General features: G+C 39.7%; 2 long non-coding RNA genes and 1 pseudogene across 2 annotated transcripts; 2 read left to right on the top strand and 1 right to left on the bottom strand.

Moving 5' to 3' along the window:
* Positions 1-28,941: 28,941 nt before the first annotated feature.
* LOC113047516 (uncharacterized) lies at positions 28,942-30,298 on the bottom strand. The gene is made up of 3 exons (XR_003276272.1): positions 30,127-30,298; positions 29,940-30,051; positions 28,942-29,863 (listed from the first exon to the last, which is right to left on the bottom strand). It is a non-coding gene; the product is annotated as an uncharacterized LOC113047516 (long non-coding RNA).
* A 1,156-nt stretch (positions 30,299-31,454) lies between these two features.
* On the top strand, positions 31,455-63,820 carry LOC113047467 (zinc finger protein 271-like; annotated as a pseudogene).
* Positions 48,302-51,158, top strand: LOC113047519 (uncharacterized). Its single transcript, XR_003276277.1, has 2 exons — positions 48,302-49,012; positions 50,816-51,158. It is a non-coding gene; the product is annotated as an uncharacterized LOC113047519 (long non-coding RNA).
* Positions 63,821-72,089: the final 8,269 nt, after the last annotated feature.

The raw sequence follows: 72,089 nt of genomic DNA, 5'->3' as shown, positions 1-72,089 counted from the left end.
GATTTATCAATGTGTCAAGTCTCACACCACTTACTATTTATCTGCCTGGCTTTCCCTGTTTCTGCTTTCCCATCTATGCAACTGATATAAATCAGAGAGAAGATGCCACATTACTGGAAAGAGTGTCCACAACCAGAGAATTGAGAGGCTGTGGCGTGACGTCTGGTGTAGTGTTGTTAACAACTACTACTCCACCTTTAGGTAACTCGAAAACAATGGGCTGCTCGAATCTGATCTCCACATCATATGCCTCCATTTTGTCTTCCTGTCAAGACTGAATTGGCGTCTAAAGGAGTTCATCCAGATGTGGGACAGGTATCCACTTTCCACAGAGGGAAACAGGTCCCCACAGCAGTTGTGGATTGCTGGTCTGCTTTTGGGGCAACAAGAAAATCCTGACCAGGTGGCCCTGTTGTCCTCTTTGTAGCTAAGTTGTCAACATGGCTACTTAACTCAGTCTTTTGTACAATATCTGCTTCATTTTTCAACAGATTGATGCCACAAATTGGGGCATTGATTGGGATGGACCTGTTGCACCACCAGACTCAGAGTCTATTGAGGTCCCAGCAGCTCCCCAGGATTTGCATCAGAGAGTAGAGGAGCATTTGAGGGCAAACATTGATCCTTTTATGACCAGTGAGGCCTTTGGGGTGGACATTTATCTACAAGCCATGTCATTGACCAAAGCCTTTAAGGCTACTCAACCATAAACCACAACTCCTCCACCCTCATCCCATGAAATAAGGCTTTGGTAAGAAAATCCGCTGCAATTGCTTAGAAAGTTTTTTTATTCAATGCTTTCCTATAACTCGTGTTCTTGGTGTCACTTCCACTTCATGTATCTGCAGTCGGCAAGGATGACAAGAGCATAAAGTTCCGTTCACACCAAGAATGAAAACTATAACTATAACTTTTTTAAATGGTTTTCAATTTAAAGGGGACAGCAGATGCCCCATTTTTCAATAGGTTGGTACAATTTTTAGGGTTTTTATTAAATGTCTGCAAAATAGTTAAATTCCTCTCTGGTCATGTAACAGCATCCTCTTATCAAAATAAGCTCTGTTCATGGCGACTTGGTTCAAGTGTCTCTTTAAATCAGGGTGGTGAATGTCATTCCTGGAGAGCGTAGCCCTGCAGAGTTTTGCAACCATAATCAAACACACCTGAACAGGCTAATCAAGGTCTGAAGGGTTACTAGGAAACTACAGGCAGTTGAGTTTTTATTGGGGTTGGAGCTGAACTCTGCAGGACTGTGGCTCTCCAGGACAGGAGTTTGTCACCCCTGCTTTAAATGATAAAGAGCTACTGCTCACCTGTCCCCTCTTTTCCATGGGTCGTGTTGCGTGACTTGCCATGGACTCCATGTGTGGTGATCTTATTCATATAGGTAGCTATCTACGTATAACCTGGCTGCAAACTAAAATGAGACATGAGACATTTTCATACTTAAGACAACTTGTAATAAACTGGCTGCATGATTGTTGTTTTAAGAAAATGGAATTTAAACCATGATGATATATAGAAATTATACTGTTGGGACCACTGTCTGAATGATTTTAGTTTTTTTGTAGATGACGAATGAATACACTGAACTAAACTTTTTAGATTTCATTAAAATTGCACAATTATAGTAGCAGTTGACATTATAGAAAAAGCCTATCCATGGGTGAAATAATATAAAATGTAATAAATTAAATAAATGAAGAGTTCAGATGCAAACGCCTCTAAATGCCATCTGAAATTTGCATCTAAAATTAGGATTTTTATCAAGCTCCTATGCTTAGGTTGAGTCATTTTACTTTAATGGCAATGTGCAGGTCCTTTGTCAGACTATTAAAGTGAAATAACTGAACATAAATATAGGAGCCTGATAAAAATCCTAATTTTAGATGAAAATTTCAGATGGCATTTAGAGGCTTTTGCATCTGAACTCTTCAAATATATATTATATATTTAATATATAAATATATATTAAGTTAAACATTACCTAAATTGTATTTATACAGATAACTCTTATATATGCCAATAAAATAAATAATCATATTAGAATAATATATTGCCTTATTTATTACTTATATTAGCACTTCCTCATTAACATATCAAATATATATATATATATATATATATATATATATATATATATATATATATATATATATATATACAGTATTGTTCAAAATAATAGCAGTACAATGTGACTAATCAGAATAATCAAGGTTTTTCGTATATTTTTTTATTGCTACGTGGCAAACAAGTTACCAGTAGGTTCAGTAGATTCTCAGAAAACAAATGAGACCCAGCATTCATGATATGCACACTCTTAAGGCTGTGCAATTGGGCAAATAGTTGAATTAGTTGAAAGGGGTGTGTTCAAAAAAATAGCAGTGTGGCATTCAATCACTGAGGTCATCAATTTTGTGAAGAAATAGGTGTGAATCAGGTGGCCCCTATTTAAGGATGAAGCCAACACTTGTTGAACATGCATTTGAAAGCTGAGGAAAATGGGTCGTTCAAGACATTGTTCAGAAGAACAGCGTACTTTGATTAAAAAGTTGATTAGAGAGGGGAAAACCTATAAAGAGGTGCAAAAAATGATAGGCTGTTCAGCTAAAATTATCTCCAATGCCTTAAAATGGAGAGCAAAACCAGAGAGACGTGGAAGAAAACGGAAGACAACCATCAAAATGGATAGAAGAATAACCAGAATGGCAAAGGCTCAGCCAATGATCACCTCCAGGATGATCAAAGACAGTCTGGAGTTACCTGTAAGTACTGTGACAGTTAGAAGACGTCTGTGTGAAGCTAATCTATTTTCAAGAATCCCCCGCAAAGTCCCTCTGTTAAAAAAAAGGCATGTGCAGAAGAGGTTACAATTTGCCAAAGAACACATCAACTGGCCTAAAGAGAAATGGAGGAACATTTTGTGGACTGAGGAGAGTAAAATTGTTCTTTTTGGGTCCAAGGGCCACAGGCAGTTTGTGAGACGACCCCCAAACTCTGAATTCAAGCCACAGTACACAGTGAAGACAGTGAAGCATGGAGGTGCAAGCATCATGATATGGGCATGTTTCTCCTACTGTGGTGTTGGGCCTATTTATCGCATACCAGGGATCATGGATCAGTTTGCATATGTTAAAATACTTGAAGAGGTCATGTTGCCCTATGCTGAAGAGGACATGCCCTTGAAATGGTTGTTTCAACAAGACAATGACCCAAAACACACTAGTAAACGGGCAAAGTCTTGGTTCCAAACCAACAAAATTAATGTTATGGAGTGGCCAGCCCAATCTCCAGACCTTAATCCAATTGAGAACTTGTGGGGTGATATCAAAAATGCTGTTTCTGAAGCAAAACCAAGAAATGTGAATGAATTGTGGAATGTTGTTAAAGAATCATGGAGTGGAATAACAGCTGAGAGGTGCCACAAGTTGGTTGACTCCATGCCACACAGATGTCAAGCAGTTTTAAAAAACTGTGGTCATACAACTAAATATTAGTTTAGTGATTCACAGGATTGCTAAATCCCAGAAAAAAAAAAAAATGTTTGTACAAAATAGTTTTGAGTTTGTACAGTCAAAGGTAGACACTGCTATTTTTTTGAACACACCCCTTTCAACTAATTGCCCAATTGCACAGCCTTAAGAGCGTGCATATCATGAATGCTGGGTCTTGTTTGTTTTCTGAGAATCTACTGAACCTACTGGTAACTTGTTTGCCACGTAGCAATAAAAAATATACTAAAAACCTTGATTATTCTGGTTAGTCACATTGTACTGCTATTATTTTGAACAATACTGTATATATATATATATATATATATGTAGTGTGCTATCTGTCATGCCCACTGAAGGCTCGCTGAAGTGAACTAACCCTGGAACATAACCTGCTCCAGAGCAGGTTATGTTCAGAGATTGAGTTTCTATAACAACTAATATACCCTGAAAGTTACCTCCGTTTTTGGAACCGAAAGTTCATGTTATCTCCACTTACTTACTGTTAAACATACCCTGGTATGTTACATAACCTGCTTTCTGGAATACCCCCCAGGCCTAAGCTGATTGTGCTGCATGTGGAAGTGAATGACATCCGGCTGCAGTATTTGGAGAATCTGAAGAGGAACTTTAGGAGCCTGATTGGGATGGTAAAAGACTTTAAATATGCAAAGAAAGTGGACTCCTATTACTTTGGATGGGAGAGAATATAATTCCCAATTTGAATTTGTCCCACCTTAAGAATAAAATAGCTCAGTGTTGCTTTGCAAAGTCATAGCGTCACTGCATTAGAAGCTGTGGTTGCTTTAAAAAAAAATTACAATGTGAGATTCGTGCAAATAGCTGACCAACCGCATCTAAAATAAATAATAAATAATAAATTAGAATATTGTTAAAGTTCATTTCAGTAATTTAACTCAAATTGTGAAACTTGTGTATTAAATAAATTCAGTGCACAGACTAAAGTAGTTTAAATCTTTGGTTCTTTTAATTGTGATGATTTTGGTTCACATTTAACAAAAACCCATCAATTCACTACAAATTAGAATATGTTATGTAAAAAAAAAAAAAATTGTGAATTGTTGGGCTTCTGGAAAGTATGTTTATTTACTGTACATGTACTCAAAACTGGGTAGGGACTCCTTTTGCTTTAATTACTGCCTAAATTCAGTGTGGCATGGAGGAGATCAGTTTGTGGCACTGCTGAGGTGGTATGGAAGCCCAGGTTTCTTTGACAGTGGCCTTCTCTGCATTGTTTGGTCTCTTGTTTCTCATTTTCCTCTTGATAATACCCCATAGATTCTCTCTGGGGTTCAGGTAGGGTGAGTTTGCTGGACAATCAAGCACACCAACACCATGGTCATTTAACCAACTTTTGGTGCTTTTGGCAGTGTGGGCAGGTGCCAAATCCTGCTGGAAAAATGAAATCAGCATCTTCAAAAAGCTGGTCAGCAGAAAGAAGCATGAAGTGCTCCAAAATTTATTGGTAAATGAGTGCAATGATTTTGGTTTTCAAAAAACACAATAGAACAACACCAGCAAATTCCTTAACACGTCTGTGTGTGGTGGCTCTTGATGTCTTGACCTCAGCCTCAGTCCATTCCTCGTGAAGTTCCCTGAAATTCTTGAATAAATTTTGCTTGACAATCTTCATAAGGCAGTGGTTCTCTCAGTTGGTTATGCATCTTTTTCTTCCACACTTTTTCCTTCCACTCAACTTTCAGTTACCATGCTTGGATATAGCACTCTGTGAATAACTTCTTTGGCAATGAATGTTTGTGGCTTATTCTCCTTATGAAAGGTGTCAATGATTGTCCTCTGGACAACTCTCAGATCAGTAGTCTTCCCCATGATTGTTTAGCCTCGTGAACCAAAGAATTGGCATTTGAGTTGATTGGCATGTCACCATGTACCTGGACAAAAGTAGTAAATTTATTTGAAGTAGATGTATTAATGTTTACACTTTCGCATTTCCTTTCTTGCATTGTCTTGAATTTCACCACAGAGTGCAACAGACTTGAAAGAGACATGACATTCAGCCAAGTATGGTGACCCATACTCAGAATTCGTGCTCTGCATTTAACCCATCCAAAGTGCACACACACAGAGCAGTGAACACACACACACACACACACTGTGAATACACACCCAGAGCAGCCATTTATACTGCGGCGCCCAGGGAGCAAGTTGGGCACCTTGCACAAGGGCACCTAAGTCATGGAATTGCCAGCCCAAGATTCGAACCCACAACTTTAGGGTTAGGAGTCAAACTCTCTAACCACTAGGCTATGACTTCCCCTTGAATGTGGTAAAAAAGGATTTACAAAGTGACATTTAGATTGATATTCAGATGTGGAAGGTAATAAAAACTCAGACCATTCCCTGTAACTGTTGAACTTACCGTACCACTTTCTAAAGCATTTATTTAACTCCACTCCATTTCTTAAATGAGAAAAAAATGTGTTTAAATTTAAACTGAAGAAACTGTCAAATGCTCTTTTTTGCGAATGAACAGAAGTTTAATGAAGGGAATAAACAGAAGCTGATATTTTTTTCTTTGTGTGTGTGCGTGTGTGTGTGCAACATATGCCGTTTTTCCACCGCAGGAACTTTATCCAGGAACTAGGGACTTTGGCCTGGTACTTGGTGTGTTTCCACCGCAGGAACCCAGAACTAAATAAAGTTCAGGGTAAAAAAAAAATGCCCCTCAGAAAGTCCCTGCTGGCAAGGTGGTTCTTTTTCAAAGTTCCGGAACTTTCGGGGGCAACCACCATTTATTCAGATCATTTTTAAAATATTACTGTTACGGTGTCATGAAATGTAATTTTAAAAGTATTTCAAGCGAGAATGTAGTTGTTCAAAACTCAAATTTGTGGTTTATTAAGACAACGCCTATTTAAAAATATGTTTTGCCGATCTCGGAGACATGAGCTCCACGCGATCATCAGGAGCTCAGTGATCATGTATCCACCGAGAGCAGCCTCACCTCGGCTAGACCTTCTGATGTGTGCCGCTGGCTCTGATGTCTCTTTACGCCTGTTTCACATATAATCCGTCTGCAGTACGTATGCAGTCCGTGTGTGTTACGTATGTTGTGCTTTCACACAGAACACGTTTGCAGTCAGCTACTGATCCGCACACAAGCTTTGTCCATTATTTTGATATCAAATCACGTAAAAAAAAAAACAGCATTATGATACCCTTTCATCAAAGTGACAATCCTTCATATACACATTTAAATTAAAATATAAACTACGTATTACTCATGCATTTGACTGCTACGTTTTTATAATAAGTTGCTGAAACAAGCTGCAACATATTTAAACACAACTTTAGCCTACTTTTCTTGTTAGGATATCACAAACATTCAAAATTAAAACTCACCACTGACAGAAACAGTCGACTCTCATGCCTTTTGCATTTAAATCATTATTACACGCAATCCAACGGGTCTTAAATAACTTTGTTTTTCTGCCTCTATAAATGTGCATAATGTTGCCCTGTTTCTCTAAAGTTGCTCCTTTTCTTGTTTTAAATCTAGCCAAAACCCATGTGTTGCATGTGAAACACAGTAGGCTTTGATTAATATACATTTATTGTGAAATGACTGCATTTCCATGTCAATCCATGCTCATTTTTACCGCGAAAAATGCGCTGTCACTTTAATTCAGCGCGTGCAGCACAGCAAAAATAGACTTGGTACGTAAACGATCGCAGCACTGCTGCAGACGCACTGCTCCTGGAACACATTGACGGACCGCAACCGCATGCAGTGACAACCGCTGGTGTGACACTCACAAAATGAGTTTTGTTGAGATTATTACTTTTTGCTTTCTTTCCTTTTTTTGAAATAGTATTTTATTTTTTTTGACTTAATTAAATATTAATGAGAGATTACGGAAAAAGCACATAATGCGTGTGCGCATTGTATTCCATGTATTCCATAAAACGGACACTGGGTGGCAGTAGCCATGAGTAGCGTCACACTGGGTCATTTAGCGATACGCAGAGCAAGATGTATAAAGTGAACACTTATAAAAATGTACAGTATCTTTTGATAAGAGGACAAAGATGCCAGGTGTTTAAATGAAGAAGTTTAGAAATGATTGTTGATAGACCAAACATGGGATTTAAAGGGAAAGCGTTTGTTTTTGGTTTCATACAAACTTTGTTAAGTTCATGTTTGGAAAAATATGTGAGGATACATTTATGTGAAAACAGACAGTTGAAGATTATATTACTTCATGTAATCCAAATGTGGATATAACCTGTGCTTTAATGCAAAGCAGACAAAAATAACAGAAAATAATTCATGATTGCAGATACAAAGTTAAAATGAAGTTGAAAATAAATATAATCCAAATGAATGGAGAACGAGCAACTGTTGTCCTGCGTCACTGATTTCTCTGTAATATTTCTAATATTTCCAGAGCACTCCTATCAGAGGATTATCTATATATCTGCCAGCGGAGACCTAGCCGGGACCCGCTACAGATTTTTGGGGGCTCGTCCGGGATCCTGCGGTGCCACCTATTGGAAAGGGAGCCGAGTGATGACAACGCTGACAAGCAACTAACCCTGTCCAGCCTTGAGGACTGCAAACGTGGACGAGTGGAGGGCTGCCATTCAGAGCCGACTGCACCATCACCAAACTGTGTTGCCAGCTGTGAGGGAGACGAAGAGCCATCATGTCGAGTGGTGGGAGGAAGAGCCTAGTGTGGGACATTAGGAAGAGCCTACTCACCTTGACAGCTGAAGAGCTTCTTCGGGTCGCCAGAGCGGTGAATCCAGTGTCAGACATGGACCAGTCAGAGCTTGTGGAGAGAGATCAGGAGGAATGCTACGATCACATCAACTCGTTCATGTACAGTAAGCAGTTACTTGAAACAGAGGACGAGGGAATGGTTCAGTTGCTGATGTTAAAAGATACTATTGATTAGATAGTAAGGTGTCGTGATGTTATGTCATTTCTAAATGTAAAGGGTGATTCTGAATTACATAATAGACAGAGTGGTGATAAGCTTGATGATCTTGTTGATTTTTATGAGGGGTCTGTTACTACCCAAACACACCCTGAAATCCACACAGACACTCACCTGCAGAGCCGACACACACCTACTTTAGTCAGTACTACATTGCCTAGTGGTATTGCTGAACCAGATTCCGGCCCGGTTACAATGTTAAATGTACCTGACACATCGAATGCTGATTTGCTTAAAGCGCTCGCTAGCTACGAGGAGCTTAGCAAGAAACTCATACAGTGTTTACCAGCACATGCGTCACCATCACAGACACATATCCCTGCATCCTCAGTCCTGTTAAGGCAGCCAGACAGAAACCCACCAGGTGAGCATGCCTCTCATTCGGCTCGCGAGGGGATGGTGTCCTTAAGGGAACTCAGTTACCTTTCATGGAGAGAGTTCAAAGTGCAAGGCGGGCAGATAGGTGACTAATCTTCAGATATCAGCTACAATAATGTCTGTAGGCAAATTGATGATGGAATCAAAGAAGGATTCTCAGATTCAGAGATTGTTCGTGGTGTGCTCAAAATCATGAGACCAGGCATATTCAAAGAGATGTTGATAAACAAAGACGACGTGGCAGTGGCTGAACTCAAGGGATTTCTCCAAACTCACCTAAGAGAAAAAAACAGCACAGAGCTATTTCAAGAGTTGATGTGTACGAAACAGGATGAGAACGAGACACCACAGCAGTTTCTCTATTGTTTAATTGGCTTAAAACAACGCATCCTATTGACATCAAGACTGGCTGACACTAACATTAAATATTCTACAGCTACAGTGCAAGATGTTTTCCTACATACCGTGTACCAAGGCTTTGGACATAAACACACCGACATACGCAGAGAGCTCAAACCTTTGTTGACAAACACTGGGGTCACTGATGAGATGATTCTGCGCCATGTGATGAAAATCACTAGTGAAGAAAACGAGAGAATGAAAAGACTTGGTTCAACCCGCAGGCAGACTGTAACAAGTGCGCACAGTGCACAGCTCGAGTCTGATATCGTAAAGACACCTAGCACAAAGTCAGAGAGTGTTGGGGCAAAACAAACACAACCAGATCCTCTGAGAGACCTCACGACCAAAGTAGAGGAGCTCACTAGACTGGTTGAGACCATGCAAAAACAAAACCAACAAGAGCTGACTCACAAGGGGCGCCAGTACAGTCAAAATAAGACACAAGCTAAACGTGGAAAACCCTATGGTTGTCCAAGCTGCGTGGAACAAGACAGACAAGACTGTAAACACTGTTTCACATGTGGGGAGGAAGGACACCATGCAGCAGGCTGTCTAAAGCGACCAAAGAGACAGGGAAACTCCAACCGGGCACTGGAGAGGGACATCTAGTGGCCGGGTCTGGAAATAAGTCCCAACCAGAAAGTGAGGTCATCAATGACAAAACACTCCCCTCAACACCCTTAACCCCAATAATGACAAGCAAGTTAAGTCACTGTAACCAAGTAGCTCAGCTCCCTCCCCAGTCACCACGTGTAGCTAAAGCTAGAGCGGTTGCTAGGCTGATTGGGAAAAGGCCCTAGTTCGGAGCTATCTTAATGGCTTAGCAGTCACTTCTTTGCTCGACTCGGGGTCCCAAGTCAGTATAGTCAGTCGTGCTTGGAAAGAAGAGTACCTACCTGACCTCAGTATTCATTCAGTTTCTGAGATCTTAGGAGAGGAGGAACTGAAGGTTATTGCTGCAAATGGTAGTCTCATTCCCTATGATGGGTGGGTAGCGATTACAGTGAACTTGCCAGGGAATTTGGACCCCAACCTGTCCATTAGTGTCCCACTCCTCATCAGCAGCTACCCCATGGATAAACCATTGATTGGCTTTAATGTTTTGGAAGTGCTAATATGTGGGAAACCAGAGAGACTGGTGCCAGTATTTGCTAGCCTTCTTAGCAATGCCATATCTGTTCCCAAAGAAACAGCTGAAGCTCTTGTCAACTTTATTCAGATAGCAAAGCCAGTTATGCAGCAGGGACATAGTGCTTCCAGCTGGTCAAGTGTTGTGGGTGAGGTGTCGGGTGCCGACAAACATGGATGCCTCTACCCGATTAGTGTTGTTCGAGACAGATGAAGACAGCCTACCGTCTGGACAGTGGGATGCAGGGCCAGGTTTGTTTGAAATCCGGAACCCAATAAAGCCCTATGTCACCATTCCAATTGGTAATAACACCAATCATGACATTACAATACCACGTAAAACAGCTCTAGGAGTCCTGCAGCGTGTTGAAAATGTTGTGGAGGCAGATAACCTGGACAAAACACAGCCTGCAGCAACTGTCAGTCAGGTAAACACCACTCAGGTCAGCAATTCAGATCCACCTCTGTGGGACCCACCTGTAAACCTTGACCATCTGGAGGAACAACAGCAAGAGGTTGTTAGAAAGATGCTTCAGGAAGAGTGCCTTTGTAAGGGATGGAAACGACCTCGGCTGTATCCCAAATCTGCAAATGGTGATCATCCTCAACGACGATGTTCCTGTGCAGAGAGCGTACACATCCATTCCCAAACCACTGTTTAAAGAAGTGAAAGATTACATTCAAGATCTTCTTGTAAATGGTTGGATAGTGAAATCTAAGTTTGCCTACTCCGCCCCAGTTGTATGTGTGCGGAAGAAGGATGGCACACTTCGTCTCTGCATAGACTATCGTCTCCTAAATAAAAAAAACCATACCTGACAGACATCCACTGCCACGAATAAAGGATTTGATAGACACACTGTGTGGGTACTCAATGTTCAGCATACTGGACCAAGGTAAAGCTTACCACCAGGGGTTTGTGGCAGAAGGGTCACGCCATCTAACGGCCTTCATCACTTCCTGGGGGCTTTACGAATGGGTAAGGATTCCGTTTGGACTTTCTAATGCACCTGCGACTTTTCAAAGGAGCATGGAGGAGATGTTAGGCTCTCTGAGAGACGAGTACTGTATACCGTACCTAGATGACCTATTGTGCTACTCCAGATCTTTCAGTGATCACGTGGAGGTGATTCGCAAGGTCCTCCAAGCACTGCAGCAGCATGGGGTAAAGCTACGGGCAGAAAAGTGTGAGATGTTTCAGAAGGAGGTTCGCTATGTTGGTCGCTTGGTGTCGACAGAAGGAGTTCGAATTGACCCCAAGGACCTAGAGGCAGTGATGGCTTTGAAAAGCAAAACGCCCCAAACAGTTGGTGACCTCCGACAGGTTCTTGGCTTCCTGAGTTATTACCGCTCCTACATACAGGATTTTGCTAAAATAGCAAAGCCATTATATGAGCTGCTCCAAGTCAAGTCCTCCATGGCCCAACCCCTTCCACGTCACTGCAAGTCCAAGGGTCCACAGCTCCCATCCAAAACACCCATCATATGGAAGGCTGATCACCAAAGTACCTTGGAAAGACTTGTCAGTATGTTGACCAATCCCCCAGTCCTCGCATACCCCAACTTCGAGGAGCCATTCGTCCTACACACGGATGCATCAGAGAAAGGGCTCGGCGCAATCCTCTATCAGCGACAGTGTGGAAAAATGCGAGTCATCGGATATGGATCACGAACTCTGACACCTGCTGAAAGGAACTACCGACTCCACAGCGGAAAACTCGAGTTCCTTGCTCTGAAGTGGGCAGTGTGTGAGAAATTTCTACGCTCCACACTTCACCATCTACACCGATAACAATCCTCTGACTTATGTCATGAGCACTGCGAAACTCAACGCAGTTGGACATCGCTGGGTTGGAGAATTGTCAGAGTTCCCCTTCAATATTAAATACAGACCTGGAAAAAATAATATAGACGCGGACACACTCTCACGCATCCCACTCGATATTGACAACTATGTGGCAAAATGTACGGAGGAGCTGTCTCAGGACGTGCTGCATGCAACTTGAGAAGGGAGTAGAGCAGCCCAGAAGAAAGATGTAGCATGGATAGCTGCACTGTACACCTCCTCTGCTGATGTGAGACCACAGCCTCATTCACTCTTGCCCGAAATAAGCCATGAAGAGCTGGCAAAAGCCCAACGAGAGGACCCTGGAATAGGGGAAATAATGACATTGAAAGAGTCAAATAACGTTCTAACTGATGAGGTCAGAAGTTTAGTGAGTGGGCTCACTCGCAAGCTCCTTCATGAGTGGAATCAACTACATTTGGAGAATGGAGTCCTGTACCGCCAAACACCAGAGAGAAAACAGTTAGTCCTACCCACCAAGTACCGGTCAGTTGCCCTAAAACATCTCCATGACAACATGGGACACGTTGGCACAGAACGTGTTCTCCATCTTGCCAGAGAACGTTTCTATTGGCCACAGATGAAGAGGTGCATAGAGGAGTATGTCACAAGAAAATGCAGTTGCATAAAACAAAAAAAACCCACCACGCATGTACGTGCGCCAATGGGTGGCCTGACTTCTGCTTCCCCTCTCGATCTGGTTTGCATAGACTACTTACATCTGGAGAAAAGCAAAGGAGGCTATGAGTATATTCTGGTAGTAATAGACCATTTTACCAGATTTGCTCAGGCTTACCCAACCAGAAATAAGTCGGGACAAACTGCAGCTGAACGGATATACAATGACTACATACCTCGTCCGGGTTACCCAAATCGTCTCCACCATGATCAAGGACGCGAGTTTGAGAACAATCTTTTTCGCACCCTTGGACGCTTGTCAGGGGTTGGACACTCACGAACATCCCCATACCACCCACAATATAATCCCGCTGAGCGGTTCAACCGTACACTGCTGCAAATGTTACGGACCCTAGCAGACAGAGAAAAGGAGAGATGGAAAGAACATTTGCCACAAATGATACACGCATATAACTGTACTCGCCACGAGTCCACCGGATACACACCTCATTACCTGCTGTATGGGCAGCACCCCCGTCTCCCCGTGGATCTCTTGTTTGGATTATTGGGAAACACAGAATCAGTGACACACAAAGAATATGTGGATAAATGGTCAAAAAGGATGACGGAAGCATACAAGATTGCAAACAAATCCAGCCTGTCATCAAGTGCAAAGAACAAGTCCTACTATGATCAAAAGGTGAGGGGCGTGGTCCTCAAACCAGGAGATCGGGTACTGGTTCGAAACATGGGTGATCGAGGTGGACCTGGTAAGCTACGCTCATACTGGGAGAAGAGGATCTATGTAGTGAAGTAGCAAATCTCAGATAATCCGGTATATGTCATTCATCCTGAGGGAGACCCAAATGCAAGGAACAGAACCATACACAGAAACTTGCTGCTGTTAGTGAATGACTTGCCTGTTGAAAACCCAGCACAGCCAGCTGACTCTTTTGCAATCCCCCATCAGAGAAAAAAGAAGCCTCAACAGAGGGTAAATTCTGCTGATAAGGATGGAATATCGGACACTGATGACGAGGATGAATGGACAGGAGGTTATTGGCTGAGAACACCTGTAGTCAGGATGGAAAATGATCAAGTTGGACATGACAGATCAGCGACCTCAGAGAGAGAACAGAGTACGGTGTCAAAGTCATCTCCAACAACAGTGCCAGGTCTGACCCCAAAGAAACCAACCATGACCCACAAAGAATGTCCAGGTGCTTTGCAGACGAGGGAAACTGAACAGAAGGACGAGTACTTACCAGATGAACGAGGGACACCTGAAAGAGACTTTACACACATGGGTGAGACAAACCTACCTGAAAGTGAGCACGAACAAAACACACCTGAAAAAGAGAACAAACAAGACTCAACAGATAGAGAAGTGGAATTAGTGGGAGAGGAATTACAGACGAGTGAACAACCTGGTGTCACTTACCTACCTCAGCCTGGAGAGGATGAGCAAACGGAACATGCTGAACAAGTTCAGGAGGAAAGACTGAGTTATCCCTCTATGATGACTTGGCCTGCAGAAGATACACAGAGAGCGATTAGGAGGTTGGCCAGAGAGAGTTTCACTTATGAAACATTGGGCCAACCTTCAATACAAACCCATGTAGATTCGATTTCCTCACAGATTACCTCATCTCCCCTACCATTCATGTCACACATAACCAGAGAGTTTATTCTGCCTACACCTTACGCACCTCAAATGTACATGCCTTACACATATTATATGCCAGTCACCACACAAGTTTATTAGAAAAAAAAGGGTTTCTTGTTGTAACAAATGTCAGGAGCCATTTTTGTTTGTCGGGGTGGATGTGACACTCACAAAATGAGTTTTGTTGAGATTATTACTTTTTGCTTTCTTTCCTTTTATTGAAATAGTATTTTATTTTATTTTGACTTGTATAATTAAATATTAATGAGAGATTACGGAAAAAGCACATAATGACATGTATTCCATAAAACGGACACTGGGTGGCAGTAGCCATGAGTAGCGTCACACTGGGTCATTTAGCGATACGCAGAGCAAGATGAGCTCATAATCCAAGTGAATGGAGAACGAGCAACTGTTGTCCTGCGTCACTGATTTCTCTGTAATATTTCTAATATTTCCAGGTTAGTTACACACCTTGTATGTGACTACAAATGTTTATAAGCTAATAGGAATTCCCAGTGATGTGTGCTCTGTAAACTAAAAGTATGTCAAAAGTGTAAACCGTTAAGTTTGATAGTACGCAGGTGAAAAAATGGCGGCAGACATCCGCTGATTGATTATTTATCAGATATTTTATCAGATTTATATTTAGCAGATATGTTTATCATTGAAGTCTGTGTTCTTATAGTGTAAATGTAATACAGGTTAACTGCAAAGGAGAATTATTCTGTTGTATAAAGTGAACACTTATAAAAATGTAGTTATTTACACAAATACTCTTTTGATAAGAGGACAAAGATGCCAGGTGTTTAAATTAAGAAGTTTAGACACCAAACATGGGGTTTAAAGGGAAAGCGTTTGTTTTTGGTTTCATACAAACTTTGTTAAGTTCATGTTTGGAAAAATATGTGAGGATACATTTATGTGAAAACAGACAGTTGAAGATTATATTACTTCATGTAATCCAAATGTGGATATAACCTGTGCTTTAATGCAAAGCAGACAAAAATAACAGAAAATAATTCATGATTGCAGATACAAAGTTAAAATGAAGTTGAAAATAAATATAATCCAAGTGAATGGAGAACGAGCAACTGTTGTCCTGCGTCACTGATTTCTCTGTAATATTTCTAATATTTCCAGAGCACTCCTATCAGAGGATTATCTATATATCTGCCAGCTGAGACCTAGCCGGGACCAGCTACACTGGAATCCGTTAACATGGGTGCGTAAAAAATTACGCAACGCATACGCACCGCAGACGGAGTATGTGTGAAATGGGCGTTAGTGGTTAAACATAAGATATAATTCGTTTTGGGTAAATAACAGGTTATCTTTGGTCTGTATTCAATTTATCTTTGTGTTTAAAATGAAATTGAAAAAATGCAAATTTATATAATATTTTGTTTCATTGTAATGGCTTTTTATATACACATATCCCTGAACTAAGTACATTCCTGCAGCTGTTAAAATGTTTAAATGAAAACGAAAAGGAGGCAGTGGTATTTGATATCCTATTTCGTTTTATGGTAAATATACAGTGAGGAAAATTGCAGTAGTCAAGGCGAGCTGACTGATGTTATCAAGTACGCTGCTGTTTGCAGACAACACTTTCCCGAATGTCCAAAATCAGCGTACTTTGTATTGATAAATGCGCTCGGACCTAAGTCACCAGACTCTATGCCTAATCTTCCTGGTACTTTACACCACGGTGGAAACGCAGAAAGCAACAGGTCTGTGAGGAAAAAAGTTCCTGGTACAAATGTTCCAGGTAATTTCGGTGGAAACGCGGCATTAGGCTGTTCTATGCTGATGGCCTACACCCAAAGCTGATTTGGACCAGATGTTCTGATGGACAACATTTCCAAGATAATATGCTAGTAAGTCTAATCTCAAATCATCATCTTAAACCTTTTTACTTTTTTGATGTGTTTGTGCGTGTGTGTGTTTGTGTGTGTGTAGTCCATCCTATTCGGTTGTTAAGTGATGACGTAAGAAGCGCTGTTTCCAGGTCCAAGCCTCAACTCGCTTCACTTGAGAATACTACAACCAAGTCGTTTATAAGCACTGTTTATTCATATTAATCATTTAATCTAAACATTTTCAAACTTACGGTGTAAACTAGAATCCCTGTGCTCACAGTGTCCCAAACACAAATAATATATATTGTGACGGGAGGAGCACAAGACAGACACAGTGGGCGTGGCGTCATGCCTCGGAGAGACTTTTTATGAACAGAAATCAAACAAAACAGGATAAAAGGTGGCCAAAGGGGAAGTGTCCAAAATAACAGGGAATCTGGTGTCCTCGTCGTGCTGCAGGGTTTGTGTGGGTCGGGCAGTGTTCATGGAGGAAGGGTCCAGGTAAGGGGCATCACTCTCGTTGGCCGCGGCGCTGGAATGGGGTGGACGGCCCGGCATCCTGGCCCGTCGGCCGTGTAAATGGTGCGGTTCTCCTCTGGATCGTGGGTCCGGCAGCTCACGTCTCTTGTGGCGCGGGAGTCCCTCAACACACCCTTCCTGGACCCACGAGGACACCAGTGTGGATGCATGGGGAAGAAGCCGGTCTCCCAAGGAGAGGCGCCTTGGGCTTTTTAAACAGCGGCGGTGATGAGGCTCCATTTACTTCAGGTGTGCTCCATCACACGCCGCCAGCCCTGACTCATCCAGCGCCCCTCCTCTCACACACCCACTCCAGTCGGGAGCCTGGTGAAGGGCAGCGATTTACGACGGGGTGCCTGTGAGAATCAGGGAAGAGACAGCTGACTCGTCACAATATATATATATATATATATATATATATATATATATATATATATATATAAAATTTTCATTGTCTGGCTATCTGGGACTTATGGACTTATGGTATAGAGTTGGTTAGGATTATAACTTTTTCGCCTGTATTATATCACACTGTGAGTTTATATTAGCACTTTTGTTTTCTCATGGTATCTGAAATAGAGCGTTTGAACATGGAAGCTGTGCTACATAACATCAGACTTATCAAGCCAATAGAGACTATGCCTGATCCCTTAATCATTAGGTCAAGAATTTGGATCGGTATTACACCAGAAAATCACAGAATGAGTGCATAAAACAGTATTTTTTTTTAAAATTATTTTATGTTCTGCAGATTGGGCTTTATAAACATTAGATTGCTCATACATAATATACTTGTACAATCATTTTGATTACAACCGATTGATACTGACCTATGAAGACTTAAACTTTTTGGCACCAGTATATATTACCAATTTGAGAATGCCTTCCAATCCATCATGCTGTGAAAGGTCGCTTAACTCTTAATTTTTTAGTATTACCTAGGGTATCTTAGTACACTGATGTAGGGAGAGTGTTTAAATATTTCTTGCTCCAAACTCCTGAATAGCCCTTCTTATATTGTATGGGACAGACTATCTCTTAGTTGTACATTAGTCTCTTAATGTACAAATGTACATTAAACACTGGTTTCTTAAGCCAAGCATTCTCTCAGTGCATCTCATAAACTTGTATACAGTTATAGAAGCTCAAATTCACTTGGCTATCTTTTGCTTTAAATGTTTTTAAAAGCCACTGCACTACTTATTTTCCATGCTTGACTTTTGTTGTGTGCCCATCCCAAGGTAACAACAAACTACACCATCTCCACTTTGGATGTAGCCTGATAGGAAAATTTAAAATGATCCAACAACTGTGAAGAGATTACAACAGCCCCTGTGAGAACTTTAGATGACACCAACTCTGATTCAAAACATGAAACTTACGAATGTTATGTTAACTTGTATACAAATATAAATAAATGTGTATGTATGTTAACTGCATGCTATGTTTTATTTGTATTTCTCCCAATTGAACATTACTTGGACACAGTCTCCTCTGTTAGCAGATCACTGTCAATTTTATTTTGTAGACATGCATTTTCTGCTAAGCTGATTAGAACTATATATTTTGAAACTGCTTGTAATAATATAAAACTTCCTAATCATCGGGAAGAAGGAGGCGGGAACCGGCGGACAATCAAACAGAAACTTTAATTACAAAAATAAACACAAAACAGCGCATCAGCCCCTCATGGACGACTGATGCGAACAAATAAAAACCAAAACATAAACTAAAGCCCAGGCCTGGTCCTCTCTCGTCCTTTACTGTCGTCACTCCAGTTTTATATCCTTCCATCTCCTCTGTGGGACTCGAGACCGAGTTACGTGGTGGGTCACAGGTATCGCTCATTTCCCAATCACTCCACCGGCCTCGCTCGTTCCCACATCCCTCGGCCCCACCCCACTCGTCACACTGCTATACACATAAATGTAAATTGAATTACTTTAACTGTTTGTGTTTTTGAACTATATATTTAATAGTAACTTCCCCATTTTTTTTCTAACTTTTTTTCTTGTTGATGTATGTTTTGTATTTTTCCAATTAAGCAGCTCAGGAACATTATTTTCTAGAAAAAATTGAAGTACAGTACTATGCAATCTTTCGAGACCTTTGTCTCCTTTCATAAAATTTTTTGGCAAACGGTTCTTTAATATTTTGAGTTAAATGTACAACAATATACAATCTGGATAACAGCAGTCGGCGCTGTACTCTTGCTTGAACTATTATTTTCTTGGTGGAAGCTGTGCATTTGTTTAGCTAATAAAATATTAAAACTTTATTCAAAATTGTGTACAATTATTTAATTATGTCATCCTGGTTAGACATCACGATGTTGCGTCAGCAAACACCGTCATCAGCTCCAGTATTGCGTCCGTGCATCTGTTGTCATGCGACAGAGAAGTCTCGTTTTATAGACAGTTATGAACGCGCTGACAGCTGGTTGCCCAGGCTTTGGATTAAAGGTAATACTGTTGTAGGTAGTGTTCATTTTCTTGTACAGACCGATCATTTCACCTCATTTAACCTCAATGTATCACCAGGAGTATTGATTTGGTCTTGTTTTTTTTTTTCCTGGACATCCACACAGCGCCACAGTATTATCAACTAGAGATCGACAGATAGTGGATTTTACCAATACTTCCTGGATTTTCAGCATTGTTACTCCAGTCTTCAGTGTCACCTGAAATCATTCTTATATTCTGATTTGCTTCTGAAGAAACATTTTTGATTATTATCAGTGTTGAAAACAGCTGTGTTCCTTCATTTTTTCAGGATTCTTTGATTAATAAAGTTTTAAAACAGTACAGTGTTTATTTGAAACAGAAATGTTTGTTTTAACTTTTTGATAATTGATAAGACATTGATAATAATTAAAAATGTTTAATGAGCAGCAAATCAGAATGACTTCTGAAGAATCATGTGACACTGAAGACTGGAGTAAAAAAAATTAGCTTAGATCACAGAAATAAATTCTATTTCACAATATATTCACGTGGAAATTTGTTGTATTAAATTGTAATAATATTTCACAATATTACAGTTTTTTACTTCCTTTCGTTCAAATAAAGGCAGCCTTGGTGAGCAGAAGAGACTTCTCTCAAAGACGTAAAAAATCTTACTGATCCCAAACTTTTAACGGTAGTATAAATTACAAATATGATGTTTCAGCTACTGAAATGGTACTGTGGCATGTGTATTCCATTCTAAAGAGATGCCTGTTCCACAAATATTACATTTACTAAGGGATCAAATGAAACACTTCATCAATAAATTGATTTTTGAGAGCATTAGTGGCAGTGTGTCGATTTTTGTTTATTGATTTGGTGAAGCGTATCATGTGATTGAGCACCTGCCTAAAGTTTTTGGATGTGCATTAATTAAACCTACTTGTGATTAAATCATATTGTTATCACTTTTAATCATGTGATTGACCCTTCGCCAGGAGTTTGATTCACAGGAGATCTGACCAATCATAACACTGAAACTTTATTTATTGTCAGAATTTCTTACAAAATAACAATGTTTGAAAGTTGAGACTTTGTTTTATAGTAAAAGTAACACTGTCTGTGTTGTCAGTTTCGTGATGTGTTTTTCACTGTGTAAGAACATGATGTGTGGAGAGAGAGCGCTGTGGCTTGTCGGACATAGGCTAGCAACAAGTAACTAAGCTGAGGCTTGGTCTTTGTGAAGGGCCAGTTATTATTTGCAAAGAGTTATCCCTTGGTGGAAACAATCTTCCATACAAAACACCCATTTTCATGTGTTTACGCAGCAGTGAAGGACCGCCTACTCACCTGTCAACCAATCACTGTGCTACAAGTGTTACATGCTTTACCAGTTACATGCAACTTTTATCCGATTCACAGCATCATGCATCTTTTGATTCTTTTGGGCTGTTTAATGCGTCAACAGCAGGCAGTAGCTAGTGAGCGATGGTCTGTATGTGCTGTAGCTTGGGGTCAGAGGTCAGAACTGCAGTATTTTTTACTTCCTTTGCCTTTATCCAGTCAGAATAAAAAAGCATTTTGTAAATGCAAACACTGAGAGTGTAAACACGTAATGAGGAGTATACGAGACACGAAGACTCGTTCATCACGGCTAAAGGGTCACCCTCGCTGTATTTATCTCGTAAGTAGCTTCAGCTTATATATATATATATATATATATATACTAAATTCTAATACCAAGATTTTATCAGAGTCCACTAAAGAAAGTAGAACGTTTTGGTATTTTACTTTGAAATAGCCTTCCTAATAATATTTGGGGCTCGGACGTTTTGTTTAAATTAGATTAAAATACATAGTTTAGTATTCACACAATACATCTAATAACCATGCACTCCAGTTATATGTGATGAAATAAATAATCTTTTGTCTGAAATAATATTAACAGCAACAGTTATGCTAAACTTTATTCTTTTTATTTCCTGTCTCTATCTCAGGATGGCCATCCCTGTTACAAACACGCCAGGTTCCACCTCCACACAATCACAGCGCACACCCTCACCTGAGTTCTAAACCATCACCACCTGACCCTCATCACCTGCCATCCACCACAGAACCATAAAAGCCACACACACGCACACAGTCATTGTCCGGTCATGCTCGCGACAAGATTACTCATCTGCGCTTACTATAAGGACTAACTCCTCTTTACCTTCTCTCCAAGGATATTCTCCAAGTTCTACTCCTCCTTCTCCTCTCTAAGGATTGTTCCCGAAGACTCCTTCAAGAAACCCACGGTGCGCGTGTGTGTGCCTCCACCTCCAACCCAGCACGGATCCAAACCCCTCATTCTCTCCTCACTTCCCGCTCCTCTGCTTGTGTCTTAAATAACACATCATTCTCATCTGTTACTCCTCTGTCTCTGAGTGATCCGTAACAATCCCAAGGTTTCTAGAGATTACAGCAGCTACACACTGAATCCAAACTCACTTGTGAAGACTTCAGATGGCAACAACTGTACATGAACACACAACATATTGAACAAACAAAACAGATATTATCCTTATTTTGCCTATAAGAGTAAATTTTATGATTTTCAACCTGCTTTATTGCAACATCTCTAATATCTGTAAATGAACAGTATTTACTCTCTCTGAGTTATGTGAACCTACATGTCCAATTTTATTTGTAAGCAGCACTCTACAGGATGAGGAGTTTTAACAAAATGACACAATGCAGCATCTAAATGAAAACATGCTTGTGGTACCCGTCAAGGAGTAAATCTTTATGGTTTGACTACGCCACCCCCTGATGATGGGCAGGAGGACCCACAAGTCTTCCCTTAATGTAGTGTAGCTAACTCTATATTTTCCCCGCAAAGGGACAGTTTACAAGAGGCAGGTATATAAATGTATTTCAAATTTATTACAATTTAGTACAAAAAGTGTGGAAAAGTTATTAAAATGGCTCTTAAATACTGCTATACAATTGGTGGATTCTCCTCAGTCTAGGAAGGTCGGATCAGCCAATGCGAAACCCCTGCTCAGGTGGACCCTGGTGAGACAAAAAAAGAAACAGGAGACAGCAACCCAGCACCAGAAGAAGCATGCAACACAGCAAGCACCACTCATTCAAGATCTTCAGATACCACGACAAAAAAATCTCACACCGTGTTATGGTTATAAAGACACCCCAAACCAATGTCTCTAACAATGTGGTCCCTTGGCAAGAAGGGGCAAAGCATCAGTGTGGATCCGGCCTTGTACAGGGATAGCCTAAGCAGAAGACATAGTTAGGGAGGAGACCCACCAGCACGGATAACACCAGTTTAAGGAACAATGCTACTACAAGTAGGGCACATGGGTGGTAGGCCCAGAAGCAAAATCACATCACACAAACAAACCAACAAAACAATAAAAAAATGCACATTAATCACAAGAAAACAGTGGCTGGCCTGGTCCCTTTTGGGAAATAAACAATCATGTTAGTTGCCAGCCTCATTAAACAGCATATCATAGTCAACTCAAACATGGCTAAAAAATATAGGCCTACTTTTCAGTATGCTCAACTGTCCCACAGCTCATTGACATATGAAGACAAAGGTGAACATTCCGTTGCTACAGACAGAAAAAGTATTTTAAAACATGTTCCAATGCAGATATAAAACACTCAATGGCATATTAAGGCATTTACCGATGCAGCCCAGCAGCTCAGGTCACAATGAGGTGATCACAACACATTTTAAAACTCCATGCAGAAGCCTGTGTCCTCCATGAAGAGTAGACACACACTTCTAGAAATTACCCTGATAAAACAAAATAAATATGTGTAAATAAATAAATGGCAGTGATTAATCATGCTCTACCATGACCAACAGTACCTACACTGAAAAGGAAGCCCAACACGCACAACAGTGTCCAGCACCAACACAAAGAGAATCTGCCTTGCAACCAGCAGACACTTATCACTTCCTAATTGGTCATGTGACTTTTCAAAACATCATGTGATCCTGGGTGTGAACGTGATGCAACTAGGTTGTGTGCCTGCCTATGTAGATCCCCACACTCACTCCTCCCAAAAGGTGTCGTCGCCCCCGACGATCAAACCTCAGCCCCAAGGAATGCTGCAGCCCTTACCACCCCCACATTGGCACTGGATACTGTGGACCTTGGCAGATTGTGAGGATTCTTGTGTCTTCCAGCTGTTACTCGCCTGGTGCGTCTAAGACCTGGTGACCTGTTTTGAAGTAGGGGATGCCCTTCATCGCTGTCATCATCATCATCGTCATCCTTGTCCCAACCCTCATCCTCCTCCACAAGTACTTCTGCAACTTCATTGGGGGCCGTTGGTGGCGGATCTGGAGTGACAGCAGCTACTGGAATAGGTGTTGCTGCTTCTATCCAGGTAAGGACATCTTCGTCACTGCAAGTTGAATAACCTTCTGGGTAAGTAGTTTTTGTGGATGGCTGAGGGACCTTGGGTACTGATGGTATAATATCCAACTGTGATGCTCTAATCTCTGTTCTGTGGACTTGCCGGACATTACCAGTTCCATCAGCCAATGTGACAGTGTAGGGCCCACCAGGGCCAGTTGGTGTCCTGACGACTTTGTACAGTGCTGGTGACCAGACATCTTGGATCTTGCGACGACCTTGGCAGCGGTGATCTTTTAAATAGACCAGTTGGCCATCGGTAAAACCCTTATCACACACCTGTTGGTTGTGGTTTCGCTGCCGGTAATCTGCTGCCTCCTCCATGTTCTTGCGGGCTAGTTCACGAGTTACCTGAAGCCGTTCCTGATGCCGTATGACCCATTCATCCAAAGAGCTTGTTTCTTCGATGTCGTTAGCCCCCAAGAGGAAATCAATAGGGAGTCGAGGTAGCACGCCAAACATCGAGTAAGGGTAATGACCAGTGGAGCGGTGGGTAGAAGTGTTGTATGCCCACACCAACTGAGAGATGTACTTTGGCCACACCCGTTTCTTTTCCACAGTGAGCGATCGGAGGAGGTCATGGAGGGTCCTGTTAAATCGCTCACATTGGCCATTCCCTTGGGGATGGTATGCTGTTGTTCTAGACTTTTCAATCCCATATAGCTGACACAACTGTGCGATGAGTACACTCTCAAAGTTTCTCCCTTGGTCGGAATGTATTCGTTTAGGCACCCCGAAGCTGTTGAACCAGCAGTCAACTAGAATCTTCGCCACTGTTCTGGCACTTTGGTCTTTGGTTGGGATCGCCTGGGTGTATTTTGAGAAAACATCGGTCATGACCAACACATTTTCCCTGCCATCTGTTGCAGACTCAAGCAGGGTAAAGTCTATGGCAAGTACTTCTAATGGCTGACCTGCCAGCAGAACCCCCTGGTAAGTCTTGACTTTGGGCTGGACAGCTTTAGACAGCACACAGCGTTGGCAATTCTGACAGTACTTCTCAATTTCTGCTCCCATCCCTGGCCAGTAACACAGTTGCCTCACCAGGTCATTGGTTAGCCGTACTCCTTGATGTCCATGTTGGTCATGGAGACCCCGGAGAATTTCCTGGCGAAGACACTGCTGCAGGAGTAGTTGGGTATATGGCTCTCCATGAGGGGCAGTTGTCTTCCGGTACAGCAGGCCATCCTTCTCCAAGATACGATCCCACTGCCGGAGGAGATGTTGTACATCCTTGGTGAGTTTGGTCTGCTGTTCCTTGCTGGGAGGCCTTCCTAGTCTCCAAAGAGACAGAAAGTCTTTCAAAACAGGATCCACCCCCTGCAACATTGCCAGTTCGGCATTGGATCGACTTGGAAGGACTCGGATTTGGTGAGATATAGCTCCCTCAGCCCTATCAGGGATGAGGGGTTGGTAAGGTTCAACTCTCAGCTGGTCAGTCTCCAGATCTGTGGTCTCTGCCTGCATACTGTACTGGCGAGAGAGAGAGTCAGCATTAGCATTATTTTTTCCTGGTCGGTAGTGTACAGTGAAGTCGAAAGCTGCCAACTGGGCAACCCATCTTTGTTCAGTAGCCCCCAACTTCAGGGTCTGAAAATGACTTAAAGGGTTATTATCAGTGTAAACCTTACATTTGCTGCCAAGCAAGTACTCTCTGAATATTTCTGACACTGCCCATTTTAATGCTAAGAACTCCAGCTTCATGGAGCTATAATTCTCCATGTTGCGCTCCGAACCACGCAATGAGCAACTAGCATATGCCACCGGTCTCAATTTTCCCTCCTTCTCCTGAGAAAGGACTGCACCTAGCCCTTGATGACTAGCATCTATCTCCAAGACAAAGGGCTTTGTGAAATCAGCAAATGCCAAGATGGGAGCACTTACAAACATGCTCTTCAACTCAGTGAAACTTCTCTCACATTTTTCAGTCCACATACTGGGAAGGATGGCAGCTGGCCTGGTCCTACACACCTTTGCAGTTTTAATTACATCTGCCACTAGTTGGTGAAGTGGGGCCGCTAACTGAGCAAACCCTTTAATGAAGCGGCGATAATAGCTGCAAAATCCAATAAATGATCGGACTTCGGTCACATCAAAAGGCCTCCTCCAGTTACTCACAGCAGACACCTTCTCTGGATCAGTGGCCACACCTTCTTTGGACACGCGATGTCCCAAGTACTGCACTTCCTTCCTGAAAAAATGGCACTTACTCAGCTTTGCCTTAAGCCCTTTCTGTTGGAGTCGGCTAAGGACCATCTCCAGTCTCTGCAAGTGCTGGGCCACAGAAAAAGAAAAGATTATGACATCATCCAGATATAAAAGAACTGAGTGAAAGCTCTGATCACCAAATATTCGCTCCATGAGCCTCTGAAACGTGCCGGGAGCATTACATAGCCCAAATGGCATCCTTTCAAATTCAAACAGGCCAAAGGGGGTACAGAATGCAGTTTTTGGCTTATCCCTCTCAGCGACAGCAACTTGATTATAGCCACTAGCCAAATCTAGAGTTGAGAACCACTGGGCCCCTGACAAGGCATCCAACGACTCTTCAATACGAGGTAATGGGTAGGCATCCTTTCTTGTCTTGGCGTTAAGCTGACGGTAATCGACACACATCCGCAGCTCTCCAGTTTTCTTTTGCACCAGGACAATGGGTGATGTGTAAGGGCTGCTACTCTCCCTGATCACTCTGCTGTCCAGAAGCTGTTTTATGTGGTCCTTTACAGCCTGCCACTGTGTAGGGGGTATTCGCCTATATCTTTGTCGGACTGGGGCATCATCTAAAAGAGGTATCTCATGTACAATCTCATCAGTGCAACCCAGATCTCCATCATATCTAGCAAAGACATCACTATACTTCTCTAACAGCTGTTTCGCTTGGCCCTCCTCTTCAGGTGAAAGCTCTGACCAGTGTAAAGCTGCAAGAACTTCTGAGATGGAGGCAGGTGGCCTCCCAGCAGTATATATATTAACTAGGGCAACATCACCATTCTCCCCTTCAAACTTCAGCTCCTCTGCCTGAATGTCAACCACTGAGTGCAACATCCCCAGCACCTGCTTTGAGTGGACAGTAGCACCAGTGGCTCCTACATTTACTACAGGAACATATGTCACACCATTGGTAACACTGAGTAGCGACGGGGACAACAGCAAACCTGGGGCAAGATCGGAGCCTCCAGGTTCCAACAGCATTGTGGCAGGTGGCGTATGTGGGACTTTTGGGCAGGTGACTTTAATAAACTTAAGTGACCCAGCAGGGATGAATTCCCCACCCCTTTCTAGGACCCGCACCTAACCCTCATGAGTTAAATGGCACACATCTTGATGGCGACAGTAGCGGAGCACAGACTCCCAACAGGCCTCTGCCTTAACAGCACCTAGAGAAGCAAATAATTCCTCACCCTGTTGTGCAAACAACTCCCTATAACACTGAGAAATGACATTCATTCCTAACAGCCCAGGAATGGAATGTTGTAGTGTGCCAGGGGCATCCTTCACCACCAAAACCCCCCGCCCTGGAAAGGTTCTACCCAGTACCTGGATATCCATCTCTAAATATCCAACATAGGGGATATTTAAACCATTTGCAGCTTTTAATGCCAACCACCCACATGACTTGAGCCTAGGTGCTCCCCAATGTTGAAATACTTCCTTAAAAAGGGACTCTATGATTGTTGTCACCATAGAACCAGTGTCCAGTAGACACTTTACTTTAACACCCCCCATCTTTACCTCCACTACAGGGCATTTACCTACAAGTGAGATTGACTCATCTGAAGAGAGCAAGACCTGATTAGGGGGACTAGGATTGTTTGTCACAGTGCTTGGATCAATATGATGCATACCTGACTGTCCTGTAACTGCAGGATTTTCCTCGGGCTGGACATTGGGTAAACTGGCTGTTCGCTGCCTCGGTCCCTGTCGACACTGACGGAGGACATGCCCAGGCTTACGACATCGGAGACAGATGGGTTGGCCTTCTGGGGTAAACTGGTAATTGGGGTTATGAGGACGAGAAGTAGGCTGGTTTAACACAGATTCTATCTTAGACAGACTCAGTAGTATTTTATTAATCTGTGACTGCTGTTGGTTAAGCTGTTCCTGCAAGACAGAAACTTCAAACCCTTTTCCCACCCCCACTGCATGACAAGCCCCTTCAACATTTAGATCCACCCCACAGTGGTGAAGCTCAGCTCGAGTTTGTTCAAGTGGGCGCTCACCTTCCATCCATCTAATTGCTTCATGCCGTAGTGCTATAAAAGCAACAGCCGGATTTTGACGCACAATGCTCTTTAGCTCTCGTCTTAAGGAAACATCACGCACATGCTCCATGAACTGATCTCTGACTAACATATCTGGGTCTGTCAACCTATTAGGGTAAGCACGTTTGATTTCTTCAATTAGAGCCCACAAACAGTGAGAAAATTCTTTTAAAGACTCCCCATTTTTCTGTTTTCTGTCAAAGAATTTTCTTTGCAGGCTGACAAAGGAGGAGGAGGAACCATAAACTTCTTTTAAAATGTTTAAGATTGTATCCGGATTTTCCCGCTCAGCTAAAGAGCGGAATCTGATTTCAGCTTTTGCTTCTCCTTCCAAATGATCATAAAGGAAGAGGGCCTTCTCCCTAGCGCTCATATTCCTATCCCTCATGCATGACTCAATATTTTCTATCCAATCATAAATCAATATATCAGATTTAGATTTCGAGCCGGAGAAGTGGGGGCACTTTCTCTCTCTTTGAATATAAACAAAACGTTCTGGTCTAGGTTGTGGACCAGAAAAATTTTGTGAGCCCAAATCGCCACTGGGGGCTATCCCACCAGCAGTAGTGCCATTACCAGAGGTACCTGCGCTGGCACCTCTTCCTCTCTGAAGTTGTTCATTAGCCACTCGTAATCTCTGCACTTCTTCCCGAAGAGTCAAGAGTTCCTCAGGTACATGTTCCTCCACCTCAATCATCTTACCAGTTTAACAACCTCACTACCACAGAAGAGAATATGGAACAATGTCAAAGACATGGAAATAAAAAAAAAAACACTTCAGTTGAGATGTAGTAGACACTGGCTGTCGATTCCCATCGATTTTATTTTTGTGTTTTGGCCATCCACTTGTAGTCTTCTGTTGTCCAGAACCAGCCACTGTTTCTATTTTAACAAATAAAAAAAGATGCAACAAAACCATGTAGACAAAACAAAATATCAATGCCTCATTTAGACCCTGCCGACTACGCCATAAATGTGGTACCCGTCAAGGAGTAAATCTTTATGGTTTGACTACGCCACCCCCTGATGATGGGCAGGAGGACCCACAAGTCTTCCCTTAATGAAGTGTAGCTAACTCTATATTTCCCCGCAAAGGGACAGTTTATAAGAGGCAGGTATATAAATGTATTTCAAATTTATTACAATTTAGTACAAAAAGTGTGGAAAAGTTATTAAAATGGCTCTTAAATACTGCTATACAATTGGTGGATTCTCCTCAATCTAGGAAGGTCGGATCAGCCAATGCGAAACCCCTGCTCAGGTGGACCCTGGTGAGACAAAAAAAGAAACAGGAGACAGCAACCCAGCACCAGAAGAAGCATGCAACACCGCAAGCACCACTCATTCAAGATCTTCAGATACCACGACAAAAAAATCTCACACCGTGTTATGGTTATAAAGACACCCCAAACCAATGTCTCTAACAATGTGGTCCCTTGGCAAGAAGGGGCAAAGCATCAGTGTGGATCCGGCCTTGTACAGGGATAGCCTAAGCAGAAGACATAGTTAGGGAGGAGACCCACCAGCACGGATAACACCAGTTTAAGGAACAATGCTACTACAAGTAGGGCACATGGGTGGTAGGCTCAGAAGCAAAATCACATCACACAAACCAACCAACAAAACAATAAAAAAAATGCACATTAATCACAAGAAAACAGTGGCTGGCCTGGTCCCTTTTGGGAAATAAACAATCATGTTAGTTGCCAGCCTCATTAAACAGCATATCATAGTCAACTCAAACATGGCTAAAAAATATAGGCCTACTTTTCAGTATGCTCAACTGTCCCACAGCTCATTGACATATGAAGACAAAGGTGAACATTCCGTTGCTACAGACAGAAAAAGTATTTTAAAACATGTTCCAATGCAGATATAAAACACTCAATGGCATATTAAGGCATTTACTGATGCAGCCCAGCAGCTCAGGTCACAATGAGGTGATCACAACACATTTTAAAACTCCATGCAGAAGCCTGTGTCCTCCATGAAGAGTAGACACACACTTCTAGAAATTACCCTGATAAAACAAAATAAATATTAAAATTCAAATGGCAGTGATTAATCATGCTCTACCATGACCAACAGTACCTACACTGAAAAGGAAGCCCAACACGCACAACAGTGTCCAGCACCAACACAAAGAGAATCTGCCTTGCAACCAGCAGACACTTATCACTTCCTAATTGGTCATGTGACTTTTCAAAACATCATGTGATCCTGGGTGTGAACGTGATGCAACTAGGTTGTGTGCCTGCCTATGTAGATCCCCACACTGTTTTGCTGGCAAATAAACGGTATCTTGGAGAAAAAATAAACATGGTTCTTTCACAAATGTTACCAACAATATACAAAATGGATTGAACATGTTTTTACTTACCCTTTAAAAATGTTGAAAGATAATGTTAATGTGAACTGAACACAAAACTAGAGACTTGTTTTTAGTAAGATTTTATCAGAAAATATTTTAGAATTTTTAGCATGCAATTTAAAACATTGTAATTGCTTATTATATATATATATATATATATATATATATATATATATATATATATATATATATGTGTGTGTGTGTGTGTGTGTGTGTGTGTGTGTGTAAAAAAAATGTATATATTTTAATTGCTTTAATTATTGTTTGCCTGGTTTTATTCTGTGTTCATGTAACTCTTTTTAAAAAGTTTTTGGCATAAAGTTAGCCTGCGATGCTGACAGCACTGAACACATGACTTTTTATTATGAACTAGTAGATGGTCTTTCCCAATGAGGCTGTCACCTCTGGCTTTTTAAACTGCAACCTTGAAACATGCATTTTCTGTAAACTTACTTTGAAATAAGTATTTTAAAAAAGTGCTATACATACAACATATAACCATGCAAGTACTGTAGTAGTGGTTATTAGTTACTAAGGTTTTACTGCAACAGTCATAGTTAAACCATGGTGATTGTAGTAAAACTATGGTTGATTTTGTTTTTACTATGGTTTTACCGCAAGAGCTGTAGTAAAATCATGGTTAAATTTCAAAAGACTACAAGTAATCCCGAATTATCCACTTTTGATCAAAGCATCTGGTAAATGTTAATGTATTTGTACATGTAATATGAAATAAATGAAAATATTAATAAAGTTGCATCTGTTCTTGAGAGTGGTGTTTTATATATAATTATGGTCCATAACGATGATCAAAACGCCGGTGAACCGCGTCCACGCAGAGCGGCCGGGATGCATCGGAGAGCATTTCCGATCAGAGGCCGACCTTGCGGCGAAATCTTTCCTATCAAACGCTCCCTGAGCGATACCGTGCCGACATCGGCACAACGTATGTGTGCTGTCTGGGGTGTTTTAGTTCTGCGTCTCGCACTCTCCAGTCCAGCGGGAGGCGCTACACAGATTCGTTTGTTTTACAAACACCAGTAAACCTCAGAGGAAGAAGAATTAGTTTCGCCGCGCTCTCTGTTGTTGTTTTTGTCGGCATGCTGCCTTAATACAAACAGTTAGAAACGTTTCTTTTAAGAGAAAAATACAGTTTCTTAATCAGTTCAGTAAATAGGCGTACCTGTAATATTTTCATCTTCACAGTCGTCTAAGTTTTGAATCAAGCAGGAATATCAGGAGGAGTATCAGCTGAACTGAGGTCTGGTGCTGTGAATATGATGTTTGTTAAAGAGGAGAGAGAAGAGGATACGAGTGAACCAGAAACCTGGAGAATAAAACACGAGGAACCAGAAACATGGGGAATAAAACCAGAGGAACCAGACACCTGGGGAATAAAACACGAGGAACCAGGAACCAGGAGAATAAAACACGAGGAACAAGAAACCTGGGGAATAAAATATGAGGAACCAGAAAAATGCGAAATACAACACGAGGAACCAGAAACCTGGAGAATAGAACAAGAGGAACCAGAAACCGTGAGAATAAAACACGAGGAACCAGAAACCTGGAGAATAAAACATGATGAACCAGAAACCTGGAAAATAAAACAAGAGGAACCAGAAACCTGGAGAATAAAACAAGAGGAACCAGAAAGAGGTTGGTGTTAATTCTTCATTTATCTTTAATGGCTGTTTGTGCTAATGTTACATTTAGGCTTACAAAGTTTTACTTAACTGGTGTTTTGGGGCCCTGCCGTGTTTGTGAGTGTGTCTATATATATATATATATATATATATATATATATATACATATATATATATATACATATATACATATACATATATACATATATATATATACATATATATATATACATATATATATATATATATATATATACATATACATATATATATATATACATATATATATATATATACATATATATATATTTATATATATACATATATATATATATATATATATATATATATATATATATATATATATACATACACTAAAAACTAGTTAAAACTAGTTAAAACTAACCCAACATTGGCATCTGTGGGTTATTTCAACCCAACCCATTGGGTTAAAATCCTGTTGGGTTAAAAGATACCCAACAGTTGAGTTAATTATTTATATTAACATCAGTATTTTTATTAAAATTTACTTAATACAACCATATTTTGAAACAACTTGTAAATTACAGATTTAATTTTAATATGCATATAACACATTTACAAATATATTTTAAAATATTTTATTTAAATGTACACGAATGTGTAAAAATACAACTGACATTTTCAAGATGTACAAATGTGTCAATTCATATCAAAACACACAAATGTGCAAATACAGTTCACAGCTATGGCCTAATGTTTAGAGAGTTGGACCTGTAACATTAAAGTCGCAGGTTTGAGTCTCGGTGCTGGCAGGAGTTGTAGGTGGGGGAGAGTGTATGAACAGTGCTCTCTTTCACCCTCAATACTCATGACTGAAGTGCCCTTGAGCAAGGCACTGAACCCCCAGTTGCTCCCTGGGCGCTGGATCTATAGCTGCTCACTGCTCCGGGTGTGTGTTCACTTCTCACTAGTGTTGTCACGATACCAAAATTTCAGTATTCGGTACCGATACCAGTGAAAATCCACGGTTCTCGGTACCAAAGTAAAACACAAAAATATGCTAATAAAAAAAATAAAACTTTTTAGCACTAAAAAATAAAACCAATGCCATTCTTTATACTTATTTACAATTGTGAATAAAGTTTTTCTACAAGTTATATAATTATGAAAAACAGTAAACAAGTTTCACCCAAATTTAATTTGTCTTTTAATTTATGAAATTTAAACACATTTTATTTTTGGTAAATAAAGGGGGTTTGCTATTAAAATTAAAACGTGGAAGAAATATTGTGATTTATTTCTTTAAAAAATAAAGTTTCAACAGTAGTAGCAGTATCACATACATTTTACAAAACAATAGTAATATTTCTAGCACAATGCCTAATGAATGCATATTTGTCATTTTAACTGAACTTAAGACTGGTGGTGATGCTTAAGATATTTTTGGTCTTTGAGGGTTTCTGTAAAAAAATAGTAATAGATCATATTATTATTAAAAGATAATACTACTACTAATTCTACTATCATACTAATGTATATACAATGCACTATGAATTGATGAGCTGCTGGGTTCATGAATATTAATCGTTGTCTGCTTCGGTCAAACTGATTTGCTGAAATCAAAACAGGGACCGTACTAGATCAGCGCCAGCCAATAAAAGAGAGAGAGAGAATTATTCATTTATTTGTTTGTTTCACATTAGGTTACAATTATCGCTATATCAACAGATTTTTTTCTAGTATAAATAAATAATTAAAAAAAACTTATTAATAGGTCTATATGCGTGCAAAATACTTTAATGTATATTCAAAAATGTCAAAACAAATAAAATTATCTGGTCACACAGGGCTTTTCACTGCTTGGAGACAATGGACACGTATTTGGATTTTTATATGACATCGCAACGCTCAAAGAAAAGGAGAATAGAATTGTTTTTCAGGATTGCTAGGAACTGGATATTTTATTTTTCTGTAGCATATATTGCAATATTTTTTGTTACAAACAAAAATGCGGTGAGCACACTTACATTCTATTTTAAATTATTTAAACATCGACACCATTGTGTCAATTGATTAATATGCGCGAGGGAGAGAGAGAAAGACAGCGCTCGTGTTGTTTGAAGACGGCTCGCTCTCTCTCTCTGTCTCTCTCTCTCGCACGCAGCAAACACACAGCAGTTCTTGTGTTCTACTAACAGATACGGCAGTTTCTCCTGCTTCGGAAGAGTTTTAAATGCCTGATGGATCTGCTGTATTTTATCATTGAACACTGTCCGTATGTCCGTGTATTTGGGGCATTGTGTTAGGAAGTGCAGTTCTGTTTCCATCTGATTCAGATCACAGTGTGAACACAGTCTCTGCTCCGCTGGCAGCCATGTTTTTCTGTGTCTGCCCGTCTCTATCATCAGCTTGTGTCCGCTGAGTCTGTATCTGGTCAGTGTGTTTCTCAGTTTCTGATCTGACACTGTGTACAGATACTCTGCCATACTGTACTCTCTCTTTAGAGTCAAATAGTATCACATTTTGAGTGATGTAATTCTGTTTGATTAGTGCAGTAATCTGATTGATTCTGATGTGATTCAGAACATCAGTAGATGCTAGTGAAGCATCAGGACTAAAGCTCTGGATCAGCTGAGGGAGGGGACTGCTTTCTTTGTTAATCTCTTGGTACTGAAGGGCTTTATAATGATATGATTGGGGGTCACTGAGTTTCAGATGTTTCCAGAATTTAATTGCCCTTTTTTGTATCTTTATATATTTTTACACAGTTCTGCATGCAGGGTCTCAATAGGATGTTTTTCCCATTTGGTGAAATCTTGATTTGGATTGGTCAGTGGACTCCACACCTCACTGCCATAGAGTGCAATGGGCTCAATTACTGATTCTAATATTTTCAGCCAAATTCTAATTCGATTTCCATAGGAAATTGCCGTTTTATGGCATAGAAGGCCCTGCGTGCTGTATCTCTCAGTTCATTCACAGCATGATTAAAGTTTCCTGTGGATGTGATTTTCAAACCCAGGTAGTTGTAGTGTGATGTGTGTGTTATCAGGTTAGTGCCTAATGTAAATGTGTGTTGTGTTCCGTGGGATCTGGATCTTTTCTGGAAGATCATGATTTTGGTTTTCTTCAGGTTGACTGTCAGGGCCCAGGTCTGGCAGTATTGTTCTAGCAGGTCCAGGTTCTGCTGTAGACCATGTTGAGTGGGAGACAGCAGAACCAGATCTTCTGCATACAGCAGGCATTTGATCTGTGAGTTGTGTTGTGTGAGGCCAGGGGCTGCGGATCGCTCCAGACTGCTTGCTAGTTCATTGATGTAAATGTTAAATAATGTTGGGCTTAAGCAGCAGCCCTGTCTCACACCACGCTTTTGGGAAAGATACCTTGTACGTTGGGTGCCGATTTTTATGCCACATTTACTTTCAGTGTACATTGATTTGATAAGGTCATAGGTTTTATCTCCTATGCCGCTTTCAATAATTTTTTAAAACAGTCCTTGGTGCCAAATTGAGTCAAAAGCTTTTTTAAAGTCAATTAAGCATGCATATATTTGACCTTTTTCTTGGTTGACATGTTTTTCAATTAGAGTTTGTAATGTATAGATGTGGTCTAGGGATGTCAAATTTCGATTATTTCCATGATCGATCGTCGTCTAAATTAACGATCAATTAATCGATTAATCGTTAACCATAATACTGCAAAATGCGTCTATTGCAGGCACGCAGTCAGCGGTATGACAGGATGTGCAAAAGCCACACACACACACAAAACGCTTTCTCACTTGAATTAAAGAGGTTTTAGTCTGAATAAAATGCTAGTAGCAGGATTATAAAATGAATAGATGCGATTATGATCATTTGATAAAATGAAGAGAGCGCGCCATACTTTTGAGGTCATTTTACTTTGTTGACAGTTTCCAATCCCGCACGGAGAACGCTGAACGCGCCTCTTTAAATGGTTTTGTGGTGCTCGTTGTTGTATTTTAAAGCACAATTGCAATGTTTTCAACTGACATTATTGTATAAAATTATCCGAAATGTGGAGCGCGTGTGACTGCGCTGCACATTAAGTGAACTACATCGGCGCTGCTGCACCAAAACACAGTTGCTCACATTAATTTGATCCTGCTGGATTCTGTCCTAGAAAATGTCAGATTTTTAAAAATCCGGCATACAGCGCATTAGATCGTGACAGTGCATGCGTGCAGACGAGGATGAGCGAGCGCGGCTTTGGCTAGATTTATTTGGAGGTTATTGCTCATGTCTCATTCGGCACAAATCGAAATGTTTCCATATTCGCAATGTATTTGAATGTTAAACTATTATTTATAATGTAAACTAGGCTTGTACTTAAGACACACTTTCGCATATAGACGGAAAAGATGATCCTCTTCATATGAGCAAAAACGTCCTTGGCATAACAGCAGAGTGGACCGGTATACTACGGTCTATTTAAACTGACCAGTGTAACCTTTTAATATTTAGTTGACATTTTATTTTGATAATGAACAGACTGCGATGTAAGTTTGAATCGCTAGAATATACGTATGCAGCAGGCTCCGGGGCGATCGAAACAGCTGAGACATTAAAAAAAATATATATTTTCCGCAAAAGTGTTTACTTTCATTTGTGCACACTCACAATAAAAACAGAAGATTTGTGCTCTTGTAAAATAAAGCAAACAAACAGAATGCGTTGTCATCCTTTTTTTTTTTTTTGTGAACTTATGGAGCGCCCACACTTCTGTTTTAAATCCGTTAATCTTAATTAGCCTATTTAAGTCGAATATATTTCGCATAGCCTATTTAAAAAAAACAAACAAAAAAAAAAAACATGAAAACAAATTGTTATTTTTATGTTGGGCCTATTACTTAGTAGGCTATAAATTTTCCTTAAAGCATCCCATTAGCCGTGTTTCCACTATCGAGCTAGGACCGGGCGTGCTAGTGCGTGCCAGGGCCAGTCGCGTTTCCACTGTCACTTCCGGGGCTTGATCGTGCCTCGCCGGGGCTTCCTTGGGGCCAACGGCCAGGTTTTTTCGGCCCGACGAAATCCTTGGGCCAAAGCGGGCCAGCTGGGGCTAGAGGAGGGGTTACGAACAAAGGCGGAGTTTCTCCGTGTCTGGAGAGCGTCAGCGCGGATCATTTCAAAAAGATAACTGCTTTAACACCAGCATTAAAGACTTTTTAAAATAAGTTGAGCTCAAAACTCACTCTTAGTCAGCAGCGAGTGTTTGAAATAACTTGATCCGATGTGGATTACAATCACTAAACAAGGCAGAAATATTTATAAGCGATGTAAAAGACACGATAAACATTAACATTACCATGGTAAATATGACCGCTTGGAGAAATCAGACCTCAGCATCTTATTTTCTATCACAATTGTGTATTTATTAAGTAACATTTTATCTGTCGTCTTGTTTCGTGAGTTTAGCTCCACGTTGCATATCATCAAAATATAATAATGATTTTTGTTCGGGAGCTTTTATAAAAATAGAGAGTCTGCGCTGTGGATTATTTCAGAAAGATAGCCGCTATAACGCCAGCATTAAACGCTTTATTTAAATAAGTTGAGCTCAAAACTCACTTTCAGTCAGCAGCGAGTGTTTGAAATAACTTGATCCAATGTGGATTATAATCACCATACAGGGCAGAAATTTTTATAAGCGATGTAAAAGACTATGCGCGCTGGGCATTAACATTAAACATGGAAAATATGACCGCTTGAAGAAATCAGACATCAGCTTCTTATTCTCTATCACAATCGTGTATTTACTAACTTATATTATCTATCACAAGCCTCGTCTCGAGAGTTTAGCTCATGTTGCCTATTATAAAAATATAATAATGTTTTTGTTCGGGATCCTTTATAAAAATAAAGATATCATTCATTCTTAATGTGACGTATAGGCCACTGTGACTACAAATAAACAGAAACAGACTCTACTGAATAAGCAGGCTATTTTCATAAGCGTTAAAAATAAATAAATCCAAAAATATAAAGTGTATTTATGTGCGATTAATTTTGAGTCTTGATAAATTAAATAATTATGATCAATGTATCACTTATTCTATAGTTAAAACATCCATGCTTTTGAATTTGAATATATAACAAAGTATGCAAACAAACGGCCGCTTTTATCATGTTCGTTTTGTGATCGCGCATGTTCCAGTGACTTATTTCTTAGTTTTCTGATAACTTCTCTTTGTTAGTGAAATAATGAGGTTGCATGACGTTGTTCTGAGAGGCGTGTAAAGGGCGTGTTTAAGTGACGAGCAGCGGAGCTTCAAGCTCCCCTGTGGAAACCCTGCGCTACTCTGGCCTCGGTGCTACTGGCCCGAGGCTATGAGCCCCGCCCGGCCCGTTTTAAGCCCTGGCTCGCACTGGCCCGACAGTGGAAATGCGGCTATTTTGTCCCAGGGCTTAGAGCCTGTGCCCTAGTCAGGTCCATGCAGAAACTTGTGAACGATGCTCGGCGTCACCGTTTAGTGACAGCAGTGAATGCTCCAGGAATGTGTCGGTCACAGCGCCTATTAATCGCTGTTTTGAATCCAGCAATTATTTATTTAGAAATTATAAGATCTGATTATGACAAGTGTGGTATAAAAGCTTTGTTTATTAGAGGAATAATAGGTTAACTGGAAAATGTTAGATCGCGACCATGTTTTTGGACCCCATAGTCTTCATTTACGCGGATTTGTTCTGGTTTGCCGGTTGGTCACGAATTTCCACAAATTCAGTATATTTAGGCATCGTTTCTTTTCCTAAATCTTCATAGTCTAACCCTCTAATTTCCCAGGTTTATTTTATTATCTTTCGCTTTTAATAACTGTTTTCGCATCTCTTACTGTGGTAAACATGGGAAGGGAAATTAAAGATTTCATGAATTAAGAATTCGTTCGATTTATTAATTTGTTCCCTTATTTCACTTAAATCATGGGTTATTTAGGGAACAAAATTAATGAAACATGGACACTTGCCACATTAATAATTCGTAGGAATGAATTAACAAGTTGTAGGAATGAATAGACTACCTGTCCTGTCACTGTGTCCCGCAGCCCTGCAAAGGGCACGATATAAAACAGTTATCTGATGAAATGATTAGTAACTACATTTCTATTGCATTTAATGTTGAAGAACTTTTATGTTGTTTCTATTTTAATGTACTTTAAAGTTTAAATCACATTAAAAGCTTAATTTGTACATTGTGAATGAATGATGATGCTTTTATATATCGTCACAGTCACTCACAGCCGCTCGCACGTGTTGAGTGCGCATGAGCCGCACGCAGCCCAACATTGAATCGGTTAACCGACCATCGATAGCCTTAATCGATTGCATCTCTTATCGACAATTAATCGACCATCGATTAATCGTTGACATCCCTAATGTGGTCAGATGTACGGTAATTTGGTAAAAATCCAATTTGACTTCTACTCAGTACCTTGTATGTAGTGATGAAGTCTAATATTCAAGCATTTATTATGCTACGGAATAACTTTCTCAGGTTGCTGCTCACACAGATGCCTCTGTAGTTGTTAGGATCAAATTTATCTCCGTTTTTAAAGATTGGTGTGATCAAGCCTTGATTCCAGATGTCAGGGAAGTGACCTACACTTAGAATCACATTGAATAGTTTTAGAATGGCCAACTGTAATTTACTGCATGTGTGTTTTATCATTTCATTTAATATCCCATCAGGTCCAGATGCTTTTCTGAGTTGGAAGTTCTTTATCAGTTATTGGGAAATCTAATGGGTTTTGGTTATCTTTGATTGCTAATTCTAGTTTTCCCAATTGGTTGATTGTTTGGTTTTGTTTACAGTTTTTGTCTGTTTGTACTTTATTAAACAGTGTTTGGAAATGACTTCCCCATATTTCTCCATTTTGGATTGCCAATTCTTCATGATCAGTTTTTTTTCAGTTTGTTCAAGTTATTCCAAAATTGGTTTGTGTTCACTAACTTCTCAATTATTGTGAGTTGGTTTTGGGTGTATTGTGATTTTTTGGTTCTGAGTGTTTGTATTGTTTTAGTGTTGCACAGTTAAGAAGGCGGATCTCTGTATTATTTGGATCTCTGCGTTCTCAGTGTTCTCAGTTTTTTGCGAGTAGTTTGGCAGTACTGATCAAACCAATTTTTGTCATTTTTGGGTATTAGATTTTTTCCAGATTTTGTTTACAATTTGGATTGTTTTGCTGATTTTTCAAATATGTAATTTAAATCTTTGACCGCAAGGTTGACACCTTCATTGGTGTGAGCATATTTGGTATTTAGAAAGTTATCTATCAGCGCTTGTATTTTTTGGCTGCTAAGTGCTTTCTGATATTCTTCAGCGCTGTTTTCAGCCCATCTGTATGGTTTTCTGATGTTGTACAGTTTACTGGGCTTTGTGTTAATGTTATTTTCAGTCTTTTTGAGGTACACAGTGATTTGACTTTGATCAGACAGAGGGGTTAGTTCTCTAACAGTGAATGATCTGAGAGATGAAGGATCTATGTCTGTTATCATATAGTCAACTGTGCTATTCCCAAGAGGTGAGCAAAATGTGAATCTCCCTAAAGTGTCTCCTCGTAACCTACCGTTGATGATATACAGACCCAGGCTTCGACAGAGCTGCAGGAGGTCTCTCCCATTCTTATTTACTATATGATCATGGTTATTTCTGTGGATATGGGAGAATGTGTTATAAATAACAGTCAGTTTGTTGTTGATGTATTTGCTCCCTTGTGTGTCGGTGAAGTCCGGCTGTAGTCCTCTTCTTGCGTTCAGGTCTCCACAGATGAGCACATTTCCCTGTGCCTGGAAGTGGCTTGTCTCTTCCTCTAACATGGAGAACATGCCTTCTCTGTAGTAGGGGGACTCCGATGGTGGGATGTATATGGCACACAGGTATATATCTTTCTCGATGGGAGCAGTTCCTTGTGGATTTTAAGCCAGGTGTAGTATTTACATTGCTTCACTGTGTTGATGTGGTTGTGTAGTTTTGATTTGTACAAGATTATTTGTCCTCCTGAGTCTCTTCCCTGTCGGACTGTGTTGAGTTTTTGTGATGGTAGGATGATTTCTCTGTAGTTGGGTGGGCAGTGGGTGACGGTGTCTGCCCTGCTCCATGTCTCCTGTAGAATTATAATATCCATATCTTTGATGCTCTTCTGGAATTCAGTGTTTGAGCTCTTTAGCCCAAAGGCTGCTGAATTCAATCCTTGAATATTCCACATTGATATTGACAGAGTCATTTTAAGAGTTCACGGTATGGAGTTCTTGTTTTCACAAATAGAGGTAATCCTTTTCTAATATAATATAGTGTTTTGAAAAAGTAAAGTTTTTTTTTTTTCATTGTTAGGCAGGTGTTTGCATGCTGTGTGGACTCTCATGCTGTCAGCTGGGCACTGATGTAGTTTAGCAGCTGTCGGATCTCACTCATCTCCATTGTATTTGCTTGTCCTTTCAGGGCCTGAGCGTAGCTCCTGGAGTGTGGGAGTGGTGCTGGGTTCGGTGTGTTGTCAGCTGAGGCTGCATGAGCGGGTGGAAGACTGGTTGCTGCTGCTGTTGGGCTGTTCGTCATGTTGCTTCTCTGCCTGGAGTGATGTTTTTGTGGTCGTGGGTGTCTTGGGTGGTGATCTGGTGCAAACTGGGGTTTCTGCTGATGGGCTGGTGTAGATCTGTGGTGGTGTAGTGCTGGTGCATGGGGTTCTGATGTGGATTTTAGCATGTTGTGGGGGTCTCTGGTATTGTGCAACCAGTGGTGGTCATTCTCTGTGATAAGTTTGAAGGTTTATGCTGGGTGTCTGGTTTTGTGTTCTGTAGGTTGGCAGCTGTGTTGTTTTCAGGGGTGTGAAGGTTTTTTGTCTGCCCCACGCTGTGTCTTTCAGTGTTTTTGCAAACACATTGACTTTGTCCTTCTTTATGTGTACATGGTCATACAGGTCCCTGATTGTGATGGAGGGGTGATGAGCCAGGTGCACATTGGGCAGGCGAGCACATCCTTTGGAGATGTCAGCGTTGACTCTCTGGATGGTGTCTGGGTGGATGTCTCTGCGGGGTAGGAGGGTAGAGATGGTGATCTTTGTGTTGGGTTAGATCTCTGTAGCCTTCTCTGCTACTCTGCAGATCAGCTGCCCAACTCTCTCCTGTTCCCTTCTCAAGTCGTTGGTGCCTGTGTGTATGATGATATGTGAGGGTGTGCCAAAGGTGGAGTCAGAAAGTATTCTGAGGGCATCCCCTATTTTTGGGCACCAGAATTTTGTTGTTTTAATGCCTGGAAAAAGTCTTTCTCCTCGTAGGAACTTCCCATTGGAGTCCATGAGGATGGCAATGTCAGCCTTCTTTTTTCACTGGCTGTTTCACAGCTGGGGTTGTAGCTGTCATGTTTTTCTGAGGGTTCTCTGGGTTTTTGGAGGCTGCAGGTGTTCCTCCTTCCCTTTGGCTGTTGCTGGGCTGTGATGGTTTGGTGGGTGCCGGAGATGTGCTGCTGGACTTTGGATGTGTAGGTGTTGGTGTGGGGGAGGGAGGGGGACTTCCCCCACTCTTCCCTCTCTCTTTCTGTCTCTCTCGCGCTCCCTCTCTCTGTGCCCTGTTAAACTTGCATGTGGTTTTCAGTCCTGTCAATGATAAACTTTCACTCTATGATGGTTAAGCTGTGCAATTAATCCGCGAATCACATTCGTCAAGGGCCGGGGAGCAGCTGGCCCGTACAGTTAATGAATAATAGATCAACTACGACAGCCTACATCGCACATCCTGCGATGTGACTATCGTGGATTCGTACATCGCGATATCGATGCTTAAACGACACATCGTGCAGCCTTATTCTGTACACTATCTATTAACCTATAAAACAGAAATTGTATGCAGCTGTTGCATTGTCTAACTTTTTCACTAATTAATGCAAGCGTCATGCGCCTCAGTCTATGTAGTAAACAAACCCGCACATCTCTGCCATTCATTCATTCACAGAGAGACGCACAAAACACGGATTCATATTTCAAACAACTTTTGCGACTTAACATTTACAGATACTGGTCTATATGGAGATTTGATTTGATTAATTAATGCTAACTTTGACAAATTCCATGACTGTCCATATTAAAATGTAAGTTTCATTTTCATGACTGGATTTTGAGATTCCGTCCTCGTTTTCTGCTTCGATGAAATCATAGCGCTGAACCGGGTTTGAACGGGACCTCGGTACTAGCGGTTCTTAAAGAAACCTGGTACCATCACATTTGAAATTTTTTTAGTACCGATTTGGTACCGAAGTACCGGGTCTTTTGACAACACTACTTCTCACTGCTCTGTGTGTGCACTTGGATGGGCTAAATGCAGAGCACCAATTCTGAGTATTGGTTACCATACTTGGCAAATATTACGACTTTCAAATAAAATTAATATAAAATATAATAATAAAACAAAAAATAATCATAAAATCAAGTAATAATAATATATTATAATGCTGGACCTACTGATGATAAAAAAAGTTTTTTACTGATTAGGTAGTAGATGTCATATACAAAGAAAAGTTTGAAGCACAGATCGACTGCTTGTAGTATCGTCTTCTGGTCTATAGCCTTCCTGTTTAAAAATAATAAAAACTTGGGAGGAGTTTTCCTTGTCACCAAGTACCAGGACATGTGGATTCTGGCTTGTCTCATGATTCAAGTACAGCACTAATTTTTGATTTCCCATCTGTGTGGCTCTTTAAAACAATAAAAAACAAGTTCAGTTAACATGCATTGTGAGGATATTTCATTGATACACTCACTTTACAAATGAGTGAATTTAAATGAGTTAAAAGCTATAGCGAATTTAAAGAGCCACACAGATGGGAAATCAAAAATTACCTGTATTACTGTGTATGATGTAGCTGTCCATCAGTGTAAACAATGTGCAAAGTAATTCAACCAAAAAGTACACGATTTATAAAGTTATTGGCTTCTAAAGTAAGGAGTCGACTCTGAATACACCCCTATAACGAGTCGTTATAGATTTCAAATCTTTTGCCCATCTCTATGTACGTCACTAGGAACACTTTGCATAATAATCTCCGCCTACCGTCTTGGGAGAAACGGAACTCTGACCTACCCCACCCCCCACACAGACGCTCTGGTTTGTGTGATAGCATCATGTCGAGGAAACAGTGCGTTTTTAATATTAAAGGCAAGTTTGTTTTATTTTCACTGCCAAAGAATGAAGATCAGAAGAACCAATGGCTAAAATTCATTTTTACCACAATACCAAAGCAGTACAACAAATCCTTGTTGTCTTCACAACATTTCACTGATGACTGCTTGTCTAATCTCGGTGAGTACAAGGCGGGATTTTCAAAGCGTTTGGCCATAAAAGAGGGTTCATTACCAACTTTATTTAGACCAACGAGCATCTCCAAATTACAACGTGAAGTATGATTATGAAGTTATGTGTCTGTTTTCTCCCGAGCGTCTTATCAGTATGTGTGCTGTCTGCAGCCTTTCTCTGCGCTGATCTTAATTTACAAACACGTCATTAAAATGAAGTGTAACTCCGTGAATACTCAACGAAGAGACATGAGAGAGATATCTATAGAAAGCTTGACATGTCTACTTTAAAACTAAACAAGTGCTGCCGAAAATATTCTGTGATAAAGTAATCCATATGAAAACAACGCGATGTCCGTTTTTCACGTCTCCCTTCATTATATCTAATCGGACCACGCCCCCGCGCTGACCGCGCTATATTCAGATTCAAACTGAAGCGCGCGGCCTGAATACACCCACACAGAAGAAAAAGCAGCGAGACTGTTCAAGTTTTTTATTTTACTGTTTGCTTCGCGGTGAGAGGAATAAGACATAATTCACCCCAAACAGATGCTAACGCATTGTTTACCGTGAAGTTGTGTGCAGAACAACCAATCAAAACTATGTCAGTTGACCAATCAGAACACAGTATGCTACCGAAAGGTGGGGTTTAAGGAAACTGAATCTTTTGAACAGCTTCGCGCGAACCGTTTGGGGATCTCTGAGAATTGAGGTAATTTTAAAATGATATTTTGACAAAATGACAATGTTTTTTTAACCTTGGATGGATTTAAACCTAATGTACAGGACTTATAAACAGTGATAGGAAGCTTAGAATTTTCATATTACTGGCTCTTTAAAATGGTTAAAGTGATAATTTACCCCAAAAATTAAATTGTCATTTTTTTTAATATCTTCTTGGAACGCTTTGTATTGTACAACTTGTGTCTTATACAAAATAAATAAAGGTGACTTGACTACACAGGGCAATGCAATTTTAAGTGTTTCTTTTACTTACAGGTTGAATGTCAATGGAGGACCGTTCATTTCCATGTATGATGTGTACACCATTTTTCTATTTGTGTGGTATGGTGCAGATGGCAGGATGGGTTTTAATTTAACCTGTTAACCAGCACCCCCCATTATGGGACTCACAGCTGAAAGTGCTCTACCTAACCTATAATTGTAACAGTTTCTTTCTTCAGTGTGTTACAAACATACTTTTGGTGTCTTTGGAAAGAAGACCCTTTGGGCTTTACTTTTTATCAACCAGATTTGATAATGCTCAAAAATATTAAAAGTTATAGACACTGAAGTGCATTGATTTTTTTTTTTTTTACCACACTTAAATATTTTTCCTGGGGCAATCTAGAAAAGTAATGGGTTGAAAGTCACATGTCTCATGAGTTTCTATTTCAAATCTGAATAAGATATCATGAAAAATCAGACTCAGACTGCAAATATTTTTTTGAGACTATGTCTACACCCACACCCCCCAAATATACAAAAATATATTTCCCCCATAATATTGAAGGCTTTTACAAACTATTTAGTCGGTAAACATACCACTGCATAGTTTTTTTTTTCAATTATAAAACATTAGACAGAAACTATAAGTGATATATAAGTGATTTACTTCAGCACTAGAAAAATACAATAATAATAATTTGAGTAAGAAAAATAAGAATAATAAGAAAAATAAAAAAAGATTTAACTTTGTTTGTCAATTACAGAAAATCCTGAGATTGCTAGAAATGCAGTATTTACAATGAATTACGATGCAAATAAGTGCTGATGTGCTGATGGCCACTTACACAGATGGTAATAAGTTAACACAAAGTAAATAATCCACTCTCTATTCACATAGACGCGTTCACTTTGATAGCCGTGATCATACAGTAATAGCGAGCTGACTTGGGCTGATTTGCAATCAAACAGAGGTAATCATGCAGATACCGTCACATTCAACATAAAACACACTCTCACACATATAAAAACTGTTGAAAAATAAAAGAAAGAAAAAGGCGATCGCTATAAGTTCCGCCTTCATCAGCTGACAGGTGTGTCAGGGCGCGTCACGAGGGAGCGCTAAACTTCAAATATACTATCTTTCATTCATTGTTTTTTTCCGGTGGATCATCTCATTCTGTTTGTGACACTGTACACTGCTAAACCATACTACCAAGACACAGTTTCTGACCGTGAGTTACAGTGGTGGACAGCAACGGAGTAGCTTTACTTCGTTACTGTACTTAAGTACATTTTTTGAAGTATCTGTACTTTGCTGGAGTAGTTTTATTTTGAGTAACTTTTACTTCACTAAATTCCAAAGCATAAAATCGTACTTTTAACTTCACTACATTTCATAAAACATTTAGTTACTCCCTTATATATAAAGTAAGTTATTAATGTCGAAATTTTGGATTAATTATTGTAACTGAAAATCATATTCAGGTCAAAATTGTCAGTTGTTTGGGAACTAAATCCGCTGTTAAGAGTGATCTATTTGAGCCCACTGAAATGCTCGAGTGCAGACGATGCAGACACATCAATCAGTGTCTCTGTGTTTTAGGTAAAAAAACAAAAAAAACAAACATTAAAACAACACAGATTAAATACAATAACTCATGCACGTTCAAATTCCCCGCTGCCGTAATGTTAACAGTTTTATTAAAATGCTACCATCCATGTTCTATGTAACGTTTGTTTTTATATTGTTTATCAAAAATAACGTTATATTGTTTGGATTAACTAGACAAGTAGACAGACATGAATGTTTATTCATAACCGTACTGAAAATAAGTAAATATTGTTAGTACCTGTGATGTTCTGTAAAACAACAAGTTTTAAAATACTTTGTTCTTACTGGTTAAAATCAGATGGTCATCTCGGTTTTCTCTCAGGTACATCACAGTGTAAGCTTCACAGTGAACATTACTCTCGTCAACGTAGTCCATATCAACAACAAAAATATATCTTGACTCCATATAGTGGTTATTTTGGAAAAAATCCCAGGTATTTTGAGCAGTACGATTATAAAAAATATGTGCTAATATGAAATTAAATTAAGTAGCCTATATAAAATTGCAAACATCTACACTGTTAACAATTGATGTAATTTTTACAATAAATTTTACAACAACGCACTGTATTCATGTTTTTGTTGTAAATGCAAATGCATGATGGGAAATTAACGGACAGTCCTGTAAAATTATTGTAACTACACTGTAGAAGCATTTTTTTTTACAGCAACAGCATAGCGTTGTGGGAACAGTGGGATCGATGCTGTTTGAATTTTGAAATTACGCGGCCAATGGACGGTACCAGAAGTATTTTAACATTTTTTTGGAAGAAAGAACATGTCTCAGGTATGTAACATAAAATTTGTTTTATAAGTCTTTATATATTAATACTGGTGATCTGAGTGAGTGCTGATTGTTTCATTTGGTATAATTCAGTGGAATAGGTTGAAGTTAGTTAACATCGCGTCTTCATACTCTACCCAAATTTCCATCGCAAGAACTTTACCCAGAAACTATGGACTTTGGGCTGGAACTCGGTGTGCTTCCACCGAAGCTACCATGATCTAAAAAAAGTTCTGGGTAAAAAAAAAATGCCCCTCAGAAAGTCCCTGCTCGCGAGGTACTTGTTCAAATGTAACGTTACTGAACTTTCGGGAGTGGCAATGCAGCATTGTAATTTCAACCACCATTTCTTTTGATAATTTGTAAAATATTACTGTCATCGTGTCATGAAAGGTATAGTGTTTTAACTATTTCAGGCGAGAATGTAGTCTATTAAAAAACGTGTTTCGCTGATGTCGGAGACGGTCAACTCCACGCGATCAGCGGGAGCTCAGTGATCATTAATCCGTCAGGAGCACTCTCAACTCGGCTAGACCTTCTGACATTTGCCGCTGGCTGTAATGTCTCTTTAGTGGTAAAGCATAAAATATAATTCGTTTTGGGATAACCTAACAGGTAATCTTTGGTCTTTATTCAGTTAATATTTTAATATGTTAAAATGAAAAAAGGAGACAATAGGCTACTGTTTGGTATAATATTTTGTTTTATATAATGTAGGCCTAACGTTACACATTTCCCTGAACTTCATTTCTGTGGGTATTAATATGTTTAACGATTGAAAATGAGAACGAAAATAGGCAGTGGTGTTTGATATCATATTTCGTCTTAATGAAATGGGGGGGGGGTCGGTGGAAACGCTGCATAACTGTACCAAGGTCATGAACGGTCAAGGCAGAAGGAAAAGACTGAGCGGGAACAGCTGTAGACCGTCCGCAGGATCAGCTGCACACTGGCTGCTAGATGGAACATATGTTTGCTTGCTTTAAGCCATGATAATAATTGTCAAATGGTTATATGTCAAAGAAGAAAGGGAAGGCTGTAATACAACATAAGCCTATTGCATCCATAAAATGCCTAGTCCAAATTAGGAAAAACCATACCATGTCTCCCACCTGATAAAATTGGTACTTTTGCCCATCCTGCCAATACTGCCACTCACGCGTGTGTGGTGAAGCGTTCTAGTGCTCTTTTAGTTACCATATTGTGTATGCATTTCAGGACAGGCACTAAGTGCAGACAAATGGATGATTTCTTTGGAAGGGACAACTGTGATGGTGCCCCACAACAACCTTCGCTGTCTACATGTTTAACTAACAGTATCCTAGAGGCCTCAAGCACTAAAGGTATGTTAAAACTGTTTGCACACTTATAAAGAAAATAGACTCTATTATATACTCTATGCATTGATGTCAAAAGACAGTTTTCCATCCATTTCCTTTACACCTTTTAAGCGCATTCGTAGAAATTTGGCAAAGAAACCCTATAACTGGAGAGCATTTCCATCAGCTCTATTATGTAAATTAGAAATGGACAGGAGAGTAGTCATGAAACGCTGTGGGATCAAAACTTAAGTTGCAACTTAAAACAGCCGATAGAGTTGCAACAAATGTGCTGTAACGATACGACCTTTTTAATCATCGGGAAAAAGGAGGCGGGAACCGGCGCACAATCAAAAACACTTTAATAATTCAAAAATAAATACAAAACGGCGCACCAGCCCCTCACGGACGACTGGTGCGCATAAATAAAAAGTAAACACATAAACTATGTCCCAGGCCTGGTCCTCTCTCGTCCTTCACTATAGTCGCTCCAGTTTTATATCCTTCAATCTCCTACATGGGACTCGATACCAGCGGTGGGGCGCAGGTGCAGCTCATCTCCAATCACTACACCTGGCCTCACTCCTCGTTACCATGCTTCTCGGCCCCGCCCCACTCGCCACATGTGCATTTATGTTGCATTTATTAGCGGGTCAATCCACATAAAAAAGTTTTATTCACATTAGAATATTTTATGTGAATTTGAACCGTTACCATTCAGGATTTCTTTTTCTTTTTTTTCAAAATGTTAAAATGTGCATTAAAAAGCTGGATGGAGACAAAGCTATTGCTATTAAGTGTCAAACATAGAGTTGGTATTGCCCTGCAAGACATTTATGTAAACACACAAAAGTCTGACAGACAGCAGTTTAACATTACAATTTTCATTAAGTAAATTTTGGGGGTTGAAGTCATTAGATGTGATTTTACTTTTTCCTTTCTCTTTGGAGTGTTACAAGCTCTTGGTGAATGAAGAAGATCTGTATACGGAGGCCATATGCGCCGTTCATACGGGACACGAGGATTTTAATATTGCCTAAAACATCCAGGTCGATCAATGTGTGAAATTCATGAGAGCTAAAGAGAGCAGAACAGACAACTCCTTATGCTTTTGAAATTGCTCTCATGTGTTTGTTCGTTCGTTTGAATTGAAGCGTCACTCTTAAACGCTGTTTCTTTAAAAAGGGAAACTACTTTGTTTGGCCTTCCAAAAGAGAACACGACTAGAAATCATGTTTATATCACATTTATACTGGGTTTTGACATTATAATGAAATAAACATTATATTTAAATGTTTGTCTCGTTGCTTCGGCCACACAGGGCACAGTATGTTAAGAGGCATAACATTTCAGTCACATGATAGATAGATTGGATAGCTGGTCAATCAGAGCACACTTCGCTTTTCAGAACAATGAGCTTTGTAAAAATCAACACGTTTCAGAAGCGAGGAGAGGAGTACCTGTAGAGGAGAAACAATGTGTACTGTGTTTTTTTAACCTTAAATCGCTTAAACATTTCATTACACCATATACACAAAATAATGTTCTTTTTAGCAACGTCATATGACCCATTTTGCAGACACTTTTGTCCAAAGCGACATTCAATTAACAGTATATACAGTGACATTATATATTTAAGAAAAACAATGTAAGAGCCAATTTAATTCTAAATGTTATGTTGTTAAATGTGTTGATGTTAAATAAATACATCAACCTCATTTTTTTTCTACAAGCAAGTTTACTTTTTATGGGTTTTTTTTGGGTTTTTTTACACAGTATTTATCATCACCTGATGTGAAAACTTGTTTTCACTCTCTCTGTTTTCAGAGCTTTTTGTGGAATCAACTCCAAGATGTCAGCAAAGCAGAGAAGAGACATGGGCTCAACGCACCTGTCTGCACCCTATTAAGAAGACTCCTGGGCTTTGAGTTGATGGGCTAGTATTGATGCCCACCCACACCCCACAGCTTCCCCAGTTCAAGACTGGTTGGGACCTTTTGTTATTTATTACCATGTTCCCCCTGATGATAGACTGTCTGGATGTCTGGAAGTGAGCTAGATTCTTCAGTGAAACTGTAATTTTGTTTGTATGAAAAAAAAAAAAAGATAAAATAAGTTTGTAATATGTGATGTTGCATAGTGTGTTAATAATAAAAAATAATAAAAAGTTGCCATTGTTTTGGTTTTAATTTTGGAAGATGGAAAATTGCAGTATTTTATTATATTTAGAAATTACAATATATTTTGAATTACAATATTCAATTGTAATTGTCTCCTGTAAAATTACAGGAAATTCCTGGCAACTGAGTTGCAGTAAATATACAGTAAAATTGAAAAAGGAGTACTTTTACTCTTACTGGAGTAATATTTTATTACATGTATCTGTACTTTTACTCAAGTACTTGATTTGTGTACTTCGTCCACCACTGGTGAGTTATTCCATAACGGACACAAGCAGTTCTGTCGCTGAAGAACTGAAATGTAAACAAAGTAATTATGATCCATATTACAACGTTATTGTTTCGTTGGACTAAACATGCTTCATGAGATGTCGTTCAGTGGACCCTTACCTTTCTAATTAAACCGGGATTTACAGCTGTGGATGTGTTTATGACTTGTTATTACGACGGATCTGGTATGTACAGCGTTTCCATTGCTCATGTTTTGATGTGTACTGCTTACACAAATGTAGCAAATGCAGTCTTTATAAGCTTTCCATTGAAAAACAGCGATCTGTCTTCGATGCTTGAGCTTAGATCTTTATAATGATATATAGATTGTGAAGATTAAATTTGTTCCGTTTCATTAAATCTATTCATAAACACTGACACGTGCAAGTTGAGGGGCGTTCAGCACGAGGGTGTCAGGGTGCTGGCTAACAGGTTAAAGACAATTTCTGCACGAAGGCCTTTTAATGACAAAGGTACACAGAAAGCACATGTAAAAAAAAAAAAACTAAGCTTACAGTTTACATTTTTACAGTCTTTGTGGGAATCTACTATCATTCGCACTAAGAGACAGACTAAACCAGTTTTCACTCCCTCCAGAAAATTTGTGCCAATATTTGCGGCTAATGTGAGTGAATTTTACCACCCTTTAACTGATTTGGACTTGAAGGGAGGAACAAAAGTACACTGTAAATGAAAGGAAGCTTTGTTGGACGGAATGCGGCAATACACTTATTTCACCTCATTGTTGGTCTAAGTAAAATTGAAAACATGTATAATTAATTTAAATAGGTGTTGAAATGTTTCAGTTAACAGGCAGAAATTCTATTGTTGCAATTTTTTCTTCACAAAAAAGTCCATTGTCTAAAACAAGTATAAACACATTTAGCAAAACACATTGAAAAAAACATGTCAATCAATCTAGCTTCATAAGAGAAATTAAGCAGGTAGTGCTCGATGGCGCCGCGCATGGCTGCTTCAGTGCTTGGCTTTCCAGTGTTTTGTACTGTTTTTGTTCATTTTTCCTGTTTTTTGTTTAACAAACACGATCACTTTCACCAGGGATGAACTGCTGAACATTCGGCAAAACACACCACAAGAACTTTTACCGGATTTAAATTAATCAGACGTTTTACTGAACGTTGTTATCGGAGGAGCAGCGGTGCTGATCAAACTCTTCAGGACGCACAGACGGGGAAAGTGAGCGGGAGCGCTCGTCAGACTCAGGAAGCGTGGATTTCGAACGCCGTTGCCTAGCATCCATCTGGCAAATCTCCGACCCAACAAAACAGACGAACTCCTTCTGCTCTCTCGGACAAATAAGGATTTCGCACACTCTGCTGCTCTGTGTTTCACAGAAACCTGGCTGAATGACGCCATACCGGACAGTGCGCTCCATCTGCCGGGCTTTCAGCTGTTCAGAGCGGATCGCGAATCAAAATCAACGGTAAAATCGCGTGGCGGCGGGACATGCTTTTACATCAATGAATGGTGGTGTAGAGATGTAGCGGTGTTAAAGATGATGTGCTGTCCTTATCTAGAAATGCAGTTTGTCAACTGCAAGCCGTTCTATTCGCCGCCGGAGTTTCACTCGTTCATTCTGGTGAGTGTTTACATCCATCCTTAAGCACACGTGAGCTCAGCTTTGATCAGATCACAGACACAGAACAACAACACCCGGACTCTGTTTTAATCATTCTTGGGGACTTTAATAAAGCCAATCTCTCACTTGAACTGCCAAAATAGAGACAGCATGTTACATGTCCCACCAGAGACAGTAATATATTGGATCACTGTTACACCACAATAAAGGATGCATTTCACTCTGTTCCACGAGCAGCTTTGGGACGTTCTGACCATGTCTGGTTCATCTTATACCGTCCTACAATCAGAAACTTAAATCTGCTAAACCTGTAGTAAGGACTGTAAAGAGATGGACCAGCGAAACAGAGCAGGATTTACAATCTTGTTTTGACCTCACTGATTGGAGTGTTTTTGAAGCTGCTACCATGGATCTGGACGGACTCACAGAGACGGTAACATCCTATATTAGTTTCTGTGAGGATGTATACATTCCTACCAGGACTTATTTAACATTCAACAATGATAAGCCATGGTTTACAGTAAAACTCAGACATCTTTGTCAGGCCAAAGAGGATGCCTACAGAAATGGGGACAAAGTTTTGTACAATCAGGCCAGGAACACACTGAACAAAGAGATTAGAGGGCTAAAAAGACCTACACTAAAAAGTTGTAAGACCAGTTTACTTCCAATGACTCAACTTCAGTTTGGAGAGGACTGAGGGCCATCACAAGCTACAAGACACCATCCCCTTGCACTAAGGCTAATCAACGACTTGCTAACGACCTGAATGAGTTTTATTGTAGATTTGAAACCCCCTACACCCATTCTGACCATCTCCCTACACAAGCAATAACACCTCCTGCAATCCCCCTCTCTACACCTCCTGCTCTTCAAATCTTTGAAGATGATGTGCGCCAGGTCTTCAAGAAGATCAAAAGAAGAAAAGCACCATGCCCAGATGGCGTTACACCAGCCTGTCTGAAAACCTGTGCTGACCAGCTGGCCCCCATCTTTTCACAGATCTTCAACAGATCCCTGGAGTTGTGTGAAGTGCCTTCCTGCTTCAAACGTTCCACTATAATGCCCATTCCAAAGAAACCCAAGATAACAGGACTTAACGACTACAGACCTTTGAATCTAACGTCTGTCGCCATGAAGTCGTTTGAAAAACTGGTTCTGGGTTATCTGAAGGACATCACTGGGCCCTTACTTGGACCCCCTGCAGTTTGCTTACTGAGCAAACAGGTCCGTGGATGATGAAATCAACATGGGATTGCACTTCATCCTGCAACATCTGGACAAAACAAGGACTTATGTGAGGATCCTGTTTGTGGACTTTTTTATCGGCTTTCAACACCAAACTGACCTAGCTCGCTGTTCCTAGCTCTATCTGTCAGTGGACCACCAGTTTTCTGACAGATAGGCGACAGTTAGTGAGACTGGGGAAATTCATGTCAAACGGATGTGTTCTCTCCCCTCTGCTCTTCTCCCTGTACACCAACGACTGCACCTCTAAAGACCCTTCTGTCAAGCTCCTGAAGTTTGCAGACGACACTACAGTCATCGGCCTCATCCAGGACGGTGATGAGACTGCTTAAAGACAAGAGGTTAAGCAGCTGGCTGTTCAACAGTTCTACTCAGCCGTCATTGAGTCTGTACTGTGTACTTCAATAACTGTCTGGTTTGGCTCAGCAACAAAATCAGACATCAGAAGACTACAGAGAACTGTTCGGACTGCCGAAAGGATTATTGGTGCTCCCCTGCCCACCCTTCTAGAACTGTATACATCCAGAGTGAGGAAAAGGGCTCAGAAAATCACTCTGGATCCCTCACATCCAAGTCACCCCATCTTTGAACTTTTCCCATCTGGCCTCAGAGCCGCAAATACCAGAACAGTAAGGCACAAGAACAGTTTCTTTGCCCAGGCAATCTACCTCATGAACAGTTAAATGTTCCCCACTTATGCTTATGCAAAAAAAAGTGCAATATCCTTATATTTATTTGTTACCCCTCCATCCTAGTACATCCCTGCATCTTATTCAATCCTATTCCATTATCATTTATAGCTAATAATAATAATTGTTTATACACTTATTTATTTGCAAAATCCTTTTTTTTTTCTGTGCGTTGGCATTAAAGCTCTTTCTGATTCTGATTCTGAAATTGTTGCAATTATAGGGTATTCTAATAAATGCATAACAATATTCAATATGAATAAACCATAAAAACACTTTTACTGTACAATTAATTAGTGCTGGTGCGCTAAGACGAATATGACTTAAAGGTTGGTTGTAGGAGTTACGTTAACGTTATGTAAATTTGGGGCACTGGTATAAATTTCCGCTGAAAGAGCAGTTTGCCTCACGACTGCACGCTTTTCTTTCATCTGGGTTTTGAACTTTTATAACAGAAAATTGCAGGTTCATTCAAACGATTCTCACGGAGTCTGTTGTCACTCGCGCAGCAGCTTCATTCACTGGTCCGATCTGATAAATGGTCCGTGCGGCTTTTCTAGCTAAATTCTAATGATTTCGTCAAACTTTCACATTTCACCAGACAATTTTTATTAACTATAAGTAATGCTTGTCTAAACAGTTTTGCAGCTAATCTTTTAATGTATTAATATTGTAGAACAAACAGGAATAGCATTCATTTACAATCTATCTGATTCTCTGGGGGAAACAAATGGACTAAAGGGAAAACAACATTTTTAATGTATAAAAAAAATGTTAAGTATCAGGCACATACTTAATGTTATAACAGTTACATACATCATACGATTATATTAACAGTTTATGCTACAAAAATTATGTGAAAATCACCCTGTTCACTTATTCACACAAAAACAATATTCTGATGTTATGATAAATGTTATTTTGAATAATGTGTATAACCAAGCAGTTGAACAGACGTTCATAGTATTTTTTCTAACGATCAAATGTGCAACAACCAGTGGTGGAAAGAGTACTGAAAATGTGTACCTAAGTACAAGTACTGTTACATTGATGAAAAAAATACTCAATTACAAGTAAAAGTACTGCTGTCAAAACAGTACTTAAGTAAAAGTAAAAAGTACTCTTCTCAAAAAATAATCAGATTACAAGTTACTAGTTACTTTTTAGCTGGCGATATTTAGTTACCAAAAATATGCACACGTGGGCAGCCATTTATGCTGCGGCACCCAGGGAGCAGTTGGGGGTTGCTCAAGGACACCTAAGTTGTGGTATGAAAAAATTATTCTTAACATTCATTAATCTTAGGTATTCCAATATTTAATAACACATTGTTAAAATTGAACGTTGCAACTGTTATTTAATGAGCTAACATGAAAAAAAAAGTTATTTAACCCGTTATACTGTATTATGACCACTTTTTAAAACAAAATTTCAATACCATGATAATACCGTATACTAGGGGTGTAACGGTACGCAAAAATCAAAATATTATTGTCGTGAAGACAAGATCCTGGTCTGTCGGTGGTCTCCCTCTATGTCACCTACAGTAGCAGCAGCGCACAAGCATTATACTTCTGCATGGTTCTGGTGTGTAAAGACACAGAAAACGTGAAGCAGCCGTCACGCAACTGACACGCAGCAGAAACGCCACGCTCACACCACGCGGCATGGCCACAGTAAAAGGTGCTGATCACCCTTTCTAGGTGATCAGCACCTAGAAAGGACCTCTACTGCCCTGAAAGACAGCGGAGACCAGGACAACTGAAGCCCCAGATACAGATCCCCTGTAAAGACCTTGTCTCAGAGGACCACCAGGACAAGACCACAGGAAACAGATGATTCTTCTGCACAATCTGACTTTGCTGCAGCCTGGAATTGAACTACTGGTTTCGTCTGGTCAGAGGAGAACTGACCCCCCAACTGAGCCTGGTTTCTCCCAAGGTTTTTTTCTCAGAATCAGAATCAGAATGAGCTTTATTGCCAGGTATGTTTACACATACGAGGAATTTGTTTTCGTGACAGAAGCTCCGCAGTACAACAGAATGACAGCGACAGAACATAAAACACATAATAAAAGAATAAAAAATACAAATAAGTAGATAGTGAATGACAATATACAAATGACAATCGTAGGCAGGTATATTACAAAATGAAGTTATGTATGTACATATATATTGTGTGCAAAATTTAAGTTTATACTAAGTATCTGTGTTAGATAAATAAAGTGTGTGTGTATATAAATATAAAGTGTAGTGTGTTCGCCGTTATTATCAGCTGTTCATAAGATGGATTGCCTGAGGGAAGAAACTGGTCCTGTGTCTGGTCGTTCTAGTGCTCAGTGCTCTGTAGCGTCGACCAGATGGCAACAGTTCAAAGAGGGAGTGTGCTGGATGTGAGGGGTCCAGAGTGATTTTGACAGCCCTTTTTCTCACTCTGGATAAGTACAGTTCTTGAATAGATGGGAGAGTTGAACCGATGATTCGCTCAGCAGTCCGGACTACCCTCTGTAGTCTTCTGAGGTCAGATTTAGAAGCTGACCTGAACCAGACAGTTACTGAAGTGCAGAGGATGGATTCAATGATGGTGGAGTAGAACTGTTTCAGCAGCTCCTGTGGCAGGTTAAACTTCCTCAGCTGGCGAAGGAAGTACAACCTCTGCTGGGCCTTTTTTACGATGGAGTCAATGTGATTGTCCCACTTCAGGTCCTGAGAGATGGTGGTGCCCAGGAACCTGAATGACTCCACTGCAGTCACAGGGCTGTTCATGATGGTGAGTGGGGGGAGTGCAGGGGGGTTTCTCCTGAAGTCCACGATCATCTCCACTGTTTTGAGGGTGTTAAGCTCCAGGTTGTTGAGACTGCACCAGACAGCCAGCTCTTTTACCTCCTGTCTGTAAGCAGACTCGTCACCGTCCTGAATGAGGCCGATGAGTGTGGTGTCGTCTGCAAACTCCATTCTGTCACCGATGGAGTTTCGGTTCCTTGCCGCTGACACTATTTAAACTGAACAGAGATGACATCACTGAGTTCAATGATGAACTGCCTTTAACTATCATTTTGCATTATTGAGACACTGTTTTCCAAATTAATGTTGTTCAGTGCTTTGATGCAATGTATTTTGTTTAAAGCACTATATAAATAAAGGTGATTGATTGATTGATAAAAGGCATTTCAGAGAATTTGGCAGTACATCCAACCAGCCTCACAACAAAGTTGTGTGACTCCTAACCCTAGGCTTGTGTGTTCAAGTCTCGGGCCGGCCGTACCACGACTTAAGTGCCCTTGAGCAAGGCACCAAACCCCCAACTGATCCCCGGGACGCCGCAGCTTAAATGGCTGCCCACTGCTCCGGGTGGGTGTTCACGGTTTGTGTGCGCACTTTGGATGGGCTTAATGCAGAGCACGAATTCTGAGTATGGGTCACCATACTTGGCTGTATGTCACTTTCACTTTTTCACTTAAGATCGTCTGAGACCAGACATCTGAAGAGCTGCTGCAACAATCAGTTTGCATAACCAAAGAATTTCTGCACAAACTCTCAAAAGCTGTATAAGGGTAGCTCATCTGCAGGTTCATCATCCTCATTGAGGTGTCGACCTGGCTTTAGTTCGTCATCGTAACTGACTTGAGTGGGCAAATGCTCGCATTCGATGGTGTCTGGAACTTTGGAGAGGTGTTCTCTTCACGGATGAATCCTGATCTTCTCTGAACAAGTGTAGCATATGAGCAGTTCATTAATTAATTGGTTCTGAATTAATGAATCATGGCTCGAATCTTAATCAATGCACATTCCTTATGAAACCAAAAGCTTTTAGCCTCTGAACTCCTGCATGTAAATCAAACACTCTGCAAGCTGAATGACCAGCCTGGTCCCAGCATGGCTGGGTTTAAATTTCTTATGACCCCCTGGAGTGTTAACAGACATTTCACACCAGTCACGTGAGCAGCTCCAGAGAGATTACGAACTCTACCTGCATCTTTATATATATACACACACACACACACACACACACACAAACACACACACAAACTTTCTTTTACACTCATCATGTAGGTCATTACTAAGATGTATTTGAAAGGTTTGTGCGTTGCATAACTGGTTAGCCCTGTTCTAAGATGGTTATGATTTTCTGATTTGTAACTTGGAAATGTTTCTCCTAATTAATGTTCTCAAATAGTCATGGTTTTGTAACCCTACCTCTGACCAGGTCATAAAACTTTATGACCCAACTGGGAGAAACAGAAAAAGCCCAGCTCGCTAGGAATTTTTGTAAGGAAAAAGGAAAATAAATGTATTTTAAATGTAATAACTTCCTTTTTGTGCTTAGATGTCTTCCCATATCGAATTGGAGAATCTGCAATTTTATTGTGTGTTAATCAAACTTTAAAGGCCATGTTGGAGGTTAACCACCACTTTCGATTAATGGGTACATAAATCACTGAAGATATGTATATCATTTTTAAAATGTCTCTTTAAGTTTTTGGTATTAACGTTTTTTTTACGCAACTCGGTGATGAAGTCACGTTGGGGAGAAGTCGAGGAAAGGTAGCCTCAGCCTAGTATGATGCCTGGGAGAAACAGGAGAGCCCCGCTCTCTGGGAATTCTTGTAAGGAAAAAGGAAAGTACCTTTTAAATGTATTAACTGTATTTCCTATTTGTGCTTAGATGTCTTTCTATATCTTAAATGGGGTGTCATCTCATTTATCATCAACTTCTCAATTATCTAAGCTAACAGTGTGTGTTAAAAATGTAAAAGATTGGATGACAAATAATTTTCTCCTATTAAATTAGGATAAAACGGAGATATTAATTATTGGACCAAAAAACGCTACACAGAATCTTGTAGATTACAATATGCAACTAGACGGATGTACTGTTACTTCCTCTACAGTCAGAAATCTGGGTGTTTTATTAGACAGCAATTTGTCTTTTGAAAATCATATTTCCAATGTTACAAAAACTGCATTCTTCCATCTTAGAAACATTGCCAAGCTACGTTGCATAACAGGCCTAACCAGTTATGCAACGCACAAACAGATGTATCAAATACATCTTAGTAATGACTTACATGATGAGTGTAAAGGAAAGTGTGTGTGTGTGTGTGTGTGTGCGTATAAAGCTACGAAACATGTTATCTGTTTCTGATGCAGAAAAATTAGTTCTTGCATTCATGACCTCTAGACTGGACTATTGTAATGCACTTCTAGGTGGTTGTCCTGCTTCGTCAATAAACAAGCTACAGGTAGTCCAAAATGTAGCAGCTAGAGTCCTTACGAGGTCAAGAAAATATGATCATATTACCCCAATTTTACAGTCTCTGCACTGGCTACCTATTAAGTTCTGTATCATTTACAAATTATAATTTCTTACCTATAAGGCCCTAAATGGTTTAGCTCCTGCATGCCTAACTAGCCTTCTACCACGCTACAACCCATCATGCTCCCTAAGGTCACAAAACGCTGGACTTTTGGTAGTTCCTAGGAGAGCAAAGTCCACTTAAGGAGGTAGAGCTTTCTCACATTTGGCTCCCAAACTCTGGAATAGCCTACCTGATAATGTTCGGGGTTCAGACACACTCGGACAGCTATGCTAATGATCTCTCTATTTTGTTTCTATGTTTTGCCACGGGATTTACATCCTGTGGTAACTAGGATTTACACAAGCTCCAGTCTGGATCCAGAACACCTGAGAAGAGATGATGCTGACCTTCAGAGGACCCCAGATGATGCTATCCCTGAATCAACAAACAGAACTAACAAACATTGCTACAAGTGTGACTTCATCATATAATAATTAATTAATAATATTAATAATGTTCATCGTCTGGCTGACTACGTCTGTATTGTATTAATTTTGTTTCATGGTTCCTTAGGGAGCTCTCATCTCCGTTTTTCTTTTCTTTCCTTTACTAAGTTTTATTCTCATATTCGCCTCTCCCTCCACGAGGGAAACAAAATATGAATAATTTCTTTGGTAACTTCACGTTCGGTTAACCTTTAAAACTTCGCGCGAGTCTGCTTGCCCCGGAAGACATGAGAGAACACGCCCAGCTCCAAAAGAACGACACACACACTCTCGTCTTTCGCAGTCACAAAGACAACCACATGCGAGTATTATTTTCTATAGAGATTTAAATATTGCTTAAGGTTGTCTATTCCCTTTTTTCAAGGTGATCTGATTCCTTGTTCTCTTTCAAAAGGTTACTGTCTGTGATTTTGCCATACTAGGTGATCATTTTGTGATCTCGCCTATTTCTCTTTCACTTTCTCTCGCTTACCCTTTCATCCTCTCTCTCTCTCATCTATTATCCGTTTTGTCTTGAATTGTTTTTACTGTTTGTATTGTTATACGCAGTTCGGTGTATTATTATTTCACCATTAAGATCCAATATATATTCCTGATTGCTTCTGTTTAAAATGCTCACATCGCGAAGTCAATGAAATGCTTGATCTTAGCTACAAAGCTTATTTGTTACTTTTCAGTAACCTAAATTTTATAAGTACAGGAGAATAGTTTCATGGCCAGAAACTATTTATCCTGGAATTATAAGAAGTGATAACATTATTGAAAGTTGATAAGTAAATCTTACGGCCTTTTGAAATTGGCCCTTTAAAAACAATGATGCTTCAAAATATGCAGAGGGCATTGAAAAAATAACTTCATGTTAATTTTATGTTTATCAAGTTGTCCCCATTCAATCTGAAGCAAAGAAAATTAATTGCGGATTTACAGATGTTAAACATTGAATGAGGTCACTTTTCTGTTTACTTTTCTCAATTACCAAAAATAAATAATTTTTACTTTTGTTTCAGAGTTAATTGAAGAAAAAGAGGAGAAAGAAGAATCAAGTGAAGTTGAGGAGAAAAGTCACGTCAAAACTGGAGGAAAACCTTTGAGTTTGAAAGTACATCAGAAAACACACACTGGTGTGAGAGAGTACATGTGCTTCGAGTGTGAAAAGACTTTTAGTTTAGCAAGCAGATTAAAACTGCACCAGAGGATCCACACTGGAGAGAAACCTTACAGGTGTTCACACTGTGACAAGAGATTCAGTGATTCATCAAATCTGAAAACGCATGAGAGGATTCACACTGGAGAGAAACCTTATAAGTGTTCACACTGTGACAAGAGATTCAGTTATTCATCATATCTGAAAACGCATGAGAGGATTCACACTGGAGAGAAACCTTATAAGTGTTCACACTGTGACAAGAGATTCATTAAATCATCAGGTCAGAAAACACATGAGAGGATTCACACTGGAGAGAAACCTTACAAGTGTTCACACTGTGACATGAGATTCAGTAAATTATCAGGTCAGAAAACACGAGAGGATTCACACTGGAGAGAAACCTTATAAGTGTTCACATTGTGACAAGACATTCAATGATTCATCATCTCTGAAAACGCATGAGAGGATTCACACTGGAGAGAAACATTATAAGTGTGCACACTGTGTCAAGACATTCAATGATTCATCATCTCTGATAACGCATGAGAGGATACACATTGGAGAGAAACATTATAAGTGTGCACACTGTGACAAGACATTCAGTGATTCATCATCTCTGAAAATGCATGGGAGGATTCATACTGGAGAGAAACTTTATAAGTGTTCACACTGAGACAAGACATTCAATGATTCATCATCTCTGAAAACACATGAGAGGATTCACACTGGAGTGAAACCAGAAACCATATAAGAGATTCTTATATTCAGACTCTTAACTTTAATAGAGAATATATCTTTGGATGAGAGACTATAGACTTTTGCAACTTTACAGATCTTCTTTATTCAACAAGAGCTTGAAACACTAAAACAATACAAGTTCCATTATAACCAGTAAAACCATTAAAACCATTGGCATTTCCAGCAGGTTAGTATAAGCATGGAAATGGTCTGCCTGGATGCCTAATAATTATAATAAAAACATAGCTTGTTTTATCTACTGTTTAATTAATTAAAAAAAATAGTCTGAGCACATCAACAGTCATATGTAAAATGAAATAGGATTAACTCTGTCCATTAATGTAATTTTGGATTTTACATTTCTTTAAGCATTAAATAAAAATGACTTTATGAGTTATTGCTTTGAATTAGGTCTCACAGCTTCTTGTAAAATTGGAGGGGATCAAGCAAAATCCTCTTCATTCTCTTCATCAAAGAATCTGATGTTAGACATTGCAAAAATAGCAATTTTAATATCCAGTTTAATCCTCAAAAGCAGCTTTTCAGAAACGTCTTCAAAATATATTATTTTTTATGGATTCACATTACCTTTCATTCAACTGTTTGGGTTCCAGGTTGACACATAACACAAGGATGTAGTTTAGACATGCTAAACCTTTTAATATTTAGGATTATGTTAATTCTTTCATAAGGCTACATCTTATTATTATAATGTGTTTTCATAGATCTTAATTTCCATAATTTACATGCTGCAACTTTGTGTGATTTTCAATGAAATATCTGACTAGGAAAATCTATTGTTTTTCTCCTCTAATCTTCACACATGAAGAATGTTGATGCTTATCAAACATGAGTCTATAATTTTAAGTCCTTTTTTAATGTATCTGTGCAGATCAGCTTAAAAAAAACTGCGCACTAGAGATCGACCAATATGGATTTTTGCAGATGACCTTTAGGGCTGATATCTTGAAGTTTTCCCCTTCATTTGCATGCTAAAATGTCACACTAATAATAAGTGGATGCACAACATTTCTAAACTTATTTATTTAGCACTGACTTTAATAATCTCTCAAATCTTAAATTTGTGCACTGCACGGTATTAAAATAACAAATTTATCCAAAGTTAACCAAACAAATCAATAAACGGACCAAGTATTAAATACATAAAACAGGTAATATATATATCATTTACAATAAAATCATTTACATAAAAGTTTTAGAGCATTTATCAAGCAGTATTTTTCAAGTTTGTTGGAACATAAATGTAAAATTAAATATACATTAAAATAAAATAAATAATTTTTTTTAAATAAAAATCAATTAAACTGAAAAAAAAATTAAATATAAATAAATAATAGTAGTGCTGCAAACACACGAGCAATCGGCAACATTTGTGTTTGATATAAATGACACAGAACATCTAAAGTGCATCCTAATTTCAAACTTACATTGCAGTTTGTTCATTATTGAAATAAAGTACAGTCAACCAAACATATAAAAGGTTACACTGGTAAGTTTACATAGACCGTAGTATACCAGTCCACTGTGCTGTTATGCCAAGGACATTCTTGCTCATGTGAAAAGGATGATCTTTTCCATCTAGTTTACATAAAAAAATATATATATATATTCTAGTTTAACATTCACATACATTGGGAATATGGAAACATTTGGATATGTGCAGGACGAGACCTGAGCAATAACCTCCAAATACATCTAGTCAAACCCGGCTCGCTCGTTCTCGTATGCAAGCACTCATGCACTCGATCTAATGCACTGTAAATGCCAGATTTTTTTTAAACAAATAGGCCTAGCAGATTGCAAAAATTCAAAATTGAACATTTTGCAGAACAACATCAAATAAAGAACTGGTCATAATTCTTGCATGAAATGTTTGATGTGAAAAAAGCAGTTCACTGACTGTAGAAAGCCTCCCTCCGGAACGTAATTTAGCCACTGTGCTAAATAAAAACCTTGGATTGTTTTGGTTAGTTTGTGTATATGCTCTGCCCTAGCAGTTTTTAGAGCCTGTCTATAGCTGGACATACAGTTTTTCCATGCAATTCTAAAAACTTCCAAGTTAGTTTTTCTCCATTTGCGTTCAAGACTACGAGTTTCTTTCTTGAGAGAGTGAGTATTACTGTTATACCATGGCACAGTACGTTTTCCTCTAACCTTTTTCAATTTGATGGGGGCAACAGTTTCTAATGTATTAGAGAAAATAGTGCCCATGCTGTCAGTAATTTCGTCTAATTCATGTGTATTTTTTGGGTACAAATAGCAGTTGAGATAGATCAGGCAGGTTATTTGTGAATCTGTCTTTGGTGGCTGGAACAATAGTTCTGCCCAGACGGTAACGCTGAGACATATAGTTAATATCAGTTATACGCAGCATGCACGATACAAGGAAATGGATCTGTAATACCATTACTTTGAGATACAATATCTATAGCAGTAAGATCGATTCCATGAGATATAATTAAATCTAGTGTATGATTAAAATGATGAGTTGGCCCGGTGACATTTTGCTTGACTCCAAAAGAGTTTATTAGTTCAGTAAACGCAAGTCCTAATGTATCATTTGTATTATCAACGTGAATATTAAAATCTCCCATGATTAGCGCCTTATCAACTGTAACTAGAAGGTCTGAGAGGAAATCTGCAAATTATTTTAGGAATTCTGTATATGGCCCTGGTGGTCTATACAAAGTAGCCAGAGCAAGATATACATTAGATTTCTTTTGCATGTCTGACAGTGTAACATTTAGCAGAAGTATTTCAAAAGAGTTAAACCTGTATCCTGTTTTCTGGGTAACATTGAGAATATCACTATATATTGTTGCAACACCTCCGCCACGACCAGTCTGACGGGGCTCATGCTTATAACAGTAGTTTGGTGGAGTCGACTCATTTAGACCAAAATAATCATTTGGTTTTAGCCAGGTTTCAGTCAAGCAGAGTACATCAAAACCATTATCTGTGATCATTTCATTTACAATAACTGCTTTGGTGTGAGTAATCTAATATTTATGAGCCCAAACTTTAAAAATAGTTTTTGTTCATTTACTTTAAATTTTTCTGGTTTAATTGCGATAAGATTTTTTCTTCTAGATCCTACATTATATTTATATTTTGACCTCACTATTCGGGGAACAGACACAGTCTTAATAGTTTTTACAGTGCAAGTACTTTTATCATTTAAGCGGGTGGAACAAAACTCATCATAATGGTTATTTGAGAATTGACTTACTAGTCACATGGAGCGAAGTGTCCTGGAGATGTTGTCAGAGAGAAGCTCCGCTCCAATTTTGCTGGGGTGCAATCCATCAGCGCGAAACAGCCTAGGACGCTCCCAGAAAAGATTCCAGTTATTAACAAATAGCAGTTTCTGTTCTTTACACCATGACAACAACCATTCATTTAAAGCAAAAACTCTACTGAACCTTTCGTGTCCTCGTCGATACGTGGGCAGTGGTCCTGACACAATGATCATCGCCGTGGGTGTCGTGCTGCAAACCATCTCGATCAGGCTCCTGAAGTCCCTCTTCAGCGTCTTCGTCTGCCGCAGCGTGGTGTCGTTAACCCTGGCATGAAGCACGACCGCTCTGGGGCTCTCGTCAGCCTTCAGGATCGCGGGTATCTGCGCAGAAACATTGAGAACACGAGCACCAGGCAAACAATGAGTGTGCACTTTACCTTCGGCTAACGTAGCACGGACGTGTCGGACGATGGAATCTCCGATGATCACAGCGTCGCGTCCTGTCTCACGGAGGGGAGCGAAGCGGTTCCGGATGGAGATCTCGAAGGCAGGAGGGGGAGAAGTCGTCGCCCGGGGCCCGGCTCGCGTCCTCCGCTGTGGATGCACCCAGGGTCCGTGGTGTCCCGGCGTCGCAGTGAAGGACATCTGGGAAGATCGCGTCCTGGGTGCACCGGGCCTGTGCAGAGAAACACACGGAGTAGACATGGTTGGACTGTTAACAGCACGCTGTATACTTACCCCGGACTTGAGAGCGTCAGCCCGGGATGATTCCAACGCGGCTCTCCGTTCTCTCAGCTGGGCCTGCCTCTCCTCCAGGTCGCGAATCTGCTTCCCCACGGCCTCGAGCTCGAGCTGCACAGAGTGGAGACATTCATCCGCCATTAAAGCAAGTAACAGTGAGTACAGCAGTACAGCAGTGTGTGTGAATAGAGTATTGGCAATATAAGCGCAGTTAGCAGCAACCACGCTTGCTGCTGCTAACGGGATATAAGCTAATAGCGGACCAAAATCAAGATCAAAATAAACCTAGTGATAGCGAGGCGCTCTGATTGTTTTTGTTGTAGAATACAATAGAGGATATATTCACACATTATATAAACGGAAATGATGGTGTATAAAATTGATTTTTAAGTTAAAAATAGTCGATGAAAAGAATATTGTGACAGAGCTCAAACGCAGTACAGACGGCAGTCAAATCGCAATTCGATGATCAGACCATACAGTGAGCGCATAAAAATCGTGAGCTTTGGCTTTACATCGCATTCGATCTACTCGTACAGTTTGAGTTGGTACCTTGCCGAAATCGCACAGTGTATGCCCGCCTTAAAGGAGACAGATCTGAACTGAACATTCACTCTGTCTACCATGCTGTCTAGCACATGCAGAATGAGAATGTCTTTGTCTAATAACCATGGACTTCTCATGAAAGATGTCATCTTGATGGCAGCATGCTTCTCTGTACAATGCCAATATAATGCCTCCATGTCTGTGTACCCTCACACATGCCAGTTACCCATGCCTCTTGCTCTGATAAACCCCCATCCAATGGGAAATGTTAGCTTTTGCATCTATCACTGGTAAGACTGGAAGACCCCATTGTCTTTTGTCTCCCTTATCTTACTCAGTTCAGTTCATGGAGCTCTCTTTTACCAAGCTAATGAAATGAATCAGGTGTGTTAAATAAGAGAGAAATGCAAAATGTGCATAGCAGAGGGTCCACATGACCAGGACTAAGAACCAGGCCTAGGGATAAGCAATGAATGGAGTGCACCTGGCATGCAGAATTAGCTCCAATCCTAGTCAAACGCACCTGAAAACACGGTGAGATTTTTTTTTTTAAATGTGATTGGAGCCTAAATCTGCAGGACAGCAGTGCTCCTGCACCTGTGTTGGCTATCCCTGCATTTGCCAACAGTTGTCTTAATTAAATTATTAAGCACATCAATATACATAGTAACACAATTTATCTCTGAAGCACAGAACTTAAAAAAATAAAATAAAAAAATAGACACATAGTAGCCTATTATGTGTGAGAACTGAGATATGAAGTAAAATACAATATATAATGTATTATCAAATACGTTCTTGTTATTTTGTAAATGTATGCAGACAGCACAATGGTTCTTAAACGTGTAGTATGGAATTTTTGGCCACCAGGGGTCACTCAATCAAAATAATAACGTACTTTGATGACATCGGGAAAGAGCGTAAGGCTCATGGGAGTTGTTGTTCATTGGAACACGCGCCATGTCGCTCCCTATCATTCCTCACTCATTCTAACTTAGTATTTTGACAATCATGTCTTTTCGAACGGAGAGATATAGACGGTTTCAACGGCAACAACATAAACATGATGTTTAGCGTATGAGCGCTTTTGTGGACCTAACTTAACTTCCGGTAGACTTCCAAATAGAATCAATAACAACAGCCAAGTCCCTCTAGAGTAGATATTTTTTGATAACAAACAAAATGTTTGCTGCGTGGATCAGGCGGACTTAATGAAAATGCAAATTCATTATTTGCCAACAGGAGATGTTTTAAAGCACAGACATAAAGCGTGAGAAATAGAGGTTTCCCCAGTAACAGCTGTAAATGAAGCAGAGCTGGTACGCTCACACGCTGCTATCAGGCATATAACATGCAAGTCTTCCTTCAGAAATGCAGCTATATAAAAACACCTGTGCCTCGTTTTGACATTTAAACATAAATGTAAGGAATTATTATTATTATTAAACGTGTGGTACGCAACGTTACTCAATGAAGTCTTTTTGAAAAAAGATCAGTTTTAAAATTGTGGCGAGTCTCAAAAAATAAATAAATGTATGGGAAACACATCCTGCAGCACATCCACCTGAGCCCAACTTCAGACTACTCATCACCTTGCCTTTAACTGCATTTGTAGAAGGCACCGCAGCCAGACCGATATACACGACCGTGCGCCCGATGAAACCGTCTATATGAATTATGAGACCCCTATCAAATCAATATTCCATCTAGCTAGTAATAATATATGTTAAAAAACACGGCTGCCTTTCGTTAATAATTATAATTACGTCATACTATGATATCGAACAAGTTAGAGAACTGCATTTGAAGCTACTGTAATTCAGCTAGATATAGAACAAAAGTAGATTTACATGAGAGCTAGTCCGTCTGCGTTTTACACAAGACATCATCGTTTCACAAAATATACGGATATATACAGTTAGCTGAATGGATGCATACCTGTTTATCAGAATGCAAGCGAGTTCGACATCTCTCTGTAGTTTCAGCTTGTCACGAAGCTCTCTCTATCTTGGAAATGCAACTCCAATATTTACCCGTGTCTTGTTGTTTCTCTTGTCCCAAAACCATCTCGGGTCATTTATTTCACCCGTGCATTTGCGCATCACAGAACGTGTGGGCAAAGCATAATCATGATCCATAACTAAGTTATTGATTGAGGTTTAAATACGAATATAAACAATATAAATATAAAGTAAAATAGTCTCAATCAAGGCTACTACTTTTTCTTCTTCGTCTCGTCTTTGTTTCTGTTCACCTTTGTATTTAGTGGTTCCGCAGGAATTTAGATAAACTAGAGGGGTCAAAGTTTATATGACGTCATAGACAGGCGACAAAACGGAAATAAAGAAACGTGCCGTGTCTTCGAATTAAACTATAATTTTCTCCGGATTTGAAAGTTCGTGGAAACTGCCGGGATGATGTAAGTACACAACTAAAAAATATATATAACATAGATACAGTGATTTCTGCTATTTTTAAAGCAGAAAAATTACATATTGCGCCTTTAAGGACATTCCTGGAGGTCCCCCATCACTATACAATATACATAATTGCATGATAACACACCTGATTCAGGTCACCTGTACATTAGTACAGACTGACGGACTTAAAATGGATGTGTCAGACAAAGGGTACATGTAAACAGTGCAGTAGTGGTCCTCTAGGAATGTGGTTGAGAACCACTAGGATAAAGGATTAAGAATGTGGACTTACAGGAGAAACAGTTTATACACCATTTATCAGTCAGTCAACATTCACTATGGTATCCACCATAGAATTAATAGCCATTTCTTTAACACAGAAATGGGTGGTAGAAAGAACTGATAAGATCATGATTTATATAATTAATTATAAGCACTACTGAACATGTAAACTCAAGCATCTACGTTAAGACACTTCATTAAAAGTATAGAGCTTATTATTAAGAGTAAGGCATGTAGGATTAGCTTTGGGTGCCAGCATATGTTAAAGGGACTGAAAGAAAGCAGGTCATTTGACTTTTCTTCACCTCTCCTCTTTCGTGTCCAATCCAGTAGGTGGTGGAAATGCAACATTTTGCGTTGGTTAGCTAACAGCATTTAAACAATAGATAGATTTAAAAAAATAAATAAAGAGAGAGGTAGCGATTTGGCGGTAAGTGGCGGGATCCAAAAACTTTGAAAAGAAGATTGAAAAATATTGTAGCCTACTGTGTGTGACAAAATGATGACTCATACATACAGGTACATTTTCAATAGGTTAATTCATAAAGTGGCATTACATTTAAAAATATTTTGATACATTCATTTTTATTGGATAAGTGGATGTGTTCTGACAGAAATATTTTCAAAGTGTAGTTCACTGGTAAAGTGTTTAAAGATCTTGAATTTTATCGACCACCCAAAGTAAACAATGAACAGGTTACAAAGACATTGGGAAATAAATAATGAGGGTTCAAATTAAGTACTCATATAGGGTGAATTGCCCTATAGTGGGACACTGCGCAATGTGGGACACCTAAGGTCTAGTGTTTGTAGCTCCCCCATAAATACATGAATGCCAGTAAAACTATTTGTTAGCCAAAGATGTGGTGTCATGTGATCAAAATCACATGACCTTTCAGATATCCAGTCATATTTGAGGGCGGAGCAAAAATCTGACAGGAAGCACATTGTGTGAAGACCACCCAAAGGTCAGAGACATAGAGTTTGGACAAACTTGATATTAAGGAGTATAAATTAATTTTAAACAAAACTGTCCATCTACTTTTTGGTCTAATGTGCTTATGAAATGTTTGTCCACCAAAATATAGTATAATTTTGTATGTATAAACTATATATTTTATATTTTTATCAAATTTCCTAGTATCCCACTTTAGGAAATGTGGTTTCGAAAAGTGGGGCAGTACTTAATCATTCAAAAATGTGTGGTTGGGCTTGGTTTGTGGGAAAAACATGGTGGTTATTTACAGGGTGTTAGTGTTATTATGCAATATAAAATCTAAAATAGCAGAAAGCTTTGTGTGAGGGGTAGGTTTGAGTGCAGGGTTAGGGTGAAGGGGTTGAAAATACAGTTTGTAAAGCAAATTAAGCCATTCCACTTTATTTTATGCATCCAATGATTAATTCAATTAAATATATTTCAGATTACAATGGCAAAGAGGAGAAAGACAGGGAGAAATTGTGAGATGCAGAGAGAGAGGCAGAATCAGGGAAAGCATTAGAGAAGGAAACTAAATCAGTGGAGGCCTGAGGACAGGATGAAAGGAGCCATAGAAGAGTTTAGGCAGATCATTGAGGATGGTGGGATCCCTCAGTTGACCAGAGCATGGAATGTCCCTAAATCAACTCTCCAGCGCAGAATAAAAGCCAATGGCCACTTTCACCATACAATAGGAAGAAACCCCCTGATTAACAAAGAGGATGAAGCTGAACTGGGGCATCTTATATGTACATTAGGAAAACGCAGATTCCCCCTTAGGATGCTGGACATAAAGAAGCTGGCATACCAGTTCGCAAAAAAAGAAAGGAATTAGGGTATTCAGCAAAAATAAAGAAAAGGCTGGTTACAAATGGTTTCAGAGTTTTTTTAAACGTAACAAGAACCTGAGTATCCAAAAACTACAGCATTTTATTATTTCACATGAATCAATGTGATTTTGGCCTTTTATCAGTGACTTTTCTGTGTCCCACATTAGGAAGCTGCAGATTTTCTCAGACGATTTCCACTAAGAGCACTAATATGTCTATAATTTCTTTTATAAATATGTTAACTGCATTTTATCTTTTGATTTGATTAGGGCACATCCTGGGGGTTTTAAAATGGTATTGGGTGTGGATTTAATTTTTTGGCTACACATCACAATATCTCACAAATTCTGAAATGCAAAAATTTTCCCAC

This window comes from Carassius auratus, chromosome 28 (genome assembly GCF_003368295.1).
Source record: "Carassius auratus strain Wakin chromosome 28, ASM336829v1, whole genome shotgun sequence".
NCBI classification, from domain to species: domain Eukaryota; kingdom Metazoa; phylum Chordata; class Actinopteri; order Cypriniformes; family Cyprinidae; genus Carassius; species Carassius auratus.
This window is presented reverse-complemented; position numbering and strand designations above follow the sequence as displayed.